The sequence below is a fragment of the Miscanthus floridulus genome, chromosome 14 (genome assembly GCF_019320115.1).
Source record: "Miscanthus floridulus cultivar M001 chromosome 14, ASM1932011v1, whole genome shotgun sequence".
NCBI classification, from domain to species: Eukaryota; Viridiplantae; Streptophyta; class Magnoliopsida; order Poales; family Poaceae; genus Miscanthus; species Miscanthus floridulus.
In genome coordinates this window covers 85,467,285-85,539,053 of record NC_089593.1, presented here as the reverse complement: position 1 = coordinate 85,539,053, position 71,769 = coordinate 85,467,285, and the positions used below count along the sequence as shown (strand labels likewise).

The 71,769-nt window shown below is 42.5% G+C and overlaps 4 protein-coding genes across 4 annotated transcripts; 2 read left to right on the top strand and 2 right to left on the bottom strand.

Annotated features, from left to right (window-relative positions):
• The first annotated feature begins 28,754 nt into the window (after positions 1-28,754).
• LOC136503906 (uncharacterized) lies at positions 28,755-33,280 on the top strand. Its single transcript, XM_066498828.1, has 7 exons — positions 28,755-28,781; positions 30,962-31,034; positions 31,165-31,256; positions 31,332-32,018; positions 32,421-32,524; positions 32,578-32,867; positions 32,949-33,280. The coding sequence occupies exons 1-7, from the start codon at positions 28,755-28,757 to the stop codon at positions 33,278-33,280; spliced, it is 1,605 nt and encodes a 534-aa protein (XP_066354925.1).
• A 7,699-nt stretch (positions 33,281-40,979) lies between these two features.
• Positions 40,980-44,681, bottom strand: LOC136504700 (NAD(P)H-quinone oxidoreductase subunit U, chloroplastic-like). Its single transcript, XM_066499667.1, has 5 exons — positions 44,293-44,681; positions 43,040-43,101; positions 41,968-42,057; positions 41,755-41,889; positions 40,980-41,214 (listed from the first exon to the last, which is right to left on the bottom strand). Exons 1-5 carry the CDS (start codon positions 44,606-44,608, stop codon positions 41,119-41,121), a joined length of 699 nt encoding a protein of 232 aa, XP_066355764.1. The 5' UTR covers positions 44,609-44,681; the 3' UTR covers positions 40,980-41,118.
• Positions 44,682-53,889: 9,208 nt separating this feature from the next.
• On the top strand, positions 53,890-56,839 carry LOC136503905 (uncharacterized). Its single transcript, XM_066498827.1, has 3 exons — positions 53,890-53,967; positions 55,338-55,706; positions 56,699-56,839. Exons 1-3 carry the CDS (start codon positions 53,890-53,892, stop codon positions 56,837-56,839), a joined length of 588 nt encoding a protein of 195 aa, XP_066354924.1.
• Positions 56,840-62,961: 6,122 nt separating this feature from the next.
• LOC136505490 (uncharacterized) lies at positions 62,962-71,224 on the bottom strand. Its single transcript, XM_066500649.1, has 6 exons — positions 70,932-71,224; positions 69,429-69,798; positions 68,554-68,638; positions 63,830-63,916; positions 63,515-63,757; positions 62,962-63,321 (listed from the first exon to the last, which is right to left on the bottom strand). The coding sequence occupies exons 1-6, from the start codon at positions 71,108-71,110 to the stop codon at positions 63,248-63,250; spliced, it is 1,038 nt and encodes a 345-aa protein (XP_066356746.1). The 5' UTR covers positions 71,111-71,224; the 3' UTR covers positions 62,962-63,247.
• Positions 71,225-71,769: the final 545 nt, after the last annotated feature.

The following is a 71,769-nucleotide window of genomic DNA, read 5'->3' as shown; positions in this document are numbered from 1 at the left end:
TCGGGCGGTGCTCGTGCGCGTGAAGGGAGAGCGAGAAGGAGGATGGAGGGGCGAGGTCCACGGAGCGGAGTACTCCGGCGAGCTTGGCCATGACTCCGGCGAGGGATTCCCGGGGAAGGGCAGCTTCCCATGGCTTACCGAGGCGAGCACAAGGTGCGCGAGGAGGAGGCGGTGCTCAGGGCGAGACGGAGCTAGACATGGCGAGCTAGAGCGGCCGAAACGGCCAACTCCGGTGATGGCGCATGGCGGAGGTGAGTGCTATGGCTGCTGCTTGCGCTGGTGGATGAGAGAGCGAAGTGGCAGAGTGAGGAGGAGCGCAGCATGGTCGGGCAGGTGATGGCGAGCGCGTGGAGTGGCCGGGCCCACCGGGGTGCCACCCGGACGCTGTCGCCGGCGTTCGGCGGCCATGCGACGGCTGCGGCCTGACGCCGGTCGGGCGTGGCGCGCTGGCGAGCGGGCGAGGCACGGGGCAGGCCAGGGCCGGCTTGCGCGGCTGGGCCGGAAGCGAGGCGCGAGGCCCACCAAGTTGAAATGATCTTTTTCCAAATTATTTTCTATTCCTATTTCAATAAATGTAAATTTTGAGCAATTTCAAAGCAGTTTCAAAAGTTGGTGTAAAAATGAAAGTTGTTCCATTTTTCAAGATCTACAACTTTGCTTTTATGACCAAAGTCAAATTCCAAATAGATTTTGAATTACAAAATAAAAATCAATATTAATTCAAAACCCTAATTTTGAAGAATTATTTTTAAAAGCAAAATTTGGCAAAAATTTAAATATGAACTTTGCTCCAAATTGTATCCTAAATATTTATAAGCTATCTTAGTGATCAAAACAAGAAATCATGGCATCCAAACATGAGCATGGCATTTCACATTGTTTGAAACATAAATGAATTTCAATCAATTTAAGCACCACATGAAATGATACTTCATTTCTTTCGAAATGAAATGCATGAATGATGCTTATGCATGAGGTGATGATGATTATGCTCATGGGATGAAATGGTAATGCATGCTTAACACCGAGGTGTTACAGCCCTCCCCACTTATAAGAATCTCGTCCCGAGATTTTGAGTTACGAACCATTTGTTATAAAAATCCTTATAAGCGTTTTGAAGATACTCTCCTGTTTCCCACGTCGCATCACCATCATCGTGATGACTCCACTGTATCTTATATGTTCTCACCACTTTGTTCCGAGTGACTCGGTCCTTAGTGTCCAAAACTCGAACCGGTTGCTCACGGTATTCCAAGTCTGATTTGAGCTGAATGCTCTGAGGTTCTATTCTCTCTTCTAGAACACGCAAGCACTTCTTCAACTGTGATACATGGAAGACTGGGAAGATCGAACCCATCGCTTCTGGTAACTGTAACTTATAAGCCACGGGACCCTTCTTCTCTATGATCTTGTACGGTCCTACAAATCTAGGAGCAAGTTTTCTCTTAACTCCAAACCGTTGTACTTTCTTCATTGGAGTAACCTTCAGATAAACGTAGTCACCTACCTCAAACTCAAGCGGTCTCCTTCTCTTATCGGCATAACTCTTCTGGCGTGACTGTGCCGCTTTCATGTTTTGTTGGATAATACGGACCTTTTTCTCAGCCTCGTCAACAAAATCGATTCCGTAAAACCTTCTTTCTCCAGGCTCAACCCAATTCAATGGTGTCCTACATTTTCCTGCCATACAATGCTTCAAATGGAGCCATCTTGATACTCTCTTGGTAACTGTTGTTGTAAGCGAACTCTGCCAAAGGTAACCATGATTCCCATGAACCTTTAGACGATAACACACAGGCTCTAAGCATATCTTCTAGGATAGCATTCACTCGCTCTATCTGCCCATCTGTCTGTGGGTGGTAAGCTGTACTCCGAATCAAGCTAGTACCCAAACCTTTATGAAGATGCTCCCAAAAATGAGCGGTAAACTGTGACCCACGGTCAGACACGATAGTCTTTGGTATACCATGTAATCGGACAATCTCTGCAATGTACTTCTCAGCATACTGAGGTGGTCGAAATGTTGTTTTGACTAGTAAAAAGTGAGCTGATTTGGTAAGGCGATCTACAATTACCCAAATCGAATCATTCCCCTTTGGTGTGGTGGGGAAACCGGTGATAAAATCCATACTTATATCATCCCATTTCCAATCTGGTACTGACAAAGGTTGCAACATTCCTGCGGGTCTCATGTGAAGAGCTTTCACTCTACAACACATGTCGCAACGAGCAACATACGCTGCAATCTCCTTCTTCATCTTTGTCCACCAATAACGAGGTCTCAATTCTTGGTACATTTTGTTACTTCTAGGATGGATAGACAGCTTAGAGTGATGAGCTTCATCCATCAATTTGTTCTTGAGCTCTTCGATCCTTAGGTACAACCAGACGGTCATTAAACCATAACACTCCTTGTTCATCCACTCTAAAGTGCTTGGACGGTTCTTTCTTTATTTTCTCCTTGATATGGAATATTCCCTTATCTGTTTTCTGACCCTCAATGATCTTGCTTTCCAAGGTACAACTAACCTGGATACTATGCAACACAGCAGGATGCAACAAATTGAACCCATCTTCAAACAATGGTCGCACAACAAGAGAATGCGACTTCCTACTTAAGGCATCTGCCACTACATTTGCCTTTCCCGGATGATAGTGCACATTCAGATTATAATCCTTTATTAGCTCTAACCATCTTCTTTGTCGCATATTCAACTCAGACTGAGTAAATATGTACTTGAGACTCTTATGATCTGTAAAGATATTGCACACATTCCCAAGCAAGTAGTGTCTCCAAATCTTTAGAGCATGCACAACAGCCGCAAGCTCTAAATCGTGCGTAGGATAGTTAACCTCATGCTTCCTCAACTGACGTGAGGCATAAGCAATGACCCTTCCATCTTGCATCAGAACACATCCTAAGCCATTCTTTGATGCATCGCAAAACACATCAAATGGCTTCTCTATATCCGGTTGCGCCAGAACAGGAGCAGTGGTTAGCAAATTCCGCAAGGTGCAGAAAGCTACCTCACACTCCTCTGTCCAAACAAACTTATGATCCTTTTGTAGCAAACTTGTCATTGGCTTGGCAATCTTTGAGAAGTCTGGTATAAAACGACGATAGTAACCGGCTAATCCAAGAAAACTCCAAACCTCATGAACTGTGCTTGGTGCCTTCCAGTCCATAACCTCTTGTACTTTACTAGGATCCACTGAGATTCCATTCTCAGATAGCACATGACCGAGAAAAGGAACTGTCTTTAGCCAGAACTCGCATTTACTAAACTTAGCATACAGCTGGTGATCTCTGAGTCTAGTCAAGACAATTCTTAGATGCTCTTCATGATCCTGTTCGTTCTCTGAGTACACTAGAATGTCATCAATGAACACAATCACGAACTTATCCAACTCCAGGCATAAAGACCGAATTCATCAGATACATAAAGTATGCAGGAGCATTTGTCAAACCAAAGGACATGACAAGATACTCGTACAAACCATATCTGGTGGAGAAGGCGGTTTTGGGTATATCTTGTGGTCTAATCTTGATCTGATGGTACCCTGATCTCAAATCTATTTTGGAGAACACCTTGGCTTTGGACAATTGATCAAACAAGATATCAATCCGAGGTAGAGGATACTTGTTTTTAATTGTCACCGCATTCAGTGGCCGGTAGTCCACGCACATCCGTAAGGAGTTATCCTTCTTCTTGTTCACGAACAGTGCGGGACATCCCCATTCTGATGAACTTGGGCGAATCAAACCCTTAGTCAACAAATCTTGGAGTTGTTTCTTCAACTCGGCTAATTCATTTGAAGGCATCCGATAAGGCCTTCTTGAGATCGGTGGTGTTCCAGGGATTAACTCAATGGCAAACTCAACATCTCTATCCGGTGGAAGACAGGGTAACTCATCTAGAAACACGTCCGGAAACTCGCACACTACTGGAATCTTGGCTAGAAGAGTAGTTTGGACTGCACAAGTTGTACTGGTCAGATCTATTCTCCGAGGTAAGGTTACTTGAAATGTACCTTCTCCAATAGGTTCTTTGAGAGAAATGCTTCTTCCTCCCACATCAATTACTACTCCCATCTTAGTCATCCAGTTCATTCCTATAATCACATCCAGAACTAGTCCTGGCATAACTATCAAGTTAAGCATATACTACATGTCTGCTATACATAGGGTTATCCCCCGGATTATCTGATTAGTTAACAGATCAGCCCCAGCTGAACTGATCCGATAAGCACATTCCAATTCAACTATCTTTTGCTCATACTTTCTTGCAAATGCTTGACTTATGAATGAATGCGATGATCCAGAATCAAACAAAACAACTGCAGGATGATTGTTGATAGAAAACATACCGGCTGTCATGGGCTCTCCTTCCGAGATGTCATCAATGGTGGTGTGGTGCACACTGAGCTTGGTACTAAGTCTGCTGCCTCTTGGGATATGGGCAAAACTTCGCAAAGTGCCCAGTTTGATTGCAGTTGAAACACGGTCCTCTTACTTGAGTAGTAGCTCCAGATGAACTGCCTTGTCCAGTCTTGGCTTGTGGCATCTGCCATCTTAAATGGCTTTTGGTTCCTCTAAGGTTGCTGGGCATTCTGATTCCTCCATTGGGGTGGCCTAAACCTTGCACCAGGGGCAGGCGGACGATACGCAGAACGATTTGCCATCGGGGCCCTTGGCTGGGATGGACCTGACTCAAAAGCCCTCTTGCGAGTCTTAGGATGTAGCATAAACATTGTTGTTCTTTTCTTGCTTTAAGCAGTCACTAACAAAGTCATTGAAACTAGTTCTTGTGTTGGTACCCACGTGCTTCATCATCTTGGGATTCAGACCTCTCTTGAAACTAGCGATCTTTTTGGCATCGGTATTCACCATGTCAGAGGCATAGCGACTTAGATTATTGAATGCATGTAGATACTGGGTCACAGTCTTGGTGCCTTGGTTCAGTGCTAGAAATTCTCCAAACTTCATTTTGGTCAAACCAGGGGGAATGTAAACTCCATGAAAGGCCTCAGTGAATTCCCTCCAAGTAATGTGGGCATTGGGAGGAAAAGTGGTGCGGTGGTGCTTCCACCACATTCTTGCAGGGCCTTGTAGCTGATGAGCTGCATACTCCATCTTCAATATTTCTGTCATCCTTAGAACGCAAAACTTATCTTCCATGGTGTTTATCCACTCTTCTGTATCCAAGGGCTCTGCCGCTTCCTTGAAAATTGGTGGTCTGGTGTCCATAAAGTCCTTAAAACTGCTATGCTAATTTGCTTCATGTCCACCTGGGTTTAACCCACGGCGGGTGTTGTCAGCAATATGGCACAATGCAGCTTCCATGTTCTGCTACATGCCCTCCATGTTGCGTTGACTTCCAAGGAACTGTGCGAAGAACTGTTCCACGGTGTACGGTGGAGGAGGAGGCGGTGGTGGTGGATCACGGTTCTCATTCCCGGCGGCACTGCCACCTGCCTCAGTCATGTCATACACAGTACGATGAGTGTTCGGCATCTGCATATTTCATCAATAGTAATTATTAGGCGATGTTGTAGAAATTGCAGGTGAATGAAAAATTATGCCGTACTGAATTCACTGGAGAGAATAAATTCATACAATAAAACAGGGGCACAATAAGCCATTCCAATTAACACAACATTACTAATTAGATTACTGAAACGCACACATCGCGTCCAATACAACCAAATTGCCAGCATACATACACTGGACTTTTGACGTTCAGATATCGCCACAAACACATCCAAGTTTTCCAACATTACATCAAGGTCTTAGTCTTTCTACTCATGAGTACATGCCAGACATGTCAACCATGCAAAAGGTCATCGTAAACGAAACCCTAGTAGCTAGCGCAACAACTACTAGCCTACTCATCGTGGTCGCTGTCTAGGTCGGAGATGTCGACATCAGTCACTATCTACATCATCGTCGTCGTCATTAGCTGGTGCCTCAGGCTCTTCGGGATCCTCGTCCTCATCGAGATCCATCTCTACGGCTCCAGGTGGAACGTAAGGGTGGAGCTGGTTATTCAGCTGATGAACCTCCTCATGTAGGTTGTCGTTGTACTCTTCTACATTGGCCAGCTGTTGCTCCAGCTCAACCTGTCGAGCTCTTAGAACATCTTCTATGGACCAGGCTTCATTCCTCTGGTGGAGCACAATGATCAACATGCGCTCAGCGTTCCTGTTGGCGGTGGTCAGACGCTCGACCTATTCTCTTAGTGCACGTAGGTCTCCCTCATAGGCTCTAGTCCTCTGGGTCGCCTGATCCCTCTGATGAGTCAACTATGCCATCTTTGCACTGAGCCTCTCAATCTCGGCGTTGTGATCCCTCTGAAGCTGACATCGATCGTCTCAGGCATGACCAAGAGCACCAGACACATGTCTCAGGCTACCTTCTACTCCATTGAAAGCCTTCATCACTGTGAACATGGCGCTCGTGGCTGGGTTATCACTATTCTATCCTTCTACTACACTAATCTCTAGAGATCTTCCTCTCGCTTGCTGCCATGAGTTAGTGGAGGGGTTGCCCCTCGGAAAGACTCCAACTAAAGCGGCTGCCAACTCCTGAGGAAAACAATCCATGATATCCCTCAGTATCCCAAAGGCTGCCCTGTCAGCTGCTTCTTCAGCGGTTCTGCCAGTTGACTCATAACGCCAACTAGTCCACTCAGAACCGTCACCTCGGGGACGAACAACGGCCTCCACAGTAACCAAGAGACCTTCTCCCAACTGCTCATTTGTCCAGAAGTAGCGGGGCTCCCTTCCATCAGGATAGCCTACATAGCTGAGCACTCTCCACAAGAGTGTAGGCATCCCAAACTCTCCAAGAAACATGTGGCGCTGGCGGGTACGTGGAGCAAGCTGATGGCGAGGAGCTCTGCCTCCGGTGGACTTGCGAGCGGTCTGCTTTGTGCGTGCCATCTGTAGCAAATTTATTTTATTACTCACATGAGAACAAGTTTAAGTTGTCATTTTATCAAAGGAGATAATCAACTTATAAGGGGAGGAACAATGCCACGAATGATATGTAACAACATGATGCATGCACGTTCTGTACGTTCTCACAAACTTAGGAAAAATAACAGTTGCTAGCGGCATAGACGGTGGCATACAATGGTCTCTAATAACATAGCTAATACGTACTATACGATAGCACTGTTATGTACCTGCAAAAGATCCACTTCAGCCCAAACCCTGACAGTATGAAAAATATGCACGAAAGCAGTAAAGTAATCTACTCATTCTACACGCATCCCTAGATATGCATACAATGGTAGCAACTACCCGAACCATCAGTCCTATTGATGGCATCGTCACCACAGGATGGAATTTCCCAACACATTGGATACCTTCATACAAACACGCGTATGGCATGTAAATAATCTGGCATCATATAAGCACTTCCCTAGATCAGCAGTGTATCCGATCATGCTCTCACAACTCTCACTTACCGAGGTGTAGAGGCAATGGATCCATACATTACCACTCAAGTGAATGGCACTCATACAATAGCACGCCGTATGAGCAACGAAAATAGAAATATGATGCAAAGACCCCCAAGTCAGTACTTAAATAAGCCACCTAGAGTCCTTAACTGGGCATAAAGGATATGACCACTGGCACACTCTTAAGTTTTTAATTAGAGGTTGAAACACCTATATACTATAGTTTGCAATTAGTTTTGTACACAAAAACCCTTTTGTTTTAAATACACGCATGAACAGTAACCTGCTCAACCTTGCTCTGATGCCAGCTGTAACAGAACCGACCAATTATACGAGATTAAGTAAGGAAATCTTCCACCGAAGTAGATAATTTAGCAAACTTAAGCCCAGTATAACCCGGTAGTCCGTGAAACCACGAAGGATTTCAAACCAATCGACATACAAACCAAGATCATACAAGTTTAGCAAGTACCATCACATGTTACATAAAGTTCGCAATGACAGTAGGATACATCAGAGTTTAGAATATAAAGTTATTACAAACCAAGGTTCAATCTGAAATAGCGGAAGCAAATAGTTTCAAGTCACACACACACACTTTTAGTTCCAATACAGTGCCAGTAAGTAGTCATTTCCAACAAAAGCATCAGAGGAGAGATACGGAGTGACCATTGCCCTTGGTCCTAGTTGTCACCCATCATCGGGTACAGGCAGTTAATGCAATAGCCGTAGTACATTTGACCATCTGCAACAACAATGGGAACAACGCCCTGAGTACGAGAAGGTACTCAGCTAGACTTACCCGTCTTAAAACAAAATAAAGCGACACCAAGGATTATGCAAGGCTTTCTTTAGTGGGCTAGCTGACTGATTTGCGAAAAAGCATAAGCTATCATGAAGAAACCATTTTAAGTACTTTGCATCATCTTTATTATAACCTATCCATCTAGGTAAGCACCTGTACTATAGCAATCACTTGATTAACCAATAACATCCAGTTACTAATTTAGATTTAGCATATCCCATACCATCCAGATAACCATCATTGTTCCATAATAATTACTACGATGCCGTAGCTCGAGTCAAGTGCTCACTATCCATGAGCGATGGCGATTCGAATCGATTCCTAACCAGCTGGTGATTTATTCCTCACACAAACCACGCTTCCCCCGTTAGGGTCGCTTAGATCACCAATAACACTTTCCAAGTAGCCGCGGGATAACTACCGGGACCGCACTACCCAGGGACCGCCCGACTGCCAGGACGCACCTTGGGCTCACTCTTCGCGTCCCCGTCATACCCCCTTCAGCACCAGTCTACCAATCTGGGTTTATCCTGGCTCGAATAGTGTCACTAGCTTCGTGGTCAAAAGGTACTTTATTCGGCCAGCTAAATGTGAGGCATGCGTTCAACATGATAAGAGGGACGAGCAACGATCGGTCCTTAATCGACACAGACGGAAACTAACAGCACCCCAGAACCCTGTCTGGTTGCCTCCAACTTTTTCTGTCCGGTCTCCAATTATCCATCACACATGGTTAATTCCAGGATATCATTCTTTCCATAGCTAAATTCTTCCCGTAACCACCTATAATGTAGGTGATCAGATTATCACCGATCGCTACCGGTCTAAGCAAGGCTAAGTAGTTATTCGATCCGGACCTAACTGGGTAACAAGGTAGTAAGGTAGGCAATGATAGTAATAAATGCATCAACGGTTTCAATCAACTCCTACCACTTAATGCAACAATATATAAACTCATATATATAGAAAGAATTGCTTTTATAATGTAGGAGACTTAGAATGCTCCGGGGCTTGCCTCGTTTGAACAAACTAGGTTGATGATCCACGCACTCGGGAAAGTCCTCTCCCGACTCCTCTTCCTCTGGCACCTCCTGTGCTTGGACTTCTTGTGGATCTGTCCCGGTCTGCTCTTCCTGAACTACTGCTAGCAACTCCTCCTACGATCCTATATGATGCAGATGTATGAGTGCTAATGCATAGGTGCATCAAAGAGATGACATGTAATGATCATGATACATGAAATGTAGATGACATGTTCAACTGTATCGGGCATAGTAGAAGTAAAGCCCTTCTACAAGGTAGCCAACATCATCCAAGAACATGTACTACTATACTACTACTGCAACCACGGTACTAACATGCCAAGTCACCACAGCAATCTAAGATGCTTCAAGGATACACCAAAGCAAACATTATTAACTAATCATGCGTTAAAGAAGATTTGTTTATTTCATTTTAAACTAGGGCTACAACAGCAACATATATTTCTGGTGCTCATAAAAATCTGAGAAAATTACAGTAGCATAGTACTACTCTAAGTAGACTACAATAAAATTTTCATTGCATTTAGATAAGTATAACAGCCTACACAAAAATGACAAGCTATGGTGGATAATTGAGCATGAAAATACTTTGTACTACGAAAAGTGTCAAACAACATATTTGATATTTTTCCCATGATCTACAGAGCATACAATTACTGTACAAAAAGTTTCACCTACATGTATTATTCATATTTTTAGCCCTAGAAATTTTACAAGAAATCAGCAATTAATGCACATAACCTACCTAGCCATATTTTTCCACATAACAGGCATGACACATATTTTTCACAGAAAGTACATCTCAAGAATAGATCAACCAATTGGTAATCATATTTTTCTGATACATCTATAATTTACTACACAGTTTACAAGATATCAATAATATCAAGAATTAAATAAAGCTCTACATTAAAGTATCTCAAAATGACATGCAATATTTTTATCATGTAGATCTGGTGACAAGGAACACAACAAAATTTGTTTCAACAAATTTGGAGCCATTTTGAGCAAGTTATAAATTCCCAAAGCATTTAGATAGAAATCTGAAAATTATTTCTTAAATTCTTTCTGAAAATCCATGTTCAAAACTGCTAGATCCACCCGGATTTCTACCCAGGCGTGCACCCCTATAGCTAACAGTGGCCCCCATGGGTCAGCCGAGCCCCACCTGCCAGCCCCTGAGGCAGAGGAGGCTGCGCTGACTGGCGTGAGCTCACCGTCGGCGAGGTGGCCGGCGACGAGGTCACCACCAACATGACCACCTTGTCAAGGCGAACACGGCAGTGCAAGCGGCAGGGCCGGAGGAGCTCGAGAGCGAGCTGGCCAGTGGCCATGGCGGCATGGTGGTGCGGCTCACCGTCGGCCGGCCATCTCTAGCCGAGTGGTGGCGCGAGAAGTGGCGTGGGAGCTTCACCGAGCTCGGGCGGTGCTCGTGCGCATGAAGGGAGAGCGAGAAGGAGGACGGAGGGGCGAGGTCCACGGAGCGGAGTATTTCGGCGAGCTTGGCCACGACTCCGGCGAGGGATTCCCGGGGAAGGGGAGCTTCCCATGGCTTACCGAGGCGAGCACGAGGTGCGCGAGGAGGAGGCGGTGCTCAGGGCGAGACGGAGCTAGACCTGGCGAGCTGGAGCGGCCAGAACGGCCAACTCTGGCGATGACGCATGGTAGAGGCAAGTGCTGCGGCTGCTGCTTGCGCTGGCGGATGAGAGAGCGAAGTGGCGGAGTGAGGAGGAGCGCAGCGCGGTCGAGCAGGTGAAGACGAGCGCGTGGAGTGGCCGGGCCCACCGGGGTGCCACCCGGACGCTGTCGCTGGCTTTCGGCGGCCACGCGGCGGCTACGGCCTGACGCCGGTCGGGCGCGGCGCGCTAGCGAGCGGGCGAGGCGCGGGGCAGGCTGGGCCGGCTTGCGCGGCTAGGCCGGAAGCGAGGTGCGAGGCCCACCAAGTTGAAATGATCTTTTTCCAAATTATTTTCTATTCCTATTTCAATAAATGTAAATTTTGAGCAATTTCAAAGCAGTTTCAAAAGTTGGTGTAAAAATGAAAGTTGTTCCATTTTTCAAGATCTACCACTTTGCTTTTATGACCAAAGTCAAATTCCAAATAGATTTTGAATTACAAAATAAAAATCAATATTAATTCAAAACCCTAATTTTGAAGACTTATTTTTAAAAGCAAAATTTGGCAAAAATTTAAATATGAACTTTGCTCCAAATTATATCCTAAATATTTATAAGCTATCTTAGTGATCAAAACATGAAAGCATGGCATCCAAACAAGAGCATGGCATTTCACATTGTTTGAAACATAAATGAATTTCAATCAATTTAAGCACCACATGAAATGATACTTCATTTCTTTCGAAATGAAATGCATGAATGATGCTTATGGATGATTTGATGATGATTATGCTCATGGGATGAAATGGTAATGCATGCTTAACACCGAGGTGTTACAGACTTTGATGAGTAACCAACAAGAAAGTCAATATCACAACGTCTTTGAAACTTCCCTAGGTGTTGCCACTTTTGTAGATGTAGCATTTGCAACCAAACACCCAGAAGAATGAGACGTCCGGCTTCTTTCCATTGAGCAACTCATAAGGTGTCTTGCCAAGAAACTTTTAAAGGAATAGGCGGTTGAATGCATAGCATGCGGTGTTGATAGCTTCCGCCCATAGAGCTTCGAGTGTGTTGTACTCATCAAGCATTGTTCTTGCAAGTGTAATGAGTGTCCGGTTCTTTCTCTCTACTACACCATTTTGTTGAGGAGTGTATGTTGCGGAGACCTCATGCTTGATTCCAACTTCATCACAATAAGCTTCAATGTTTGTGTTGTCAAACTCTTTTCCATTATCACTTCTAATCTTCTTGAGCTTCACTTCAAACTCATTTTGTGCTCTCTTGGCAAACTTCTTGAAGCATGATGCAACTTCGGTCTTGTCATGAAGGAAGAACACCCATGTATATCTTGAGTAGTCATCAACAATCACAAGACAATAAAGATTTCCTCCCAAACTCTTGTATGTTGTTGGTCCAAATAAGTCCATGTGAAGGAGCTCTAGCACTCTTGTTGTTGACATGAAAGCTTTTGTAGGATGAGTGTTTGCAACTTGTTTGCCTGCTTGACATGCACTACAAAGCTTGTCCTTCTCAAATTTCACATACTTCAACCCTCTCACCAATTCATTCTTCATAAGCTTCTTGAGTGAGCTCATCCCAACATGAGCAAGTCTTTTATGCCATAGCCACCCAAGTGATGTCTTGGTAAATAGGCATGTCTTCAAGTTAGCATCTTCGGAGGTGAAATCTACTAGATATAGGTTGTTGTATCTAAAACCCTTGAATATAACTTGATCATCATCTTTCTTAGATACAACCACTTCTTTCTCGGTAAACAAGCATTGAAAGCCAAGATCACACAATTGTCCAATGGATAGCAAGTTGAAGCTCAATGAAGCAACATATAGCATAATTGAGATTGAATGATCATTTGATATTGCCACTTTGCCCAATCCTTTGACTTTGCCCTTTGAGTTATCACCAAATGTAATTCTTTCATGATCATCAACTTCTTCATCAAGTGTGGTGAACATACGAGGATCACCGGTCATATGTTGAGTGCAACCACTATCAATTACCCAATAACTTCCACCGGTCTTGTAGTTCACCTACATACAAGAGATCAAGCTTGTTTAGGGACCCAAACTTGTTGAGGGCCCTTGACTTTCTCAACAAGTAACTTTGCAACCTAAATTTTCTTAGGCCTATTCTTATTGGGAGGTCCTAAGAATATAACTTTCATTTTTCCATTAGAGTCCTTTCTAAGCATGTAATGAGCATTGAAATCAAAGGGTCTAGCATGCTTGGGCAAGGGTTGTGGTGGTGGAGTTTGACACTCATGGGCAAAGTGACCTTCTTGTCCACACTCAAAGCACCTCTTTGGCTTTGGCTGTGACTTTTGTTGTTGTTGTTGAGCTTGAGCCTTCTTCTCTTGATTTGCCAAGTATCCAATTCCACTTCTATCCATCTTCATGATGGTGTTCATGAATAGCTCACTTTGAAGATGTTGACCTCTTGTGAATTTGCTCAACCCGGTCTTGAGATGTTCTTTTTCTAACTTGAGCTTCTTGTTCTCTTCTTTGAGCTCATCATGATTCTTCTCTTTCTTGAGTCTCTTGTTCTCTTCCTTGAGCTTCTCATTCTCAAGAATTCGATCACTATCATGGTCAAGGTTCTCTATCACAATGGTGTTGGTGGTTGATAGCTTTTCAAGATCTTTCTTAAGCTTCTCATTCTCATTCTTGATCTTGACATATTCATCATAGTTATCGGACTCAACCACTTGCTTGCCTTTGCAACTAGAACCTTGCTCAATGCTCTCAATGATCAAATCATCACATGATGTAGCTATATCAATCTTAACAACATCGTTAGTAGCATCATGTGGCTCATTGGATAAAAACTCATGAGAGATAACAAGATTATCATGATTAATCTTGAGATTTGTATATTCATCTTTTAGCATATTGTAGCTAGTGATGAGCTCATTATGTATCCCCTCAAATTTATCATGTTTTTCTTTAAGCTTTTTCTTAGAAGATTTGAGCTCCTTGAGTTTGGATGACATAGCATCATTTGCTTCTCTAAGCTCAACACTAGCCTTTTCCGCTATGTCACATTTAGCTAAAAGAGAGTCATTCTTAAGTTCCAGCTTTTCATTCTTAGCTCTTGACTTTCTAATGATCTTAGTGTATTGATTTAGCAATTTAACAAGATCATCATATGAAGGTGATTCAAATTCATCATCACTATCATTATCATCATTGCTAGCATGTTCATCACCACTACTTTCATCATCATTTGATACCTTTCATTCACCTTTGGCCATAAGGCATAGGTGTGTAGAGGATGATGGCGGTGGTGTCGGTGAATATGATGAAGAGTCAATCACAATAGCGACCACCTTCTCATTCTCACAATCATCATCGGATGAGCAACTTGATGAATCAATATCCGTGAGTCAATCATCGATGATGTATGCCTTGCCATTTTTCTTCTTCTTATGGAAATCCTTCTTCTTGCCATCTTTCTTCTTGTATGGCTTGTTTTTCTTCTTCTCATCTTCATCTTCATTACTTGAGTCATCTTTCTTGCCCTTGTACTTCTTCTTGTACTTGTCTTTCTTGGGTTGGGGCATTGATGTGCTAGATGACCAAGTTCTCCACAATTGTAGCAATCCATCTCGGAGATTGGCTTCCTTCTATTGCTAGTGAATAACTTCTTTTTCTTCCCATCAAACTTGACGCCCTTCTTGTTGAGCTTCTTAAGCATCTTGGTAGTTCTTCTCACCATGAGAGCAAGACTTGCATCATCATTTTCATCATCACTTGAGCTCTCATACTCAATTCTTGCTTTGCCCTTCTCTTGGCTAGCCTTGAATGCCAAGTCTTTGTCTTTCTTCTTGGTAGAGGATGAGCCATCTTGTGGTGTGATGTGCATATACATCTCATGAGCATTGATCTTTCCCAAGATTTGAGTTGGTGTAGCAGTGGAAAGATCACCTTGATGAAGCATGGTCACAATATGCCCATATTTGTCAATGGGGAGGACACTCAAGATTTTTCTTACAACATCGGATGGTTGCATTTGAGTAAGTCCAAGCCCATTGACTTCCTCTACAAGAACATTTAAGCATGAGTATATCTCATTAGCACTCTCTTTAGAAAGCATCTCAAAAGAATTAAGCTTTTTTATGACGAGATGATAGTGTTCCTCATGCTCACTCTTTGTTCCCTCATGGAGCGCACAAATGTCCGACCATAGTGCATGGGCGTCCTTGTGGTTCCTTACACGGTTAAACACATCTTTGCAAAGGCCTCTAAAGATTGTGTTTCTAGCCTTTGCATTCCATTTTTCATAATTCACTTCATCGCCTTGAAGGTGCGTGGGATCCCTAGGTTTTGGGAAACCTTGAGAGGTGGCTCTAAGAATTCCAACATCTAGAGCTTCTAAATACGTCTCCATGCGGATTTTCCAATAAGGAAAATCATCTCCCTCAAAGATAGGAGGGGTCCATCCCCGTGGGACATCTTATTCTAGGCAGTTAAGCCTAAATTCATGAGCACAAGGCTCTGATACCAATTGAAAGGATCAAGATGCCCAAGAGGGGGAGTAAATTGGGCTAATTCTAAAAATCTTTGCAATAATTTAATCCTACACTTAGACCACTTCACCCCTTGTGTCTAGAATGTGATTCTACTGATCTATCGCACAAAATTTTAGCACCCTAAGTTCCAATCCTACTCTAGCATGAGAATTCTAAGAATGTAAAGACAAGAATTGAATTGCTCAAATATAAATGATCAAACTAAAGAGAGAAGGAATGCGGCGATGTTTTGCCGAGGTATCGGAGAGTCGCCACTCCCCACCAGTCCTCGTTGGAGCACCCGCGCAAGGGTGTAGCTCCCCCTTGATCCGCGTAAGGATCAAGTGCTCTCTACGGGTTGATTCTTTGATACAACGTCACGGTGAATCACCCACAACCGCTCACAACTTGAGTTGGGTCATCCACAAGCTCTGTCAGATGATGACCAAACTCCCAATCACCACCAAGCCATCTAGGTGATGGCAATCACCAAGAGTAACAAGCACAAACTCTCATGTGACCACAACAAGCCTAATGAGAAGGGTGGATGCACACTTGCTACTCTCCTTGCACTAATGAGGCCTTCATCTTGGATTCTCAAATCTCAATCACCTCACTAGGCTCTTGCTCTCCAAAGCACTCTCAAGGGTGTTTCTCAACTGATCAAATGGGCAAGAGACCTCCCTTGGATGAATAGAGGAAGTATTTATACCCCCTCATTCAAAATGAACAATTAGAAGGTTGAAACACCACTCTGCGGGGTGACCGGATGCTCCGGTCAAGGTGATCGGACGCTCCGGTTAGTTCTCCCTACCATAGAGCCATTAAGTTGTGATTGGACTCTGCCTGCGTCTAGTCAGCACTGACCGGACGTGTCCGGTCATGAAAACTGCTCTCTAGAACCTTACTGATGTTGACTGGACGCTAGAGCCCATAGTCCGATTGCTTCGCTGTTCAATGTCCGGTCAGTAACCGAAACCTGACCAGCGTCCGATCAACACTGACCGAACACGTCCGATCAGGATTCTCCCTCTCTAGTACCTTACTGGAGTTGACCGGACTCTGGCACCCAGCGTTCGGTCGCATCCAGATGACTTTAGCTTGATCAAATGATCTAATCTGCACTTTAAACGATGAGTTATGTTTTATCGGCTGTTTTACATCAATCTCGATCATGCATAGCGTGCGGTTAAGGCTTGTTTAATCTTGAGTAGATCTATTGGCTAGCGAAAACCGTTCCATGGCCCGTTATCATGGCCTATGTGATTCTGCCTCACACCCCACTGTTAGCACCATGGAGTGGGGATCGTTATTTGGTAGATCTGTTCCTGAGAGGGCATGACCTTAACTGTGCGCTATGCCTGAATCGGTTGTTTTAGCCGATATCGAGCGCTTTCACGAACAGTTCGCATCACGAGATCATTGAAGTAGCGATAGGTTGAAAGATGTGTTAGCCCCATGATCTTATTATTGTATTACGGCATGCATGATTATGCCTCATGTCCCACTGATATTAGTAATAAGTTAGGGTCATCGAGTCTATTGTTGTTTCTACGGCCTGCATGATTCTGCCTCATGCCCCACTGGTCAGAGCGATAGATGAGATCTAATATGTTTATTAGATTTATTTCTATTAAATGGTTGAATGATGATGAACTATTTCTTTCATAAAAAGGGGTTCGGTTACTTGCAGTCATTGGCTTAGCATGAACTAATTACTATTGATATCTTTTTGCCAATGACTAATATTTGCCTAAATAATGATATTCATCCAGAATGATAATTGATTCTTCTTACACAACCCCATAAGCTTTAACCGATTTATTCTTATGAATATGCTAGAATCGACTATTTAGTCACAATCTCCTTTCATATCGGCTCTTAGAGCCGCACATTCGGGACTGTCTGACAACACTGGCACGTTCCGCCATTAATTATAGATAAACTTTCTCTCCTTGTCAATTGTAGGGTCAAATTGGCTGGCATGTCTCGGGAGGAGTGCGTAGGATCGACCATCCCTACGTTGAAGCTAGGTAGATCCTTAGCTCCATCGAGCGAACCCTTTTGGCTTGCTACGTGTGTCCTCATCATAGGATGAAATTCCGTATCGACACACGTTTCTGGCACGCCTGGTGGGACCCCACAATCGTCATGGCAGTTCACAACAACAACGACATCCTTATGCTACATTATGAAGATCTACCTGATGGGAATAAGGGTATCATAAGCAATGCTACAGAAGAGTTTTAGAACAAGTGTTTGTTGTCCTACACCAAAACACGTGACAATACAATTGTTCAAAAATTTCCACTACCAAGAGTTCTATTACATGGGCAGATGGATACAAGTGAAGATGAATACAGACGTTTCTTTAAGGAAGTTGTAGACAAATCTGTTCGTGATGCCATATCAAGCCATAACAAAGCTTTCTTGGACATATTCCACAATGCCATGAGGGAGGCGATTCATGGGTTTCTAGTTGGTCAAGGTGGGTAGGCTTATTACAACATTCCAGATCCATCGACCCAAGCGACTAATCAAGTCGATACCAGCCATCAAGAAACAACACCAGCTGGTAATGGTGATGTCCAGGTAGTTCAGGGTTCATCTGAACAAACTCAAGGAACTACTGCAAATCAGATACAGTACAATCTTAGACCGTCAATACAGCATGTGCAACAGCCGGCGGGGCAAAGTCAGAACCAGGTGATCAATTTTGGCACATCAGGCCACATATCGTCGCCGGCTCAAAAAATGGCACCATCAATTCAAAGGATCCATAGAGATATAGATCCTTATGTCTACAATCATAGACTTCAAGAAGCAAGCCAGCAAAGGACCCAGCAGATCAAGATTCCACAAGGGTATCACTATGGCACAGATTATAACACCCTTCACATGATGTCAAATCCAAGATATCAAGGCACACGGGATTTCAATCTACACATGGGTCAGCAGGTGCAGAGGAATCCAAATCCGCAAGCTAATGAATTATTGCTGAGGGTGATCGAGATGATGAAAAATCAGTTTGGTCTGAAGCCAAAAGGGCTGACCTTTTCGTACAAATGCCCATATCCAGAATGGTATGATTTGGTTGCTCTTCCCACAAATTACAGGCTCCCAGAATTCGCTAAGTTCACTAGCCAAAACAGTACAAGCATGATAGAACATATCAGTCGGTATCTTACACAATTGGGTGAATCATTAGTTGAGGATGCCCATCGAGTTTGTTTCTTCTCCTTGTCCTTATCAGGGCCAGCCTTCACTTGGTTTTCATCACTACCAGTCAATTCCATTGCCAATTGGGTTGACCTAGAGAAGAAGTTTCATACATATTTTTACACTAAGACCAGAGAAAAGAAGATTACCGATCTGACAACTATAAGACAGAAGACTAATGAATCGGGCAATGAATTTCTTTAGAGGTTCTGAGAAACTAGGAACTTGTGCTTCTCCTTAAACTTGGCTGATGATCAACTAGCTGCTTTAGCTATTCAAGGAATGCTGCCAATGTGGAAAGAAAAGCTGCTGGGACAAGAATTTGACAACTTGGGTCAATTGACTCAACGAGTAGCAGTGCTCAACAACCAATTTCAGAGTATGCGCAGAGATACCCGATTCTAGAAGAATACCATGGTAGCCGAAGCTTATGATCCATAGTTAGTCGATGACAGCTATGAAGATGAAGAAGAAGATGTTGCTATGGCTGAATGGAATTAGGGCAAGAAGACAGTAATGGTGCCAAATCCTTAGGGAAGAGGAGTCGAGGAGAGCTATGACTTTGATGTCACCAAATCAGACAAGCTCTTCAATTTCTTACCTGAGAAGGGGCAGATCAAGTTGTCTGATGGTCTTGTTATGTTGCCCCCTGATCAATTGAAGAATGAGAAGTTCTACAAGTTCCATAACGCTACCTCTCATTCCACTAATGAATGCAGAATCTTCAGGCAGCATATACAGAGGGCTATTCAGCAAGGGAGGCTTAAATTTGACACGCCTCGGAAAATGAAAGTTGATGATAATCCTTTCCCAGGAGATCAAAACATGGTTGATGCTGGGCTACTCAAAGGAAAGACTAAGGTCCTAACATCAACCAAATCAAAAGAAGCTAGAACAGTAGATCCCAAGATGCAAATATCGGCTGACGAGTACAGAGAGATTAGAAGATGTTGTGCCGAGCAAAAGAGCCGATACGAGCAGGGGGAGACATCAAAAGCAAGGACGACAAAGCCACGAGTTACATCTCGAATTCTGTTGAATAAGTGGCAACGATAGAAGGAAAAGGATTATCAGTATTGGTTAAAAGATCAAGCATACCAGCATCAACTAAAAGAATAGAGGTATGAAAGGAAACAAGCCGAATTACATTGGAATTGTCCTTTCTTCAGACATTGCTGGAATGAAGGTTTGAAGTTGCCTACCAGACATGACTGTCTAGAATGCAGCAATCAATATTGGGAGTTTAGGAAATCTCAAACCAACCACCGGTCTATCCATACTGAAGATGCATGACATCATAACAACATGGATCGGTGCTTAAAAAATAAAAGTGTTCATAATCGGCTGGGAAAAAGAGTTGTTGATTAGGACTGGGCTGATTATGAAGAGGAATGCAATAAAAGAAAATATGTTTGGTAGAAAGGCCAATGGTGTCCAGGAGGTTTAACAAGAAGCCAGAAAAGAAGGGTGCAATGCCTAAGGAATAAAGAGATGGAACAGGCTCAGGCATCTAGTAAACCTCAAGTATTGCGTACTAAGCAAAGAGCCGATAGAAAGCAACCATCGGCTAATATCCAAATGTCTTTTCTGTTGCCATCAGAATTCAGAGTTAATGGTGAAAGCCAACAGGCGATCCAAGCAGTCAGCTTTGAAAAATTGTATTAATGGATAATCCAATAGATGGTATAAATGGCAAATTAGGACATGGCTTCACGTCGGCCGATGAATTGGAAGAAGTAGATATTGGTCCTAGAGATAGACCTAGGCCAACATACGCAAGTGCTAAGTTGGATCCGAAGTATAAGCGGGAATTAATTGATTTATTAAAGGAATTTAAAGACTGCTTTGCTTGGGAATACTATGAGATGCCTGGTTTAGACCGGTCAATTGTTGAACATCGGTTGCCAATCGAACTTGGATATCTACCATTTAAACAAGCTCCAAGGAGATTCAACCCGAACGTGCTCGATGATATCAAAAAGGAGACTAAAAGGTTACTGGAAGCAAAATTTATCCGACCATGCCGATATGTGGAGTGGATATCAAATGTTGTCCCTATATATAAGAAGAATGGAAAATTAAGAGTTTGCATCAATTTTAGGGATCTGAACAAAGCCACACCCATGGATGGTTATCCGATGCCAATAGCTGATATGTTAGTGGATGCAACAGGTGGGCACAAGGTTATTAGCTTCATGGACGGCAATGCAGAATACAACCAAATCTTCATGGCTGAGGAAGACATAGCAAAGACTACTTTTAGGTGCCCCAGCACAATCGGTCTATTCGAGTGGGTTGTGATGACCTTTGGTCTCAAGAATGTCGGCGCAACTTATCAAAGGGCGATGAATTACATTTTCCATTAGTTGATCGGTAGGATTGTTGAAATCTACATCGATGATGTGATGATAAAATCCAAAGGGTACAAAGAGCACCTGGCTGACTTGCGTGAGACTCTGGAATGCACAAGAAAGCATGGTTTAAAGATGAATCCTAATAAGTGTGCTTTTGGAGTATCAGCTGGACAATTCTTAGGATTCATGGTCCACGAGAGAGGAATCGAAGTTGGTTAGAAAAGCATGAAAGCAATTGATGAGGTAGTTCCCCCGACTACCAAAACAGAGTTGCACTCTCTGCTTGGTAAGATCTCATCAGAAGATTCATTTCAAATTTGTCGGAAAGGGTCCTGCCATTTTCTCCCTTATTGAAGTTGAAAAATGATCAAGAATTCAAGTGGGGTGACATACAACAAAGGGCATTTGAAGATATAAAAGAATATATAAAGTGTCCATCTGTGTTGGTCCCTCCTCAGCAAGGTAAGCCTTTTAAGTTGTACATATCGGCTGATGACAAGACAATTGGATCGGCCTTGATGCAAGAATTTGAAGGAAAAGAGAGAGTTGTTTTCTATCTGAGTAGAAGACTACTGGATCCAGAGATGAGATATTCTCCCACTGAAAAGTTATGCTTGTGCTTATATTTCTCTTGCACTAAATTGTGACACTACTTATTATCGGCCGAGTGTACAGTTGTTTCCAAGGCTGATGTGGTTAAGCACATGTTATCAATGCCAATACTGAATCGAAGAGTGGGAAAGTGGATTCTTGTGTTATCGGAATTTGACTTGAAGTACGAATCAGCTAAAGCAGTCAAAGGACAAGTAATGGCCGATTTTGTCACCCAGCATCATAAGCCAAGCATTGGTTATGTAGAACCGATGCCTTGGACGTTATTCTTTGATGGGTCATCATTAGGGATGAAAATGGTATGGATATTTTCCGACCGTATTCAAAACCGAATCCATTTAGAGAGGTTGAGATCTGTCCATATCCGAGTTCGGATATCCAACATCCGATACCGTATTCGTATCCGAATACTCAAATCGCATATTTATGATGTAGATATCCAATCGTATCCTATCCGACATAGTTGACACTATCCATATTCGAATCCGAATCCGGACAGAAATATGAAAACAAATGTAATATCGGTGATATCCGTCCGTATCCGATCTGTTTTCATCCCTAGTCATCATGCAAGTAGGGTGGTGGCATTGGTATTGTTATTATTTCGCCTTGGGGGGCAAGTTTTGAGTTTGCTCTTCCAACTGAGCCAATGATTACTAACAATCAAGCAGAGTACGAAGCTATTCTCAAGGGACTTCAATTTCTTCATGAAGTAAAGGCTGAAGCAATTGAAGTATTTGGAGATTCATAGTTAATTATTAATCAGATGATTGGCCTATATGAGTGCAAAGAAGAGACTTTGAAAGGATACTATGATGAGTGCCAAAAGTTACTCAAGGGGTTTCTTCATATCTCTATCCAACATATTCCGAGAGCACAAAACCAAGAAGCTAACCGTCTAGCTCAAAGTGCATCAGGATATTGAGTGTTTCAAGAAGTCTTGAGAAGTGAAACCTCAAATGATGATTGGAGAGTCAAAATAGCCGACTACCTTAGAGATCCGTCTTAGAAAGTTACCAGAAAGCTAAGGTATAAATCGGCTAAATATGTTTTGTTAGATGACCAGTTATATTATAAAACAGTCGATGGGGTGTTGCTCAAATGCTTAAACCAAGAAGAAGCTAAGGTGTTGATGGGTGAGGTGCATGAAGGGATATGTGGAGCTCATCAATCGGCTTATAAGATGAAATGGATTATTCGTAGAGCTGGATATTTCTAGCCAATGATGTTGGAAGACTGTTTTGAATATTACAAGGGGTGCCAGGACTGTCAACATTTTGGTAATGTCCAGAGATCGCCTGCATCGGCCATGAATCCAATAATCAAGCCATGGCCATTTTGAGGCTAGGGAATTAATTTAATTGGCTAGATTTTTCCGCCTTCAAGCAAAGGACATAAGTTCATATTACTAGCAATAGATTACTTCACTAAATGGGTTGAGGCAATTCCTTTGAAGACGGTAACCTCAAAGAACATGGTTGATTTTGTCAGGGAACACATTGTGCATCGTTTTGGGATTCCTCAAACTATAACTATGGATCAAGAAACAATGTTCACATCAGAAGAGTTCGGGGATTTTGCTGCCAGTATGGGAATCAAGCTATTAAATTCCTCTCCTTACTATGCTCAGGCTAATGGCCAAACAGAGGCATCCAACCAGATTATGATTAAGCTGATCAAGAAAAAGATCGAGGAACAGCCAAGGAAATGGCATTCAACGCTAAATGAGGTGCTGTGGGCATATAGGATGGCCTACCGTGGATCAATTAAAATATCGCCTTACGAACTTGTGTATGGCCATAATGCAGTTCTTCCTTGGGAAGTTCAGACTAGATCGAGGCGTGTTACACTACATAATGATTTATTAGCCGAAGTCTACAAGAATCTTATGATAGACAATTTGGAGGACTTGAGTTGCCTTCGGCTATGTGCTCTTGAAAATATCAAAGCCAATAAACTGAGGGTTGCGAAATATTACAATAAAAAGGTCAAGATTAAGTAATTCTCTGAAGGAGACCTGGTCTGGAAAGTGAAATTGCCAATCAGGTCAAAGGATAGTAGATTTGGCAAATGGTCACCTAACTAGGAAGGACCTTATCAGATCAAACGTTGTGCGCTTGGTAATGCTTATATTTTGGAAACACTAAAAGAAGAGGAAGAATTTGGCCGAGCAATAAACGGGAAATATTTAAAGAAATATTATCCTAGCATTTGGATCAATACTTAATAAGTAACTTGTTCAGTCAATAGCTGTAATAGCCGATATTGGAAAGGTATCACCTCCAGTGCAAAAATGGACCCAAAGGGGTAAAAGCCGGTACGATGTGTATCGCCTATAGAAGCAGAGCAAACACGGACAAAGTGGTGTGTATGAAGAACAAAACAAAGGAAAATCACTCAAGATGAGAAAGTTATTTGCTAAACGTCACCTATTACAAGCTACGGGCCAGAAAACACTTTGCCTACTATATCATCGGCCAGGGTGTTTAAGGCTACAGAGTTGATGGCACTCATGAAGTCCTCAACCAAGCGCTCATGCTACCTAGGGTACGCTGCGTTCGGAAAACCATGGGGAAGAAGCCAAAGATTATGGCTAGAACAGGCTTGTGCAACAGCCAGCGCCATGGCAGCACCATGATGAATGCCATGAAGGGTGACCTCCCTGACATGATTTGGGATGTAATGCAAGCGAACCACCGGAACAGCGCCCCTGACATTGATAAATCCAGCCACGTGATCCATAGCTGATTGAAGACTCTCCAACTGAGAAGTTAGATCTAAAAGATTCAAAGAAAAAGTGATAAGAAATCTTGAGGGCAAAATTAAGAAGAAAACAGAGAAATTATGGCAGACATCTCACCCATGATTCTAGCTTCAGCCCTGGACAACCTTTCTCCCACCAAGCGGACCTCGGGGGGTGATCGGTCTTCAATCATGGCCAAAGCCGATTCTGCTAGGGAGAGGCAGTTGGCTAGATGCTGGTCGGTCCGATCAATGGAGGCTGGTAGATCGTCATTGTTGATCTGCCTCCTCGAGTGACGAGGAAGCTAGTGGTGAATTGGTGCCAAAGATGACCCTGAAGGCTGGGCAGAGTCGGCCCTCTGATCCGAAGGAATGGGAGTACCCCAAGCTGTGTCCTCTCGGCGATGAAGGTGTTGGCACGATGATGCAGATCCGTTGAGGGCCTCTTTAGCAGACCTCTTGTTGTTCTCCATGACCTCAAACCTATGAAAAAGCAGGAACTATACTGAAGATGAAGAAGGTTTGAGACAAAACGGGTTGTTTTTTGACCCACAGCCGTGGCCCGTATATATAGCCCGGGAAAGTGAGAAGGTAGATTTCATCGAAGGTGTGAAATTGAAATCAAAAACAGAAACAGATCAACACTCCAGAAATTTAGGGAACTGATAATGAAGAGATAACAGACTCGAACTTATTGCTTCCCCAAATTACAAAATATCATGGGACGGATACGAAGAATTTACATTGACCAGAGATTAACCCACCATAACTTCTTTGGATTGAAGGGAGTCCAGATCCCCACAAGGCCGAAACTCATCGTGAACCGAGTCACAACGGCCTGTTGATAAAATTGTGCCAGAGAAAAGGAAAGGTCGCCCACCTAACATATGCTCAGTAGATTTCTCAATTGAGGAACTATGGGAAGGAAGCATGTGGCTTTCCTAGTGGGCATTTGGAGGAGCAAACAAAGGGAAGGTGTCCATACATTTTAGCCCTCGCAAACACTAGAATAGCTTTGTGAGCATGGAGAGAAGACTTAGGTGATATCACAAGAATTCTTCTAACCGCAATGGCTGGTCTTCTTGCTCAACGAGGCGCTTGAATGAGCGACATGATTACCCTATGCACAAGAATTCTTCTAACCGCTTGAGATCTTCATAGCAAAAACATAGACCATGGTGGGTCCAGCAGAGTCGGGAGCACTCAAGGAGACAGATAGAAGAGAAACATGGCTGAATTGTTGAGTTGCTCTCGCTAGGGTCGGATAGGCATTTTATAGCCGGCCCAAAAAGATGAGTCCAAGTGCCCGTGAAGCAATGATTCTCTCGTGAAAGTTTTGAAGCATGGGCTCATGAGCTGACATAGATGATGAAAAATAGTAGACCCCATATCAAGATTCTCTACCCGTGACTGTGGACCTATAAGGGATACAGACGTGATAATTTTGGAATAAAATTACTTTTATCCCAAAATTAGGGGGCATGTGTTTACACCAAAATTTGGAAGTTGTGGGGACTCGAAAGCTCCCAAGATCATGTCATCAAGGAATCAATTGCGTGCAGATTGGAATCAGCTGATTCGAATGCAACACTGAAATCGGCTTTCTTCAGATAGCGCCAGCGGATAATGACAAAGGCTACGATCGGTGCCAGGACGAGACATGATGGACTCTACAAAAGGGAAAGATTAGAGTCCAAGTTATCTTAAATTAGGAATGTTTTCTCTAGGGTCAGGGATTGTGATGAGTCGTGCTTAGATAGGAGTCATGCGCAGGTCCCGGGTATAAATATCAAAGCCTGGCTATTGTAAAAGATACACAATCAATCAAATACAAGTAACTTACTTTTCCAACTTTGACCACCCCTTAGGAGTAGGAGTAGAGTAGATCTTGGTGAGTTCTTCAGCAAGTATGGCTGCATCGATCCGGTCAACCTCCACTGCTTGTCTGTAAGTACCGTCATGGCTTATACCTCTATCCGTACGGCTGCATCGATTCGATCATCCTCCACTATGACTCTGGTATGAGTTAGCTATCGACTCTTGTCTAGTTCAAATACGGCTGCATCAATCCAATCGACCTCCACTACTCGAACTAGATTAAGGTCAAGTTATTGGCTCTATCTAAAGGTGGCGTTCCTTCGGATAGATTCATTAAGTTACCAATATTGCTTGTTGCTTCTATTATCTATTTAATTACAGCAATATCACTTCGCCCGATTAGGATTAATCTAGATCGGCCTTATTCCTTTTTAACCCATCGTTTGTTAATCTAAATTGATCTAATCTGTACTTTAAACGATGAGTTATGTTTTATCAGTTGTTTTACATCAATCTCGATCATGCATAGCGTGCGGTTAAGGCATGTTTAATCTTGAGGAGATCTATTGGCTAGCGAAAACCGTTCCATGGCCTGTTATCATGGCCTGTGTGATTCTACCTCATACCCCACTATTAGCACCGTGGAGTGGGGATCGTTATTTGGTAGATCTGTTCCTGAGAGGGCATGACCTTAACTGTGCACTATGCCTAAATCGGTTGTTTTAGCCGATATCGAGCACTTTCACGAACAGTTCGCATCACGAGATCATTGAAGTAGTGATAGGATGAAAGATGTGTTAGCCCTATGATCTTATTATTGTATTACGGCCTGCATGATTCTGCCTCATGCCCCACTGATATTAGTAATAAGTTAGGGTCGTCGAGTCTATTGTTGTTTCTACGGGCTGTATGATTCTTCCTCATGCCCCACTGGTCAGAGCGATAGATGAGATCTAGTATGTTCATTAGATTTATGTCTATTAAATGGTTGAATGATGATGAACTATTTCTTTCATAAAAAGGGGTTTGGTTACTTGCAGTCATTGGCTTAGCATGAACTAATTACTGTTGATATCTTTTTGCCAGTGACTAATATTTGCCTAAACAATGATATTCATCCAGAATGATAATCGATTCTTCTTACACAACCCCATGAGCTTTAACCGATTTATTCTTCTGAATATGCTGGAATCGACTATTTAGTCGATCTCCTTTCATATCGGCTCTCAGAGCCGCACATTCGGAACTGTCTGGCAACACCGGCACGTTCCGCCCTTAATTACTGATAAACTTTCTCTCCTTGTCAATTGCAGGGTCAAATTGACTGGCACGTCTCGGGAGGAGTGCGCAGGATCGACCATCCCTGCGCTGAAGCTACGTGGATCCTCAGCTCCATCGAGCGGACCCTTCCGACTTGCTATGTGTGTCCTCGGCACGGGACGAAATTCTATATCGACAGATGGGTCAAGCAAGATATAAGGCTAATCTAGATCAATCCCAATTGGGCGAAGTGATATTGCTGTAATTAAATAAATATTGGAAGCAATAAGGAATATTGGTAACTTAATGAATCTATCTGAAGGAATGCCACCCTTAGATAGAGCCGATAACTTGACCTTAATCGAGTTCAAGCAGTGAAGGTCGACCGGATCGATGCAGCCTTACTTGAACTAGATAAGAATCGATAACTAACTTATACCAGAGTCGCAGTGGAGGTCGACTAGATTGATGCAGCCGTACGAACAGGGGTATAAGCCATGACGGTACTTACAGACAAGCAGTGGAGGTCGACTAGATCGATGTAGCCGTACTTGCTGAAGAACTCACCGAGATCTACTCTACTCCTACTCCTAAGGGGTGGCCGGAGCCAAAAAAAAGTAAGTAACTTGTATTTGATTGATTGTGTCTCTTTTACAATAGCCGAGGTTTTATATTTATACCCAGAGCCTAAAAAAATAAATCCTACTTGAGTACGACTCGGTACAATCTTTGGAACGAAGAAAATATTCCTATTTTAAGATAACTTAGATCCTAATCTTTCTCCTTTTGTAGAGTCCGACATGTATCTTCCCGACGCCAATCATATCTCATCATCGTTATCTGCTGACATCATTCAAAGAGAACCGATCCCAGTATCGCATCCGAACCGGCTGATATCAATCCTTATGCAATCGATTCCTTGATTGGCACATTCTTGGAAGCCTATGAGTTCCCACGCTCTTCTCCCAAATTTCGGTGTAAACACATGCCCCCCCCCAATTTTGGGATAAAATGATTTTATTCCAAAATTCAGGTTCATTGGTTTACCACGCCGCAACTATTTTATCCCGAGATGTACGCATGACTCCTAACTTCCCGGGCCGAGTTTTATATAACACCCCAACTGTATCTCTTCCAACTCACTTGGCCTGTTTACTTTCTCCTTCTTTCTCGAGCCAACTTTAATAGCCGATGTCGTCATTGCCAAGGCCTCAAACCCTAGCAAATCACCTATTCTAACAAGTTGTCATCCAAGCGATCCTCGCCAGATTTAAACCTATTTTGGCTATAATGGCGACCATCGACCACATCCCTGAGGTATGTCTCCAAGTTTCTACTCTCCAATCATTGGCCGCTACCTCGTATTTCTTTTCTCCTCAAACTTATTTCATCCGATTTCTTAGGAAATGAGGTCTAAATCCTAATTCCATCAGTTGTTGCCTCCAATATCTATTTTCTTGGGCCTCTGGGTGATCCTGATCCATCTGATTTCATCCATCAAGAAATCAACCAAATCCCCTTTAAACAATCTGTCATGGATTTGTCCTCTTAGAATACCAAAACTCTCTTCAGAAATTGGCCAAAGATGCCTAAGGGATAGAGAAATTGGTTCCATAGGATGTCTGAGAAAAAGGGTGGAGATTGGGAGCTTTATGATCTGAACCAATGTCTGACCCTCTTGTTGTCCGAGATGGAGAGAAACGATTCACTCCTGATTTCTGCATCTTATTTCTGGTCCAATGCCCTGAATGCCTTTGTATTTGGTCATGTCTCAATGACCATCACTCTAGCCGATGTTTATATGTTGACTGGCCTTAGAATTACTAGATCAATGCAGCCTTACGAGTACTTGAGTGTTGGCTCTAAGAAATTAGCCAAAATAGCAGACTGCATTGGATGGGCCAGTTGCATTCTGAACCATGTTGGAGATGGATCAGCTGTCAGCGAAAGGGAATACATGGCCTTTCTAAACATGTGGCTGGAAAGATTCATTTTCTACGGATCATCTTGTGGTCCAACCTATAATCACAAACTCATGGTAGAGCACCTAGCATTAGGCAAAGATATCCCTCTTGGAAAGTATTTGCTAGGAGCCGCTTATCATCTGATGTACCAGGTGGCTGCCCAATTACTGAAGAATGAACCAATGCATATTGTAAGTGGCCCTTGGTGGTTAATACAACTGTGGCTTAACCTGTATATGCATAAGTTTGTGAGGTCTGATCTCAAAAGCCTGAGCTTCCCTTCTTCCACCTTTGATGAGGAATATAGAGGTGAAGAAGGAAGAACTCGGCAGTGCATGAGCCTGGTGAGGCTACATCGGCCATAACAATTGATTTTGATATTGGCCACCTCTTCAAGAAGTTCTACAGAGGGTTTAATGTAGACATCCTGACTTGGCTACCATATGATGATGAGAATGATGAGCTGATCTTCTCATTCAAGTTTCAATTTGAGTCGGGCTGTTCGGACGATGAGGCGGCCGCAATCTTCAATTCCTTCGTCAAGCCCTGTGTTCTTCTAGTCGAGTTTCATCATGGCCATGGCAAAATGGCTACAGGCTCTTTCATTCCAGGAAACCTTCCAACTTATGAGTTTTACAACCCATCCTTTGTAGCTCGTCATTTTGGTTTCGGTCAATTGCCTCCTCAGCTATTTTTCAAGAACATACTGAAGCCAAGGGAAGATATCAGTGAAGTATTAGAAACCTCTAGAGTTTTTCAACTGGGATCAGATCTTCCTTCCCTCTGTTTGCATGACTGGATTAGAGTTAGCCTCTCTTCCATTCTCTTTGACTCCTGGTGGCAGGAATGACGCTCCCATCTCTTCTGTGGATCGGTCCATCCTTTGTGTATAGCCTTGGACGGAGAATTTGCTTCTAACGGAGTGGTAATTTGCTATTTCTTTTCAAAAAATTGCTCGACGGATTCCTCTGCCAACCGTTCTAATCGATCTTTTTAGGATGTTGAATTTGATCCTCCGAGCTTGGATAGGAAGGGGCATCCTATAGATTACCATCGATCATGCCCGGTTTCAAGAATGGGATCGGCTACGCCTTCACTAAAAAAATTAATGAAAACTCATGTTGCCTCTACTATCGTGATGTATCAATCTTCAAAGCGCAAGGCAGCTCAAGGGACAACCTAGAAAACTACTACTGGGAAGAGACTATGCAGAATGAGAACATCAGCTGCTCAGGTAAACAATTCACCTCCTTCTCAAAATGATATTCCATAGCTGACTTCGTTCTTTCACAGTTATCGAGCATTGTGTCCCAACCTGCTCTGGGTACGGAACTGCTATCCTAGGCGTTCAACTCAACATCAACTAAACCTCCATCGGCTAACCCACGAAAGGAGCCGATTCCGGTTGAAATAACCAATACTTCCACAACATTAGAAAATGTGAGTTTTATCCTTGATGCTTGTTGGGGTATTTTCTTTAACTTCTTGATTTATTCAGTCCTTTACTCTTCATCCAACTTCTTAATGTGTTAGATACTTCCTGAGGAAACACCTGTGCAAGATCGGGAGCCTGACAGTCTGCCTAATGATCCTGTTGGCGTTGAAGGTAGTCTTGTTGCCGTCAACACTCAAACTGTCGATTCCCTAGTTCGGCAAACAACTGATGGTAAGGGAGTTATTTGCTAAATTTATCTTTCTGCAACAAACATGAACTAAAAATTTTACGATGTTTGCAGATGTCAATGTTGAGAGTCCAGATCCGATTCAACCAGACGTCGTCGGTGCATCATCAGTTGTTCCTCCTCTTCAGATAGAAACTTCAAAGAAGGTGTAGTATCTTCTTAACCATCCATTTTGTTATGAACTGACTCAAACCTCCTAATTGAGATTTCCTTATACATAGGCACTCAATCTCCTAGCTCTGAGCTATTCCTTTAATCTTGGGGAATATTTAGATGAAGATGAAGTCAGTTCGTCAGCCACCTCTTTTAAGGAAGCTTTGTTAGAAGAGACTAGAAATCGGCTAAGAAATGTATTGCCAATGTTTGAGAAGAATATAGCTGATTTGATCCAAGACACTGATTCAATGCAGAGAGTCCTCTTGGCCATCAAGAGCAATCCATCCCTAGCTCTCTCTAGAATCTTATCATCTTTGTCTATCTTTGAAGTTCAGGCCCCGAAGATGGAAAAGGCTCAGAGGAATCTGTCCGATTGTGAAACTTTACTGGTCAAGAGGAACTTCAACAAGCAAGAGGCTAAAGAGCTGACACAGTTGATTGATGATCTAAAGAATTCCTCCCATAGGACCAATCTAGAATTGTCCCAACTAGAGATCAAGCGTGCAGAACTCGAGAGGGAGCTAGAAAACGTGAAAGCTGCCATTGACCATCGCAAGTCCACTCTGGCCCAAATACCTGATGCCATCAAAAAGAAGAAGCAAGAACTACTGGCCAAAGTTAGAGAAGGCAAGGTCATCCGCAGCGGCCTTGAGGACATTCCTGGATCAGCCAAAGAAAATAAGCAACATATTGTAGAAGCTAATGCTATTCGGCTAAAAGTACTGAACGCAATCCAGGATGTTTTTAGCCTTGTAATTTGCATGTTAACGCGTATCTTGTGTAGAATCAATCATACTCTCCGTCATTTAATTGTACTTCTTGTTTCAGCTAAAGAGCCGATTTGAGACAGCCGATCCCAGACTTCTAATCTTAATCCAATTAAGTCTGAAAACACGGCCTTCATTAAGCGAACCCCTCGATTTTCTATCCTTAATCTCCCAACGTCGTATTCTCTTCGGCATTGGTGAAGTGGCGCTTTGCCTTCTATTAATTGCGGTTGCCTTTTGTGTGTCCTGAGGCGTCCGCCTCTTTGCTTCATGTCTTCAAATACCAGCCAAGGGCTTCGACCTCGAATACATCTCCACTCGCAACTATTTCTTTGCTCTCCTCCGCCAACTAAAACCCTATAGCGGTTTTCTTTCCCCCTTCCATAGATCCAATCATCCTTCATGGCCGGTGAGGACAACCGAGGCAAGCGCACAACAGAGGAGATCCCAAAGGAGATCATGCCGATGAACCAGCATCTTCGACGCATGAGGTGAGATTGACATTTCATGTTTATGATGATGAACTATTCTAACTCGCCTATAGGTTTGTTGTGAATGATAGTCTTCGTCCTCTCCCTAGGGCCAGTGAGCCCTCTAACGCTGCATCTTCTATGCCAGCCTTGTCGTCAGATTCTTCTGACTCCTACAATGGCGATGACGCCCAGCGTTTCCTTCATGAGTGGAGGATGGCTCAGAATCATTATGCTGAGGCGACTTGGGAGAATGGCCAACTTGAGATCCGCCTTGGGGTCTCTCAGGCTGCCCTTCATGCGACCGAGGAGGAGGCCAGTGTCGTTCGAGCGCGGCTGGCTGAATCTAACTCCACGGTGGTAGGTAAGACGAGTTCCATAAATGCTTCCATTCTAATTTCCACTGTCTTTATCTTGATAGTCTTTCTATTCCCATGATTGCCAGCCCTAACGGTGCAGTTGGAATCTCTGCAACTAGCGGTGAATGTGTCTGTGGACACCGTCAATGCTTGGGGTTCCCCCATCGATGCTCGTCTCCAAGACATCCTAGCCCGCGTTCAGGAGATCATCCTCCACGGTGTTCATCATGGTGCGTCGGTGGCGTTGATCGCGGTGCAAGTCCAGACCGGGTATGAGCTCCATGCCATGGAGACCGGTTTCCCATTGGGCGACGGTCCTAAGGAACATGAGGACTTGATGGAAGAATTCATCGTAGCGATGGAGGCCATCATGGACATCACATCTGCTCAGGATGTGGTGAACAAAGTCTTCGATTAGATTGTACTTAGGGTGAACAGATGAATAAAATCTTTTGCTCTTCTATGAACGTGTCATAGTGCAATGCCCTAGTGCATTACTGTCTTTGTTTTTATTTCTAGCTCTGGAGGCGATACATATCTTATCGGCTTTTATGTCTTGAAGATTTTTCATTTTTTGAACTAGAGGCGATACCTGGTACCGGCTATTAGAGCCGATGACTAAATGAATTGGCTATCAAGTGTTGATCAAATGCTAGGATAACAACCCTTTAAATATTTTGCCGCAGAACTTTTCACACCAAAGATTAAACGATTGATCAATCCATGTCAAGCATCCCATTAAGCGAAACATAACTCCTTTAAGAAATCTTATCAACTCCGAATCACACTTACTATTCGACTTAGCATTCACATGGGTCGGCCTAAACCCATCTCCAGGGCCAATGCTTATTTTTTTCCTTAATCCAATGGCCCACGTGAAGTCGTGACTATTTACTAAAACTAGTGTTTTCCTAAACGCTAAACGATAAACAGTCGGTCACCTACTGTTTAGCCATTATTCGGGCAAAACGTCCCATTAAACGGGCTAAACGGCCAATTAAACGGGGTAAACGGGTGATTAAACGGAAACGGCGCACCACCGTGTAGCGTTTACACGGTGTTTAAACAGGCTAAACGACCGTTTAGGCGAATAGTGACTAAAACAAACTCTCAGAGCCGATTGCTTGCATTGGCTGCTGGCTTTCATTGCTGATTTTAATGAAGCCTCTTTCCCATAACTTGCCAGAAAAGCATTTGAAGTCTTCTAGTTCCCAGAAGACTGGATCAGCTGTTGCGATGCTCATAGACTCATCAGCGCGAACCAGTTCGACATCATCTCCATGCCATTGAATCAAACACTGATGCATGGTCGATGGTACACAACAGTTCGCATGAATCCAATCACGACCAAGGAGCAAACTATATGACCCTTTCCAATCGATGACGAAGAATGTGGTGAGTAGAGTCTTACTCCTGATTGTTAGTTTGACATTCATTGCGCCCCGGGTCTTAGACGCATTACCTCCAAAGACTTTAAGCATCATGTTAGTCTCCATCAGATCTCCTGGTCCTTTGCCAAGTTTACGAAAAGTGGTGTAAGACATAAGATTGACAGAAGCACCTTCGTCCACCAACATCTTGTTCATCGGCTTTCCGTCAATAAAACCATTCATATATAAAGCCTTTAAGTGCCGATGCTTGACTGGTTTATCAAATATTACTTGTTGTACAACCGTCAACTTGGCAACTATCTCATACTTCGATTCATCGAAATCCGAATAAACTTCTTGATCTGCCAGAGCTCTGAATTCTGACGGCAACAGAAAAGCCATTTGAATATTAGCCAATGGTTGCTTTCTATCAGCTGTTTGCTTAGCACGCCATACTTGAGGTTTGCCGGATGCCTAAGCCTGTTCCAACTCTTTACTCCTTAGGCATTGGACCCTTCTCTTCTGGCTTCTTGTCAATCCTCCTGGACACCATTGGCCTTCCTACCAAACATATTTTCTTTTGTTGCCCTCTTCTTCATAATCAGCCCAGTCTTGGTCAACAACTCATTTTCCAAGCCGATCATGAACACTTTTATTTTTTAAGCGCCGATCTATGTTATTATGATGATATGCATCTTGAGCATGGATAGACTGGCGGTTGGTTTGAGATTGCCTAAACTCCCAATATTGATCGCTGCATTCTGGACAGTCATGTCTGGTAGGCAACTTCAAACCTTCATTCCAGCAATGTCTGAAGAAAGGACAATTCCAATGTGATTCAGCTTATTTCCTTTCATACCTCTCTTTTTCCAGTTGACGCTGGTATTCTTGATCCTTTAACCAACACTGATAATCCTTTCCCTTCTATCACTGCCATTTATTCAACAGAATTTGAGATGTAACCCGTGGCTTTGTCGCCCCTGCTTTTGACGTTTCCCCCTGCTCATATCGGCTCTTTTGCTTATCGCGACGTCTCTTAATTTTCATGTATTCATCGGCCGATATTTACATCTTGGGATCGACTGTTCCAACTTCTCTTGATTTGGTTGATGTTAGGACCATAGTCTTTCCTTTGAGCAGCCTAGCATCAACCATGTTTTGATCTCCTAGGAAAGGATTATCATCAACTTTCATTTTCCGAGGTGTATCAAACTTGAGCCTTCCTTGCTGAATAGCCTTCTGTATATGCTGCCAAAAAATTCTGCATTCATTTGTGGAATGAGAAGCAGCGTTATGGAACTTGCAGAACTTCTTATTCTTCAACTGATTATGGGGCAACATAACATGATTGTCGGGCAACTTGATCTGCCCCTTCTGAAGCAAGAAGTCGAAGAGCTTGTCTGATTTTGTGACATCAAAGTCATAGCTCTCCTCGACTCCTCTTCCCCATGGATTTGGCACCATTACTGTCTTTTTTCCCAATTCCATTCAGCCGCAGCAACCTCTTCTTCTTCATCTTCATAGCCGTCATCGACTGAGTATGGATTATAAGCTTCAGCCACTGTGGTACTCATCTAAAATCGGGTATCTCTGCACATACTCTGGAATTGGCTATTAAGTGCTGCCACTCGTTGAGCCAATTGACCCAAGTTGTCAAATTCTTGTCCTAGCAATTTTTCTTTCCACATTGGCAGCATTCCTTGAACGGCTAAAGCAGCTAGCTGATCATCAGCTAAATTTAATGAGAAACATAAGTTCCTAGCCTCCCAGAACCTCTAAAGAAACTCAGTGCCCGATTCATTAGTCTTCTGCCTTATAGTTGTTAGATCGATAATCTTCTTTTGTCCAGTCCTAGTATAAAAATATGTATGAAATTTCTTCTCTAGGTCAGCCCAATTGGCAATAGAGTTGACTGGCAGTGATGAAAACCAAGTGAAGGCTAGCCCTGATAGGGACAAGGAGAAGAAACGAATTTGATGGGCCTCCTCAACTGATGCCTCACCCAATTGTGTGAGATACCGACTGACATATTCTATTGTGCTTGTACTGTCTTGGCCGATGAACTTAGCAAACTGTGGGAGCCTATAATTTGTGGGAAGAGAGACCAAATCATACAATTCTGGATATGGGCGTTTGTATAAAAAGGCCAGCCCTTTTGGCTTCAGATCAAACTGATTCTTCATCATCTCGGTCACCTTTAGCAACAACTCGTCAGTATGTGAATTTAGATTTCCCTGCACCTGCTGACCCATCTGTGGATTGAAATCCCGTGTGCCTTGATACCCTGGATTTGGAATCATGTGAAGGGTGTTATAATTTTTGCCATAATGATAACCCTGTGGAATCTCTATCTGATGGGTCCTTTTCTGGCTTGCTGCTTGAAGTCTCTTATTGTAGACATGAGGATCTATATCTCTATGGATCCTTTCAATTGATGGTGCTATTTTTTGAGCCGACAACGGTATGTGGCCTGATGCACCAAAATTGATCACCTAGTTCTAACCTTGCCCCACCGGCTGTTGCACATGTTGTACTGACGGTATAGGATTATACTATATCTGATTCATAGTAGTTCCTCGAGCTTGTTCAGATGAACCCTGAACTGCCTGGACATCATCATTACTAGCTGGTGCTACTTCTTGATGGCTGGTACCGACTTGATTAGTCCCTTGGGTCGTCGGATGTGGAATGTTGTAATAAGCCGGCCCAACTTGACCAACTAGAGACCCATGAATCGCCTCTTTCATGGTGTTGTGGAATATGTCCAAGAAAGCTTCATTATGGCTTGAAATGGCATCACGAACAGATTTGTCTACAACTTCCGTAAAGAAACGCCTGTCTTCAGCTTCAACTGTATCTGTCTACCCGTGCAATAGAACTCTTGGTAGTGGATATTTCTGAATAATTGTGTTGTCACATGTTTTGGTGTAGGACAACAAACACTTGTTCTGAAATTCTTCTATAGCTTTGCTGATGACACCTTTATCTCCATTAGGTAGATCTTCATAATGTACCATAAGGATGTCGTTGTTGTTGTGAACCGCCATGACGATTGTGGGGTCCCACCAGGCGTGCCAGAAACGTGTGTCGGCACAAAATTTCATCCCGTGCTGAGGGCACACGAGCAAGCCAGAAGGGTCCGCTCGATAGAGCTAGAGATCTGCCTAGCTTCAGCGCAGGGGTGGTCGATCCTACGCACTCCTCCCGAGACGTGCCAGTCAATTTGACCCTGCAATTGACAAGGAGAGAAAGTTTATTAGTAATTTAGGATGGAACGTGCCGGTGTTGCCAGACAGTCCCGAATGTGCGGCTCTAAGAGCCGATATGAAAGGAGATCGACTAAATAGTCGATTCCAGCATATTCATAAGAATAAATCAGTTTAAAGATTGTGGGGTTGTGTAAGAAGAATCGGTTATCGTTTAGGATGAATATCATTATTTAGACAAATATCGGTCAATGGCAAAAGGATGTCAACAATGATTAATTTATGCTAAGCCAATGACTGTAAGTAACCGAACCCCTTTTATATAAAAGAAACAGCTCATCACCAATCAACCATTTAATAAAGATAAATCTAATGAACATATTAGATCTCATCTATCGCTATGACCAGTGGGGCATGAGGCAGAATCATGCAGGCCATAGAAACAACAATAGACTCGATGACCCTAACTTATTACTAATATCAGTGGGGCATGAGGCAGAATCATGCAGGCCATAATATAATAATAAGATCATGGGGCTAACACATCTTTCAACCTATCCTTACTTCAATGATCTCGTGATGTGAACTGTTCGTGAAAGCGCTCGATATCGGCTAAAATAGCCGATTCAAGCATAGCGCACAGTTAAGGTCATGCCCTCTCAGGAACAGATCCACCAAATAACGATCCCTACTCCATGGTGCTAACAATGGGGTGTGAGGCAGAATCACACAAGCCGTGATAACGGGCCATGGAACAATTTTTGCTAGCCAATAGATCTACTCAAGACCAGACATGCCTTAACCGCACGCTATGCACGATCAAGATTCATATAAAACAGCCGATAAAACATAACTTGTCATTTAAAGTGCATATTAGATTAGTTTAGATTAACAAACGATGGGTTAAACAAGATATAAGGCCGATCTAGATCAATCCTAATTGGGCGAAGTGATATTTCTGTAATTAAATAAATAATGGAAGCAATAAGCAATATCGGTAACTTAATGAATCTATCCGAAGGAACACCACCCTTAGATAGAGCCGATAAATTGACCTTAATCTAGTTCGATCAGTGGAGATCGACCGGATCGATGCAGCCTTACTTGAACTAGATAAGAATCGATAACTAACTTATACCAGAGTCGCAGTGAAGGTCGATCGGATCGATGCAGTCGTACGAACAGGGGTATAAGCCATGACGGTACTTACATACAAGCAGTGGAGGTCGACCAGATTGATGTAGTTGTACTTGCTGAAGAACTCGCTGAGATCTACTCTACTCCTACTCCTAAGGGGTGGCCGGAGCCGAAAAAAGTAAGTAACTTGTATTTGATTGATTGTGTGTCTTTTACAATAGCCGGGTTTTATATTTATACCCGAAGCCTAAAAAATGAATCCTACTCGAGTACAACTCGGTACAATCTTTGGTACGAAGAAAACATTCCTATTTTAAGATAACTTGGACCCTAATCTTTTCCCTTTTGTAGAGTCTGACATGTATCTTCCCGACACCAATCATATCTCATCATCGTTATCTGCTGACGTCATTCAAAGAGAACCGATCCTAGTATCGCATCCGAACCGGCTAATATCAATCCTTATGCAATCGATTCCTTGATTGGCACATTCTTGGAAGCCTACGAGTTACCGTGCTCTTCTCCCAAATTTCGGTGTAAATAGAGCCCGAGGACTCGAACTACCAGCAGGAGATTACCTAGGTCCACAACAAAGGCAACTCCAACCTAATCCCCTTTGATCATGTTTTTATTTCAAACAAAACCCATAGAAGCCATTTATAGGTCGGTTCAGTTTGTTTGCTCCACTAAACCTTTCTAGGTCGGTTCCATGTCAACAGGAATCTAGCTTCGTTGAATGGTGGCGCATGACTATTAAAAGGGTAGAGAAAGAGGACAAAAAGGGTGTTAATCCCCTTATCATTTTGGGTGCTTGGATGATCTATAAACATAGGAATGCTTGTGTTTTCTTAGGGTGTTTCTCCTTCAGTTAACTCAATCTTGAGTTTGCTTAAGGATGAACACAATCTTTGGCGTCTAGTAGGCACTAAGAAACTACAAGGTCTGGGCCTTGGAAGGGTCGCCTAATTCCTCAGGTGTGGTCAAGTCTTGTTGTTTTCGGTTTTCTTTAAGGCCTTATTTTTTAGTTTGGATCCCCGACTCTCATATCTAGTCCCTCTATGAGAGGAAGGAGTTATATGGAGACCCTCCCTTTTTCTCTCTAATACAATAAAACACAACTCTCTTACGTTTAAAAAAGCCATTATCAAATATTGCATGTACGAGTTATATGTACAAAGTATTTTGCTGCTTAGCTAGAGCCCGTTTAAATAGCCATCCTTGAATTGCTTGACTTGATTACCTTGCTTAAACCTAAGGATTGTTGTTATGCCGCGATGAGATATCGTTAACTAGTATGCTTAGGATTTGGTACTTATCATGGATACCCACATACTATGTCTTTCTTAAATACAATAATTTGCAAAGTAAAACCATGTTAGTTGCATTGTGTGGGATTGTGAAAGAGTTAATGAACAAATTAGAGATGGTGATTACCCTAGAGATGGGACGAATCGGTCCCTTTGTGGGTGCCTTGGAGTTGTGGCTTGTACCTTTTGTGGTTAAGCATGAAGGTATCCGCCTTGTCTCGATTAAGGATTGAGTTGATGATTTATCTTGTCTAACTCATTCTAACGTACAACCACTCGATCTTGTATGTGGCAAGGCTTAGTCTAAATCTCCTTAGTTGGTATGGCAATCACCTAGAGGCAGGTGTGCAATAAGATACTAAGAGATCTATGTGAAATTTGAGAAATTGTATGAAACGTATGAGCGCTATGGAGGGTAATGGCTTTGATGGATCTATGCTTACACAATGGTGTTAAGTTACGGTATCTTACTTATGGAAAAAGTGTACAACCTCTGCAAAGTGTAAAATCTATCTGGAAAGCCATGTCCGTGGTCTCGGACGAGTTACGATTTGGTTTCAACTAGTTGGGTTGGGATGAGCGGAAACATGAGTGTGTGTATGATTTTGGAAATAAATGGTTGCCAGCCATGTTTTGTTGGAACAGTGTTCAACAACACTTAAAATTATGACAAACAATAATCGCAAAATTGTGAGAAACCCTTTTAAGAGATACTCATATATATGAAAAAAATGTCTTTTGCAAAGAGGTGTTTACAAAACAAAACCTTGCATGTGTCAATAGATAGCTCTAGGCAAATAAAACCAAACCTCATCATTGATTTATCCATATTCATGTACTAATATCCCCTTCCGTAGGATAACGTTGGATTTGCTAAGTACTTTATACTCGTCCTTGCTTTGCTGTACAGAGAAAGACCCAATTTCATCCCCGAAGCGATGTTTGAGTAAGGTCATGTTTGCATACAACTAAGCCTGTGGCTTGGGATTGCCAGATGGATAGCGTGCTCTGTTGTTTTTGGATCGCATGGTTCTTTATTGTATTATGGTTACTGTATTGGGTGGATTCATCACCCAATCCCGTCACAACTACCGATCTGAGAACATCTAAATGTAATAAATATGTGTACTTGCCTCCTAGGGCTAGTACCTATATCACATTTGAGTTTCTGGATAACCAGGGGCGCTTCAAAGAGATTATTGGGTTACAATTCATGTTCTTTTTGCGAGAAATTCCTCATTTGTTGAGGGTCACTGAGAGAGCAACAGAGAGTATGAACCACGCCAGCAAGAAGTAGCCAACGAGCTTGGTTGGAAACTCATCTTCTGGTTCCTGTTTCATCAATCATGCAACACCTTTAGTTAAGTTATGCACAACAAAGAGCAGCACGTCAAATGAATTTTAGCCTTTGTTAGTAGTTCAAGGAAACAATGTCCTAGCAGACTAATGAAAATTTGCAATTTCAAAATTGCCATTGCTTGTTTCTGTATCATTAACATGTTGGACCTATGTGTCATCCTCACAATCAATAGACATTCTCAAAACAACATCATTAATTCATTAGGGAGTAACATTTGTCCACTTTTTCCATCTTTCAATCTGAAGACAATAAATTATTTTATCGATCTATTTGTACCAAGTGAGTTACTTTATACTCAATAATGGGTCCATGAGCCCTACTAAATATTACTATAGCCGGTTTATCTTGTTTTGCAATAACAGTTTCATTCGTACAACGTTTAGAAGCTACAATTCCTAAGAAAATCATGGAGCATGTTGAGTAAAAAAGTTTTCCAAAGGAATATTCAAAAAGTTTTTAATAGGACAAGTCATCCTCATAAAACCCCAGTTTTGCTTTGAGCTGATGCAAACCTGTGGAGGATCTGGTGCCATCTCCAAAGGATCAACTTGAAATGGCCACACATATCGCTCAGGCTGTCCACTTCTTGACAAGCTCCAATCATATAATCTTCGTTCTTCCTCGGTTGATAGTATGGTAAATGATTCCTACAATGGTGCATATATGATTGAAGAACAGGAAATGATTGAAGTGAGGCATTATGACTCCTATTTTAGGCTGAGAACCTTTATGAGGTCATATTCCTTGTGAAGCTCCTCTTCTTCTAGTTCTTTGCTATTTAGTTCTTCACACTTCTTCTCGTAAGCAGCCTTTACCTGTTTCAAGGCCAAACTCAGTTACTAAGGGTGTTTGGTTTGAGGAATCACCCCATCCTAGATGAGGTGGTGCACCATGAGTTCATCTCATGACTTTTGGTGGAATTATCCCGTTATTAGCTTATGAGGGATGAGGTGGTGGAGAATCAACCCATCTATTCTACCACCAAACAAAAAAGCGAGGAGCGAGAAGATGATGGACCATTCTCAAACCAAACACACCTTAAAGGATCTTAGTACTCAGCAGAAAGTATCTACCAACTAGTGTTCAACAAAGGCAGTTCATAAAGTTTTAAAGTGAGATTGAGAGTAAAACAACATATACAAGTAAAATTGTTCCTGCATGTATAAAAAGGTACAAGACTGACTTTAAATCCAATCTCTGGATTTGAGGCTCTGAATTTTCTGGTCTCTATGAGCTATGTGAACGAAACACAATGCACTTGATGACCATGCAAACTTAGTTTATGCATATATCTGGTTGTTTTAGACTCCAGAGCTAACTGAATCTCATAGTGTATAATTTGGGCTTTTAGCTTGAATACTCACCAAATATCATGATATAGCTAAAAGTTTCTTTGGCTGTTTGGCACAGATTCTCATTATTAGAATTGAGTGCTCTACTATACATATTCCAAAATATAGTCATTGTGAACATAACACCATAGCTTAGTTACAGTAGTATCTAACTTTAGAATGGTTGTCAGATGCAAGTAGGAAGCTGGCCATAATGGGGCAAGACACTGTTATTGTTCAGTACCAACTAGAATTTGAAAAAGTTTGCCAGTCTTTGCATCTACCAGGTACTTTGTTAATGCCATTGTAATGAGATGCATACTATTTCAGGCCAATAGCACAGTGGTGTCAAGATTGTTTAACCGGTTTATTGCCAGGTCAGGCCTCCATCTCAAGTGGATGCTAAAGCTCATGGGATCCTTTAAAAGAAAGAAAAGAACTACACATGTGGAAAATTTCAATCTACCTCATCGGTAGAAGCTAGTCTGGTGACTTCAAGCCTCCCATAGTGATCAGCATCTGTAATTGCTGCAAGTTTGTGGAAATATTGTTAAATATACAACAGTAGTGTGCAAAGCAGAAACATCCTCCAGAACCGGCATAACATTGTGGCTAAATTAACTTCTTGCACAAGGGAACTTTAACTTCAAATGCCATTATATGGGCCACTCAGTTTACCACTTACTAGGAAGCAGGGTTTCCAATTGAAAGGGGGCGAACAAGCCATACATCCATCCATGTGGCAACTCACTATACATTTAATTTTAAATTAAATCATCATCTAAAATTATCTACTACATGCAATCCTACAATAATTGAAACCTTAAGCAGTTTGCCATTCAATCTAATCTAATCTATATCTATATACCTACCTAATATTAAAGAGGGAGAATTTCTTTTTCTGTCGCTTCTAGAAACTCACCTCGGGACTCGAGTTCATCCTCCACATGTCAATAAACCTAATCCAAATCTGATATCACAATCCTATCCTGCCCTTATATCATGTTCCATATATGATCCCAACTCATGATCCGTGAGTTAAAAGAACTCGCACCCAATAATACCATGAAGTACCGCTGCAGCGCACTATTTGCTAGAGAAATATAAATACATCAAAAGCAATGTTTCAAATAGCCGGATTTAACGGATTAGCAAGGCCGGCGCTAGGAGAGGTCCGTTTTAGCCCTAACTGATCTTGAACGCTAATAGCGGCGATTAGCACGCTAAAAACGCTAAACGGGGTTGATATAGCTTCGCTAAGCAGTTCCTGGCGGACTCGTGGGCTGAAATCAGAGTGGGCTTCCTACAATTTTGATCAGAGGAGGGCCCAAAACAGCAGCGATGGCCCAAAATGCCACTCGAACCTTACTAATTGCCTAATCTCACGCATCCTCTCAGACCTATCCTCTGGAAAGAGCGGCGGCGGCGTTCTCTAAAGAAGACGGAAGACCAGAACTTCTTTTCACTAATTTGTGACATATTTTACAAAACCGCTAAATGAATTAGCGGACTCTATATCCGGCTATAGCGTTTGTAGCGTCTGGAGAAACTTGCCTCTAACTGCCTTAGCCGGCGATTTAAAACTTTGATCAAAAGCACCCCAGTCCCCAAACTGATAATTTCTAAGCAGCTTCGCATCACCCAATTCACATATTATCAACATTCAACAATACCCACAAAGGAATCGAATGCGTGAAATGAATCAAGAAACCGACGCACCAAGGCCGCGCATCGCCTTCTGCACGTTATCCGCGGAGATGATAGAATAGGGCGGCCGCGTGGAGGTTGCGGCGCCTCCGGCAACGTCTGTGCCCGCGTCGGGGTCCGCCACCGCAGAGGCGCCCTCCGAGGCCGCGGCCCCACCGTCGGCAGCGGCGGCGCACCGCCGCGCGCGGAACGACGCCCCGGCGGCGGCGAGTCGGGTAGAGAGGCGGAGACGGCGGAGGCCTGGCGTGGAGTATGAGGAGGCGGAAGGAGATGCGGCGGGCGCCAAGGCGTGTGGCGCCGGAGGGGAGGTGATGCCCACGCCAGCCATGGTGGAGGTGGAGGTGGAGGCGATGGTGGGAACTGGGAAGAGCAGAGCGCGGGAGATAAGGGAGGTGGGGAGGGAAATAAACGATACGACTTTTGCTTTCTCTTATTTCACATTTAATTTTCAGAATTACATAAAATAAATAAAGCTGAATGCTAAGTTTTTGGACCATGATTCTTTCAAAGAAAAAGTTTTGGGACCATGTCCGCCACTGCAGCTGCATGCCTGCATCGCAGTGGTTGTAATCTGTTTATTATAAGGTGGTTTATCTTAATCCAACTGGTTGGACCTCAAGGTTTTCCAAGCCAGACGCAAAGTAGCTTGTTGATTCACTTGTGCTCAGCTAATGTGTATCATTTTCCCCCAAAAAAGCTAATATGTATTATTTTTAATTTGGTCAATCCGACAATATATTCTTTTTTTTTAACTTGGGCATTCTTGATGCTACCTGTTTGAAAGGTTTCTTCGATTCTAGATGTAACTGAGTTTGTTTCACTACTGGAAACTCGAATACTTCTGTGCGTATTGATTTTTTCTGTGCGTGTTTCTTAGAACACACAGAAAATTTATAATTTTTCTGTCGGTTTCAAAAAATCTCCACAGAAATATAAAAAAACCGACAGAATAATTGAGTTATTTTTCTGTGCGTGTCAATACACACAGAAAAACAATGAACACCGACAGAGAAATAGAAATTATTCTGTGGGTTTTGTTTAACTCACAGAAAAAAAAACGACACAGGCACAGTGGCGCGGTATAGAATAGAAAAGAGAGTGAAAAAAGAAAGAAAACAAAAACACCCTAAAACTAAATCCTCCCGCGGCCACCACCGACGCTATCCCAAACGCGTCGCCAGAGGCCGAACTCCGCAGAGACTGCTCGCACTCCCGTAGTACCGTCGCTCCCGGCTCCAAGTCTGCCGCTCACCACACAAGACCACCCCCATCTGCACATTCGCCGCTCGCCGCCCGCCGCTAGGCACCCTAGCTCCATGGCCGCCGCTCGCTGCCCTAAAGTCCGATGTCGCCTAGATCTGCCACTAGCCCACCGACGGCCGTAGCCACCAGCCCGCCGGCGGCCGTAGCCCCTGGTCTCCCTCCCGTCCAGCGCACGTCCCGGCGCGACGCCCCTCGTCTCTCCGGCGCGCCGCCCTAGATCTGCCTCTTCGCGGCCGGCCCTCTCGGCGCGGCCCCTCCCGTGGCGCCGCCCCAGGTTCACCTCTCCGCGGCTGGCCCTCTCGGCGCGGCCCCTCCTGTGCGCCGCCGGCCGCCACCCTAGCCCGCCGACGGACATCGCCCCTTCCAGCACGGCCCCTCCCGTGCGCTTCCCCAGGCCCGCTGCCGGTCGAGGCTTGTGCCAGATTTGCCGGCGACGCACCTGCACGCGACCTCCCTGCGCCAGATCCGCCGGCGGCGCACAGGAACGGATCTGATCTAACCCCAAGTGTAAGGTGATGTACTTTAATCCTCTACTCTAGTGTAAAAGATGATGTATTATTCCTGATTTAGTTTACTAGTAAAGTAATATATTATAAAAATTGCTTTACTCAATCCGTTCAATTATGACTATCTATGCTTAATAGATGTCCTGGAATATGACTATCTAAAATTTTGTAAAAATCGCTTTCTTTTAGGGACAGAGGAAGTACTTAAAAAGAACATGCACAACATCACTGATAGAGAAGTTAAACTTACCATTTTCCCTGAAGCAAATATCAATGTTGTAGTTTTTGGTTCTCTTATCCACATAATAACCGCAGCAAAACGCTGTTTTCCAAAGAAATAGTTATTAAAGCAAAGACAAAGTACATTGCTGGAAGAAAATAAAATATGAAAATGAAGTTGCTTGATGTCAGAACTGAATGTGGCAATGGGATAAAACCAAGTACTTAATTTTCAATTTATAGGCTAGACATAGTTGGCAGAATAATATGTGTATGTATATCAAAACGTAGCATATTAGCTACACGCATATGAATTCTTAAATGTATTCATATAAAATGTAGGAACAGATGGAATTCTAATTTATCATAAGTTGATAACTGAATACTTATTGAAAAATGAGAGAGAAAATTGTTTAGAGATGTGGTCTGTATTTTCTTAGAAGTTTACAAGGCGATAAGCATGAATTTGAAGATAAATCATATAGTTAAGACACAGATCAACAACTATTATTGAACGGATCTAAAAATGCTGAATTATGACGAGTTGCTGGTAAGTATTGCTTTCACAATAACATGTTTAACTTGCTCTCTTTTACCTTGGGAAACTGTGTGAGAAACTGGGGCATTCCTTTTCTAAGGCATTTTCATACTACAACAAAGCCATGATGCTGAATCCAACTGCAGTCGACCCTGTTTACAGGATTCATGCATCATGCTTGAAGTTACTTTACACTCAAGGGAAACAGAATCTTGAAGCTATACAGGTTTGTCTAGATGTATCTGACCAGTTTTTTGAGAGTTATTTTTTCCTTGAAAAATTAATACTGAAGCGAGCTACTTCATTGACTGGTTTTCAGTCTACTCTTGTTTAATGAATTGTTTCACTACCAAAGCCTTGGGGACTTATAACCAAATGGGCTGAATTGTCTATGCCAATCTAGAAACTTTATCTGGTTCTTGTGATTGATTCTCACTAAAAAAGTCTAGCTTGAAGCATTGGGTGAGGTGACCTGAGTAACATCCATATCCTAGCTCCTAGCCATGATTTGTTTTTTTTTACCCAAAAAAACAGCAGGGGAAGGCCCCACTGTTAGGATTTTATTAAAGCAAAAAGAACCAACTGTACAACAGAAACAGAACAAAAAACAGCAACAAAGAAGGAAACAGGTAGCCTGAGGCAGGCTGGGTCAAACTATGTACAATGCTCTAGCCATGATTTGTGATTCCATAGGAATCAGGTTGTTGCTGTGGCCTACTGCCCACAATTGACCTGGCCTGGCTTTTCGTGAACTTGGCATGTTATATTATGGCTGAGAAGAAGGAAAATATGTCAATCACTTGCCTTCTCTTCTTCCTTGACAGTGAAAGATGCAGTGTGAGATTTTTTTTTTCAAAAAATGCCTTGAGTTTAACGATAGCTGTCAGTATGGGCATGTGTTGGTGGCTGGCCTCACTAATAGCATTAATTTTTTTTACTGGAAATTCTAATCTCATATCCCTGATGTACTGCAGTAAAGATTTTGGGCTAAACAAGGACTGAAGGTTCCTGTTGGAGGTCGACAGTGAAGAGTTGTTGAGTACCTGTGAGACTCAAGGTACACTTCTTTCTTCACTAGTTTTATTTGTTGTATGACGATGTTGTTATTCTACATTTTATTTGTGTGCCCACTTGTCTGAGTTTGGAATGTCTGTCCTTGCACTAAAAATAATTGAGCTTCCTTTGTTGTGATATCTAATATATTAATATTTGAAACAGAACTAGTTAATATGTCAAGCCGAACATGGATGTATAATGGTTGGCAACGTGGCAAAGCTCCCTCAAATGAATGGATTGATGGAACCAATGAATTCTTGAATAGTGCATTTTCAATTCCTGGTGTAGCTGAAAATGATACTATTAAGTGTCCTTGTGCACAATGTCGGAACTACTTTAGGCATATAAGATACACTATAGAGATGCATTTGTGTAGGTATGGTTTTAAGGAAGACTATGAAACTTGGACTGAGCATGGTGAGGGGCTGATTTCACATGATGGATATGATGGTGTGGGAAATAGAGAGGGCACTGATGAAGTTGATTAGATGGATCAAATGTTGGTTGAGCTTGCTGGGCACCATCCACCTATACTGGATGCTGAACCATCAGCATATGCCAAAGCTTTCTATAGGATGGTTGCTAGTGCAGATGAGTTGGTGCATGATAGAACCACACACTCACGCTTGTCTGCTGTAGCTCGCTTGTTTGCTGTGAAGTCACGGTACAACATGTCCGTCGCAGAATATGATGATATACTAGGCATAGTACATGAACTCCTTCCTCCTGACTCCAAGTTACCTAATGACTTGTACCAATCTAGGAAATTATTAGAGGGTCTTGGTATGCAATATATCAAAATTGATGTTTGCTATAACAATTGCATGCTATTCTACAAAGATAACAAGGACAAAGATAAATGTGATTTTTGTGGTGCTAATCGGTATGTGGAAGGGCGAACAAAGGTTGCACGCAAAGTTTTGCGCTATCTTCCAATCATAGATAGGCTGCAAAGGTTATATCTCCATGGGGAGACAACCAAGTTAATGAGATCATATAGTCCCACAACATGTGGTAAGATGGTGCACCCTTGTGATGGAGAGGCTTGGCAACAATTTAATGTGGACTATCCATAATTTGCACAGGAAAAAAGAAATGTGCGCCTTGCAGTAGCAACAGATGGTTTCCAACCATTTGATGTGAATGCTGCACCTTACTCATGTTGGCCAGTCTTTGTGACCCCACTAAACCTACCTCCTGGCACACTCTTAAGGTCTGAGTATATTTTCCTCGCACTTGTTGTTCTTGGTCCGGAGCATCCTGGTAGAAAATTGAATGTTTTAATGCAGCCCTTAGTTGATGAATTTCAAGAACTATGGAAGGGGGTCACAACATGGGATGCTTCATTGAAGGAGGAGTTTACAATGAGAGGAATCTACCTTTGGTCAGTACATGACTTTATGGCTTATGGGGACTTTTCCGGCTGGAGCACCCATGGTAGGTTGTCATGCCCATATGGGTGTGGTTGTCGAGGATTCCTACTCCCTAATGGGCGTAAGGCTTGCTGGTTTGATACCCATAGGCGTTTCTTGCCTAAAGATCATCCATTTAGAAATGAAGCTAATGCTTTTCGCAAGAACACCAAGGTGTTTGATGAGGCACCTAGGTACTTAACAGGGGAGGAAGTGCAAGCCCATGTGAACCAGTTTGCTGGTGATACACAAACCAACGGTAGATTGCACAATTGGACACATGTACTTTGGTTTAGGTAGCTTCCATATTTCCATAAGTTGCTACTTCCACACAATATTGATGTGATGCATAATGAAAAGAATATGGGTGAAGCCATATGGAACACATGTTTTGACATAGCTGAAAAGAGCAAAGATAATGTGAAAGCTAGGCTAGATTTGGCTATTATATGTAATCGTCCTTCCATGCATTTGATGCAAAAGAGCAATGGGCAGTGGGATAGGCCTAGAGGTCCATTCAGCGTTCACAAAGATGTTAGGCCAACCATCCTGCAATGGTTCAAAGAATAGCAGTTCCCTGACTCATATGCATCCAATCTGAAGCGTGGTGTGAATCTGCTGCAAAAGAAAATTTTTGGACTAAAAAGTCATGATTATCACATCTTTATGGAAAGGTTGCTCCCTGTAGTGTTTTGTGGGTTTTTGCCAGATAATGTGTGGTGTTGTTTGGCTGAGCTTAGTTTCTTCTATCGGCAATTGTGTGCCAAAGAGCTTAGAAAAGATGTTATCCGCTCTCTGGAGGAGAATGTTGTAGTGCTTCTTTGCAAAATGGAGAAGATATTTCCTCTAGGTTTCTTCAATGTTATGCAACATCTCATCATACATCTGCCTTATGAAGCACGATTAGGTGGTCCTGTCCTAGCATGTTGGTGCTATTCATATGAGAGGTAAATCTAGAAATATTGAAATAACTAGTTTATTTATGTCACTGACCGTAAGTTAGCTATCTGTAATACGTTGCTCTCACTTCGTAGGTGTATCCAAAAACTTAGGAAAAAAGTAAGAAATAAGGCTCGTGTTGAGGCTGGCATTGTTGAGGCATTTCTTGTTGAAGAGGCTGCAAATACACTAAGTCTATATTTTAGACCCCATGCTCCATCTGTTAGAAATAAGGTGCCTCGCTATGATGATTGTGCATCTTCATTTCAAGGTACATGTGACCTTGACATTTTTAAATGCCTGGGTCGTTGCATGAGCCCTAGAGGTGTTCGTGAACTCTCAAACAAGGAGTACAAGGTTGCTTTTCTATACATATTGACAAACATGTCGGAGATGGATGATTTCTTCACGTATGTTGTGCCAAAAACGTCATTACTGTTATGTTCTAGATTTTTTATTATCTAGGCATAACAAGAATTTTGTTCATGTAGACACTTCGATAATGAACAGTGGAAGAGCCGTATAGCTCCCACAGACTAGCAACATCATGATTTAAGGTTAAATGGTTGGAAAAATAGCCGTGGTATACAATCTGGTCCAAATTTTTTTGATTGGTTCAAAGAGCAAGTAATTTTCTCATACACTTCAGCCTTTGTTCTGTTCCAACATTGTGAATTATGATAAAAAACTTATCACATAATTTGTGGTTTTTCAGTGCTTGAGATCAGCTAGCATTCACAATGCTCTGTTCCAAATGTCCTATGGTTACTGCCCTCGAGTTAGGTCCTATGGGTGTTATGATGTCAATGGCTATAGATTCCATTCAAAGAAATATGAGAGTGGAAGAGTAGGGCTAACAACTATCAATAGTGGTGTTTGTGTAACTTCTTATGATGAATCAGACAATGCTCTAGAGTATTATGGAATCATAGAAGATATAATTAAAATTGAGTGGGAAGGCAGCATGAAACTAGAGTTGGTGCTGTTTTATTGCTCCTGGTTTGATCCAACACCCAATGGATTGAGGCGTATTGAAGATCTAGGCTTGGTAGAGATCAATCATACATTAAGATTATCAAATTTTGACCCATTTGTGATGGCTAGTCAGGTTACTCAAGTGTACTATCTGTCATACCCGTGTCAGAACAGAGAGTTGTCTTCATGGTGGGTTGTCTACCATGTTGCTCCACATGGATGTGTGCCTATGAATGAAAGCAGTAGTGAAGCTATGAGTATGGAAGGGGTAGTGCAGGATGTCTACCAAGCGGATGGTTTGGATGGCGCCTTTGTCATTGATTTGAGTGATGCCTTAGACTCCTTAATTGCAACGGGATCAGATGAGGTTACTGACCCAAAAGACTTGGAAGCAATACAGAAACAAGTTGTTCTGAATGAGGAATATGATGAAGAAGCTATTGAAGAAGAGAAAGAGATGGAAGAGGATGATGAAGCAATGGATGAAGAAGATGAAGAAACTTATGATCCAAATGATTTTTGAATATGCAGTCCAAAATATATGTTTTAGTTATGCTATTTGTTATGCATAAGATCCTATGTAACTATTTTTGAATATGCAGCCAACAGTCCAGTATTATTAATATATCAGTTTGCATGTGTGCTTCAGTATTACTAAATCTGAATTCATGTTGTTTTCTCTCCAATCCTTTATTAATATAGCAGTTTCCATGTTTGCTGCCCCTCTAATAATTTGTTGTCTAATGCACTATTTGTTTTAAGATGGATCTAACATATTGTATCTACTGTAGATGGTCAGTACACGCAACAAACGTGTGCCCAGTTTTCGTGCAGCCGAAAGGAATGATGGTTCTAAAAGTGCAGGCGGTTCCATGGTCCATTCCATTCAACACACCCGTAGTGTAGCCAACAGCAGTGTAGCCCAAACAAATGAAGGTTCTGGAACTGCAGGCGATGCCTCACAAAGGACAATAGTTGTTGAAGCTCCCCCAATAGAGCCACCCAAGAAAAGAGGAAGGAAGGCAGGGTCCCGAACAAAATTTAAACAACCTCCACGTGGTGTTAAAGTGGCTCTTAAACCAAGTGGTGATGAGTGAGTGCATTTCTTGCTTGATTCTTTGTTGGCTCCTGATCCTTGGTGCTAGTAATTTGGTAGCTGCACATGATTCTATTCTAGGTAGTGCCAGGACTGTATTTTAATTTTTTGTGTGCCATTGCAGGCAAATAAACAATAGGTGCCATAAATCTGATAGGATGTGTCTTAGCATAAAGTAGATGATGTCCAGGACTAGGACAAAGTATATTTTCTATGACATGGATCATTTTCCACCACTAATCCAGGACATGGACAAAGTATATTTTCTGTGACACTGAAAGTTTGCTATGGTCATTACCTGTTTTGTTGCAGATAAGAAGATTATGGCTTATAGTACCTAGCAGCAACCATGATTTGTTTTCCTTGTCATATCTTTCATAGAGTTCAATTCATACTGTTGTAGTAGGTGAGTGTGGCACAAGAAGATCCATATACTTGGCTGCTAGCTGGTAATAAAACAATCAGCTGCACCAAACTCTACTATTTTAGCAACTACTAGTGACTGTGACTAATTGGTGATTAATTAAGCAGTAAGCTACTCATCACACTCAACTATTTTAGCAACCATTAGTGCTTAGATGGTTGTCTACTTGTGTGTACATATAATATGATCTTTTTTTTGAAATTTATGTAAACCTGCACCAAAGTCTTATCTCTTACATGTTCACTGTGAACTTCCATGTCCGAATACTTGCATGAATTCTACTGCAGTTGCTGTGAACTTCCATATCCTAGCAGCCTTTTGTGCTGACCTGTTACTTTATTTATAGGTAATTCAGTTATATTTACTACCCACCACCTTACAAATACACTACTCAGCTTGGGGTCATACTTAGAAGAGAATATCCAGGTGTGATTGTGGAGGTGGATGAGAACGGTGATGAATTCAAGCGCCCAGCTCTAGATTGGGCTGATTATTTTCATAAAAATCCTAAGGCTACGGAAATGACAAGGGGAGAAAAAGTGGTTTCCGAATTTTGGGTAAGATACCTATGTTCAATCTAAAATTTCTGAGCAACCTCTAAAACTTGAAATTTCTAAAATCTATGCAATGTGAAACCTATGTTCATGGTTTTGTACACATGCAGCGTTTGTTCCAAGTTGTAGTAGGAGATCAACAAGATGCAGACTGTGTTCTAGAAGCCTGTTTGAAGAAAAGGGTGAGGAACATGATGTATCAAGTCCGTGTGGATGCTGTCAAGGAGTACTACAGGGAAATAAAACACATAGAAATCAAAGATGCAGTAGCATGCCATATTGACCTCGAGTATGAGCAATACAAGCAAGGAAAGCTCGAGTGGTTGAATGATGAGGTGTGGCTCATCCTTTGTGCTTATTGGTGCTCAGATGAGTACAAGGTCAAACGTAAGAGGGGGCAAACATCTCGCTCAAGTAATGAAGATATTGCTCAAAATCGAGGAGGATCTAGACCATTCATAGAGACACAACAAGTATTGGTATGCACGTGTATATTCTTTATTCTTTAATGTCTTTTTAGGAACTTAGTAGCCTATTGTATATTCATATCTCATTGGAAAATTTACTATTTTTTAGGAAGCTAACTTTGGACCACAGAAAGCAACCCCTATTAATACCTTTGCTGCGATGAAATCTGGCATGAAAATCCTAGATAGCAATGGTAGATGTGGTTCAATCAGTAGCCACAAAGCACAGAAACGCATGGTATGTATGTGACATGTGTGCTGAAAATTTCTTCTTGTACAGTTCTAGGGTGTATACTACTTCGAGTGGTGTTGAGTTTACTTGAAGATATTACTGCCCCCCTAAAGATAAAAAAAGGGGGCCATATCTCACCTAATCCTGTGTAGGAATTCTTCTTTTTTGTAGTAACACAACCATCTTTTGTGGATGGACTTCCATATGTTCCATTAGGACATTGGCACTGAAATGTACCCAGGAAATTTTGGCAGATTCCATAGCAACTTTATGCCTCCGGGTTCTCAATGTGCCTATTTTGTTCCTTAGGGGTTTTCTTTTAGCTCTTGGGCTTGTCCTATCCTGAACCTGGTTTGTGCTGTACAGCTTTCAAGATGTACATTTCCTTGCTAAGCTGACATGTGTCTAACTATAAGTGGTCCTAGTTAATCTTTGTACTTCCTCCATTTTTTAATATATGACGTTTGGAAGAAGCTAACTAAACTGCCTTGCTGGTGATGTGCCTTTCCTCTTGGTGAATTGCTGTTTGAAAGATTGCTGGTGGCTTTCTGGCTTACCTCTTGAATCTTGATCCCACCAAAGCATCGTCTTTCCTTCCAGCTTTGTGAACGCTGAATAGGAACTGTATATATGCTGTGCTCATTTAAGCTGTTGCCGTGCTCAATTAAGCTGTTGCCAAAGTACCAAGTGATGCTGCTAAGCAAAGCGAGGTGGGTGATAAGGCAGCGCTCAATGAGCCTATTCTGTTCTTTTGGGTTTTCTTTTAGCTCTTGGGCTTGCCTTGTTCTGAACCTGGTTTGTGATGTACAGCTTTCAAGATGTATATTTTCTAACTAGTGCAAACTGAGTTCTAACTGGTTCAAGATCTGGTTGGAACCTATTGCAACTAGTGCTGGACCTGCTGCCATGCTGCTAGCTACCTGCAAGCAAATAGATACGGACAGTAGCTATCTTCAATTTTCAGGAACTGGGTTTCTAACTAGTGTTGGACCTGCTGCCATGCTGCTAGCTACCTGCAAGCAAATAGATACAGACAGTAGCTATCTTCAATTTTCAGGAAAGGCCGTTGCCCTAGCAACCTGCACTTAGCACCCCTCTGGTATCTTATTACTCCCCATTGAATGAGCAATGCTTCTTTGTGCTTTTTCACCCTGTTAACTTAAGAATCAGGTCTATGTTATAACTAGAAAGATGTGGAGAACTTCATAAACTTTCCAAAATATTAAAGAACATATTTTTTCTGTGATCTAGAACTCTAGTTATGATTTATTTAAGTAACTTTCTTGCTGCTGTCCAGAAATTTCAGAATACAACGTTACCATGTTTTGGCTATCTGTAAATCTATAGAACATGTTTCCTTGTTCTGGTCTTTGTAGGATGACTACCTTGCTGCTGTTAAGAGGATAGAATGTGCAAACGAAGAGGATGGAGATGGTGCAGACATGGAAGTGGATGGGCATGAGGTTGAGCAACAACAATATTTGAATGGAAAGGTGCTATATGATGTGTCTAGTGGTGCCCCGAGAAAGCATGGGCGTCTTGCCATAGCAAATGGTGCGGTTAAGTCTTCAGATGTCAGGGCAGCCGGAAGGGAAATAAGTGTGCGTCCATCAAATTCAGTGACTATGCAAGACATGTCTCGAGAAATGGAAGAGCTACATCGTGCAAATGGAAGGCTGCAACGAGAGAATCATGAAAAGGACAACGCACTACAGCAAAACAAAGTTCTTGTAGGCTTGGTACCAGTATGTGCAATGCTCTTGTAAATAATTCACCAATATTATATGTGAATTATCTAATGATTTAAATTTGAAATATCTGTGCTTGCAATACACTTGTAGAACCTTTACCAGGAGACAGGAAGGGTTGTACTAGAAGAAGTGTTACGACACTTGTCCGCTACGCAAGCAATTGTGAGTATATCTTCATTCCACCATGAACATGTTTTGTAGCTGTCATATCCATCACTTAGAGATTTTAATATGGAAAGGAAGTAGAAACTGATTAGTATTTTGTGGGGTACTATTCAGAATGTCCACACACAGTGCAGCAGTGAGGAAGTGGCCTCATGTTGATTGTTGTATAGCTACTGCAGTCAATTTGCATGGCTATTGCAGTGAGGAAGTGGCCTTATGTTGGTTTGTAATATTTCACACCTTGATTCTCTTTTTGGCTGCTGCTCCTGTCTTTTTGGTACTGGTACTTTAGATGGTTCCTGGCATTATTCAGTTGGTACTGGCTTGTACCTCTAGATAAGGAGGAGATGTTTGGCTACTTGATTTGGAACATGCACATGAGCATTATATTTTTTTGGGAGATGCATTGAAGTGGTAATTAACCTTCAAGGCATCGCAAGCATTATCGACATGTTGCTCTGGCTTATTCTCATATCAGTGATGTCATATGATGTTTTTGCTATGGGGGCATCGGGATGACATTTGTATGCATGATTGACTTCTCTAGTGGGATGGTAATGTACTTTGATAGATCAATTTAGTACTATGCAAAATTCAGTTCTGGGAAGCACACTGTTGTAGGCTCACATGGGTATATTATCACACAAATCCTAATTTCCAGAATATGAGCAAGGGTAAAGGATTCATCACTTGTTGGGCTTTCAGGGAGTAATAGGAGGGGTTGGGAATTGATCGTTGCCTTGCTGTGCATTTCAAGATGAAAGCGTTGTGGATCCTTCACTTTTTTGCATTCCACTTACTGTAACTTTGTTCACATTCAGGCAACTGGGTCTTCTCATGCTGCTTCAGATTCTGCCAACAATGGTAATGATGTTGGCCACACCAATAGGAATCTTCATGCTGCAAACGTTGACAACAATCAAGGTTCTGACAACAATGGCGATCATGCATCGATAATGTGATGGTTGTGTTTAGTTGCAAAACATGGATGTGATGGTGGTTTCTTCTTTTGTAGAGTTGTGCTTTTGCACATTAACTAGTAGTGGCTCTAATCTGTTAGCTTTAGTTTTAGCTATAATATGACTCAATGATGCATGCTGGTACTTTACTCATCTTGACCGAGACTTGAACTGTTGAGATGAGATGGTAATGCTTTTGAATGTATCGATGCCGGATCATTTGGACATCATCTATATGTAGCCCGGATGCCATTAACGAATGTGCTGAACATTTGGATCTTTATATGTATGCTATCTATTATGTTGTGATAAAATTACAGTATGGACAGTTTATATTTAATATGTTGTTGCTACTGTTCTCTTTGTATATAATTATTGCATCCAATTTGTTGCATGGTTATGGGTTTTTTTCTGTCGGTGGTCTGTTATTTTTCTGTGCGTTAAACGAGACCGACAAAAAAATAAAATCGACAGGAAAATCATTTTTTCTGTCGGGCTTTTCTTTTTTTCTGTGCGGCTCAACGCACACAACATTTAAATTTAACCTGACCTAACGCAATTTTTCTGTGCGTGTAACACCACAGAAAAATCATTTTCTGTCGAGCTTTTTCTTTTTTCTGTGAGGATTAACGCACACAATATTTACCTTTAATCTGGGTTAACGCAAAATTTCTGTGCGTGTAACACCCACAGAAAAATTGTTTCTGACGGCGAACGCACAGAACAATAGAATTTTTCTGTCGTCATACTTCTGTGGGTATTTTTCTGTGGGTACACCGTCAGAAAAATATTTTTCTGACGGTATTCGTATTTTTTTGTGCGTTTTCGCACACACAGAAAAAAGCGAGTTTCCAGTAGTGTTTGCTTCGATTCAATGGTGAAACTAGCATTGTTTCAATTTTTGGGCTTTCTAACGGACGGGGCGTCGGACGCACGTTTAACACTCTAGGTGTTAGTCACGAGTTAAGCAGCGAATTTGAATTTAAGTAGGATAGGTCAAGCAATTATCATGATCTCTAGTTCATAATCTTGGATGTGATGATAAAGGTGTTGAGGTCAAATCTATGAAATTGAGTCCCAACTTGAACTTGGACAATACATTTTGCTTACATGTGGACTCTTGTTAAGATTATGCATGAGTAATGTTTAAACATGCTTATTTCATGTACATTACATCAACATGCATCTATAGTGAACTTTGGAAAAGTTTCATAAAGTTTAGAATCAAGAAGTCACATGAAATGATAAGTTATAATCTTTTTTGAATTGCTTCATCAGGTGAATGGGAACATGGGATGTATACCAAACCTTGCTACCATGTCCAAATGACTCTAATTGGACTCTACAATAAAAGCTATGAAGGATTCATGTTGAGCAAATGCCCAGAAAATGCTTCAATGGATCAAAAAGGATGATTTAAGCATATTTAAGATGTTGTTTTGACCAAAGTCGAACTATAAGTTCTGTACTTATTTTGGTGTTTGACCCTAAATGAAAGTTGTACTTTGGCCTCTGGGAAACAAACTTTGTTTAAAGGTCAAGAGCTAGTTTGGCCCCTAAATTAGTCAAACTGAGGCCTCAAAACTGAATCCGGTGCTGTTTTCAGGGTCCAAGAATCGAAAGTCTGGAATTTCAGTGCCAATGATGATTGGCATCCCGCGTTCTTCAAAATTTGTTAAGCAACTTGAGTTGTGCCAAAAATAAGGGTTGGAGATAATTCCATGAAGAAGGTATAGGAAGAAGTTGGATCAAATTGGACCAAGTAATTCGAGCTCAAACAGAGCAAAGCTTAACCATTGTTAAGTCGTTGACACTATCAACTTGGGGCTTAATTAGCCGCTAATGGAGAGCTCTAATTTTTAGACACCCTTAATGAGTTTTGTAGATCATCAGGTGGGCAGTAATTTTCCTAGAGGCGCCTAGGTCCGAATCCACACGGAATATGTTGAAATAAGAGCTCCAACGTGTCCACAACCGCGCCCGCCAGGTGCTAGACGTAATGTCCACGCGTCCTCCATGCGTCGGCCGCACCCCCACCATTACTGCCACACGCCCCTGCTCCTCTAGAGAGGATGCCGAGCTCCTCCATGCCCTCCCTCTCTCCTCCCGGCGCTATCGCTCGCCCTCCTTGGCCCTCTCCCTTGCTCTGCTCAGCGTCGGAGCGCGCGGACGCCATGGACGCCGGAGCAGAGCTTCAAGCCGCCCACATCTCCCTCGCCTCCGCGCCACCTTGTGTCCAACCAAGAGCAGCCCACGTCCACTGCCTTCTCTTAGCCCCTCCAGCGCGCGTTGCACCTCCCTCTACCGCTGCCCCTCGCCGTGTTGTTGCTACACGTGCTGCCTTTGCGGCCATGGCCGCGCGACTGTTCGCATGGCCAGCAGGCCATGGCTGCAGCTAGCTGAGCCATGGGCCAGGCGCGGCCATGTCCTAGCCTCGCCGACCCTTCCTTGGCGTCGTCTTCAACCACCGCTCGCCAAGGCCAGCTGACCCCGAGCCAGTCCTCGCCGTCTGTCAGGCCACTGCTGCCATGGCCGAGCCACCTCTGTCCACCATGGGGCAAGCTGCGAGCACCTGCTAGTGCGCGCGGGCCCCCTGGTACTCCGTTGCCCCCTTTCTCAGCCACCGCAGCCGCCGTAGCGCCATCGCTGGAGCAGCAGCACTGTAGCTACGGGCGCACATGGCCAAGCCACGTCAGGCCACCGCGGGGCGAGCTATGGGCTCCTCTCAGTGCGTGCGGGCACCATGATGCTCCACCATCGATGCTTGCCGCCGGAGAGCCGCCCTCCGGCCAGAACCGGCCGGCCCCGATGTCTTCCTCTGCTCCAACTCACGTCGGGCACCTCGCGTTAAAATAGAAACAAGTCCACGGGGTTTTCTACATAAGTCGTGACTCATGTGAATAGTTCCTAGAAGGACCTATTCGCTGGAATCAGTATTTGAGGAAAGTTCAGGGTCTCCGATGCAAATTTGTTTTTCTTTTATGGCTGAAACTTTGGAAAATCATAATAAATAGTAGAAAAAAAATCATAAAATAGCAAATAAAGACTTTTTGGAATCCTTGTGAGTAGATCTACCCAGTAGAGTCATAATATGATATGTGTTAGTAGAAAGTTTCTGCTATTTTTATTTATTCTTGTAAAGTGCTTTTAAAAATGTTTTTAAATTGGACAGATGCATATCTTGAGTTATAGAACTCAAAAAATGGTAATTCGAGTTGTGTTAATCTTGTGATGACATGGTCTAGCTAATAAAAATATTAAACATGCTAGTTGTGTATTGTTTTTATAATGTTTTGACTTAATCTTATTAAATAGGAAATTTTAGCTTGTTTTGCTTGTTATTCTCATATCTAAAGTTGTGGTACTCTAACTGTTGTGTAATTTTTATAGTAGGCTGCTGATATCACATGTATGATGTGGTAAAAATTTCATATTCATTGGATGCAATATGACTGAGTTATTAATTTAACTTGTTTAATGCTTATTAAATGGTTTATAAATAATATAAGTTTGTAAAAATGTAAAATATGGTTCCACAACCTTTGTATGATGTTGTTATGTCATGTTGATACATAATATGGCTATATGTTTACAGAAAATGTTGAGTTTTAGATTTATCTTGCTCTTACATGTTTTCTTGCAATAGCAATTTGTCTTTTTCATAGTGATCAAATTATAAAACCTAAGCATGTAGTATTTATACAATAGCCATGTTTCGATATCACCTATCACCTATAAAAATTCTAGCTCTCAACTCTATGTTTAAGATATCACCTAAAATAATATATATATATTGCATTATATAAGTAAAGGATGAAAGATTGTTAATAGATGCATGTGACTAATGCTTGTTAGCTTAATCAAGTGATTGCTCTAGTACAAGTGCTAATCTAGAGATGCTTAATTGAATAGGTATTCAATTTGATGCTAAAGATGTCAAATCTCCAAGTTATGTTACTTGAGCTTTTATACAAAATGTTGTCAAGCTAACTCCACCGATAAAGCCTTGCATACTCTTTGGTGTCACTTTATTTTTAGTTTACGATGGGTAAGTCTAGCTGAGTACATTCGAGTACTCAGGGTTTATCCCACCATGTTGCAGGTGAAGTTCTCGATCTGCTAAAGATGGTGGCCAACCGCCAGTGGGCTCGGCGACTCTATATAGTGTTCTTATCTATATGCTTTTGTCAGAGGATGTCCCATATGCTAGCAATGTATTTGGAACTTATATTATTGTAATCAGTTGAAAGCTATGTTGTTTTCACTAATCGGTTTTGAAACCCAAACTTGTATTATTATTTGTGAACTCGTTGTAAATATTATTTCCGCTGTAACTCTGTGTATATGATGTGTATTTGCTTAATCGTGCGATCTTGGTTGTGATGTGGATTTACCGAGGTCCTTCGTGACACTCGGCAGACTACCGGGTTTATATAAGTGAAAGTATGTGCGCATCAACGTGTTAAACGGGGACAGCCGTACTTGATCTTATATAAATTGAGTGGTTCTATCACAGCATGCGCTTGCAGCCGTTTCCTACACCGTTTCTCGTGCCCATGCGGGGCCCGTGCCGCCCCGAACGTCACCAGCATCGAGAAGAGGTGGAAGGGGGTGGGGAATGCCAGCCGACACCGAGAGGAGGAGAGACACCGAGGCGAGACAACAGAAAGCGAGGAGGGAGATGCAACACCCGATCTACTTTTGAAACATCCCGATGCAACACTTGCAACATATGTCTGAAGATAGATGAAACACTTGAAACATACATTTTAAACACATGCAAAACCACATGAAAAACACTTGCAAAACATATGCAACATCTAGATAAAACACTTTGCAACATATGTGTGAACACATATGCAACATCCAAATAAACACAGTTGTAATATAAGTCTGAAAAAACAGATAAAATATTGGGAACAGAAGCTTACAACATAAGTGTACAACCATTGCAACATATGCAACATCCCGATTCACTTTTGCAACATCCGTATGAAACACTTGCAACATGCCTCTGAAACATCTGAAACATACGTTTGCAATATACGCTTGCAGCGCAACATCTCCTTATTGCTTGGAAAAATAGAAGCTCGTCGGCATGTGAAGTTCATCGGAGGCAGCGGCCCGGAGCAAGAAGCGAAGATGGCGCCCACATCGAGTTTAAGGAGGCGACGGACAGATGTCGGAAGAAGGGCAGCCAGCAGTCTCAGCTCCCACCCCAAGTTCAAGGAGCCGACGGTCCTCAGCGGTCTGGTGGTCCAGGGCGCGGGGAGGGTGGCATGATGCCAGGTCGGAGCAGCGAGGTGGCGGTGACGGCACGAGCCGCGCACGAGGTGTGACACGGTGGGAAGGAAGAGGGCCACAAGGCAGGAAGACCGATTCAATTTTTTTTTGAAAAACTCCCGAGCGGATAGAAAAGGTAGTTGGGCTAGGGTCACGGCCCACCAACAGAGCATCTGGGGCGAACAAACGATCACTTCCCAGCATTACTGTTCAAATTTGGCTCTTTTTTCAATGTTTTTTTTTTTTGTGGTTTTTGAACGAACACTCTCTTCAATGTTTTATAGTCTAAGGATCGACAAGAGGTATGGAACTTGAAAAGTGAGTATGGATCTGTCATCTGTGCATGTCAAACTTTTGCATTACATATCCCCATTAAGGTGGTCTTGATGTTAGACTCAGTTCACTGGGAACGCGAACACACCCTAAAGTCGAACAGGATGGGTAATAATGGGTTATAACTTGACACGGGACTAGATTTGAGGAATTTGGCATACCAACCTGAATGTACCAGCAAAATGTTCCTATCAAAATCTGGTTCTTATTACGGAACCAGAAGAGAAAACTGGTTACACATCGAATTCTAATGCTTACAGTACTAGAACAATGGTACCCCCACAAGCAGCATGAAGTATTGTACTCCCTACCCCCACAAGCAGCATGAAGTACTGAAGTACTCCTTAACAAGTTCAAAATTGTAAGTTGTTCAGTCTTACGTACGAAGACTAGATATATATTATGTCTAGATACATGATAAAAACTATATATCTAAAGAAGCAAAACCGACTTACAATTTGGAATGGAGAGAGTAATAAGGAAAATGGTTACTTGGTGCATGGCAACAATAGTGACAAAATATGCCGATTCAATTAACAAAGATGTTCATCTAAGTTTCATTGTTCGTTCCAAAAATCTGAGACAGTACAAAATTTAGCAAGTACATGCTCAGGTCTCACAAGACCCGAAGGCATCTATCTAAAGGGAGCCACTAAACTAAGAGCATTGAGGTGAAAGCTGTTATTCATCAACTGTGAACTTTCAAGTTAGATCAGAGATCTCCAAACACAGAGAAGACTTGGCCATGACTTGCACAAGGGACCCAAAAGTAGTGGTTGCCAAAAATCCGGTTTCTTATAGTGGCAGCTGCATCTTCTCAAAAACAATTATAGCAATAATCGGCCCTGCAACATCTCCCAAGGCACAACCTGCAAGGTATACAAAGATACAGTTAAGCGATGTTACATTGAAATGATGCTAATGTACTGACCTTATTCTGCTAGTTCAAAGTGAAACTTGAAAATATATATGTATTTCTATTAAGTGAGGAAATGAATGCTTGCAAAAGTATTGTAGCATCTTAGTATATGCACTCAAGACAGCAGGGAAATTATGACTCACCAAACCATTGTCCATGCACTGGATGCACGAGGGCACCAATGCCTGCTCCAACCGAGGCCAAAACTAAAGAGAAACAACTTTTGATGGTAATCCCATAAATCTTCCTCCCAAACAATCTGAACTTATTCATATCAAAAAACTGGTCATCGCTTTCATAGTCATCGCTGGGCTTACGGATGAAACATCTGTATACTTCAATTATGGATTGCACTACCCAAGCAGCAGATACTCCCAGTGCATGTGCTGTCCAAAGAAGAAACTTGAGAGAACTCTCTATTAAAAGAAATCAGAAACAACAATACAAGCAAATCTGACCTCGGAAAGTTGTTCTGGCAACACAGTATGTGTACTGTGGAGTTGACATCCCCCTTGCAGCTTTCCTTTTTGATGATTTTGAAGCATCTATAGAAAAGAGAATTAGCTATAATTTGCATAAAAATTGTGATAATAATAAGACATAAAATTGAAACAAATGAATTGGGTGAGAGCGAGGCAGATAAATAGATTCATAGAAGCATCATCATATACACAGAGCTGTAACCTTGTCAACATGTCATATGACCACAGAAAGAAAATGTAGCTAGCATATCTATACATGTGGAGATACATGTATAAGCTGCAAAAACACAAGCTCAGGTAAAGATTGACAAAAATCTAAGCGCTTGATTTTTGGAAGTTTGGGTTGGTTATCACAAACTCCGCCTATGTTGTCTCAACATAGCAGGTCCCAAGCCCTGGTAAAGGAGGGTTGTGATAGGCGTGGCGAGCCAACGTTAAATCTAGTCATTCTAATGGAGATGAAACCCGAAAGAAAACCGTTGGGGCGTAACCCTCTTAGCGACGCGCCATATCGGAACCCGGGTATGGTGTTAAATGAGCAAGGGCCGGGTCGTCACCCCCGTGACGCGCCGTGTCACGATCTGGGCACGGTGTCAAGTGAGCAAGGATCGGGTCGTCGCATCCTTAGTGGCGCACTACATCGGTGCCCGGGTGTAGTGAAAAATGAGCAAGGGTCTTCACATCTAAGTCGACGGGTGCGAAGGGTAAGAAAGCTAGTCGAACTAACTAGGATCCGTTTAGGTAGTTGGAATGTAGGGTCGCTTGCAGGTAGGTTAAGAGAATTAGTTGATACCGCGACTAGGAGAAGTGTAAATATATTATGCGTTCAAGAGACTAAATGGAAGGGTCAGAAGGCGAAGGAGGTGGACAATACAGGTTTCAAGCTTTGGTACACAGGGACAGTTGCGAATAGAAATGGAGGAGTTTTGATTGATAAGAGCCTCAAGAATAGTGTGGTGGGAGTGAGAAGGCAAGGAGATAGGATTATCTTAGTCAAGCTTGTCATTGGTGATATGGTCTTGAACGTAATTAGTGCGTATACCCCCCAAATAGGCATCGACGAGAGTGCTAAGAGACAGTTCTGGGAAGACTTAGATGGTCTGATTAGAGCTGTACCTAGAAGTGAGAAGCTTTTTATAGGAGATCTTAATGGGCATGTAGGTACTACAAGCGCAGGTTTCGAGGCAGTTCATGGAGGTTTTGGGTATGGTAGTAGGAATCAGGAGGGGGAGGAAGTTCTGGACTTCGCGGTAGCTTTTGACCTGATGATAGCCAACACTTTCTTTAGAAAGAGAGAATCTCATCTAGTGACCTTCAGTAGCGGACAACACTCTACCCAGATTGACTTTGTCATCACAAGAAGAAAGGACAAACGATCATGCTTGGGTTGCAAGGTGATACCAGAGGAGTGTTGTTTCTCAACATAAGCTTTTGGTGGCCGACTTTCATTTTCAAGTGCGTGCCCGTAGGGATAAACAAGTTAAGATTGAAAGAACAAAGTGGTGGAAACTGAAAGGGGAGACGTCAGAGGTATTCAGGGAAATGGTTATCAAAGAGAGCTCTTGGAAGGAAGAAGAGGACATAAACAACATGTGGGAGAAGATGGCAACCAACATTCGAAAGGTGGCCTCAGAGGTGTGTGGAGTAACCAAAGGAAGTGGAGGCGAGGCTAAAGATACTTGGTGGTGGAACGAAGAAGTCCAAAGGGCTATTAAGGAGAAGAAAGAGTGCTATAGACGCTTGTACCATGACAGGAGTGTGGACAACATAGAGAAGTACAAGGTGGCAAAGAAGACTGCAAAGCGAGCTATAAGTGTGGCAAAGGATAGAGCGTACGAGGATCTTTACCAACGTTTGAGTACGAAGGAAGGAGAGAAGGACATTTATAGGATGGCTAGGGTTCGTGAGAGAAAGACAAGGGACTTCAACCAAGTTAAGTGTATTAAGGATGAAAGAGAGCATCTCTTGGTGAAGGAGGATGAGATCCGACATCGATGGCAAGAGTATTTTGACAAATTGTTCAATGGTGAGAATACGGATACGACCTTTCAGTTGGATAACTCTTTTGATGACACCAATAAACGCTTTGTGCGGAGAATCCAAGAATCTGAGGTCAAAGATGCGTTGAAAAGGATAAAAGGAGGTAAGGCGATGGGACCGGATGGTATCCCAATCGAGGCGTGGAGATGCCTCGGGGACATAGCTATAGTATGGCTAACCAAGCTGTTCAACCATATTTTTCGATCGAACAAGATGCCTGATGAGTGGAGAAGTATATTGGTACCGATATACAAGAATAAAGGGGATATTCAAAGTTGTACTAATTACCGGGGAATTAAGTTGATGAGCCATACTATGAAGTTATGGGAGAGAGTTATCGAGCATCGCTTGAGAGCAATAACGCGGGTCTCTATGAACCAATTTAGTTTCATGCCCGGAAGGTAAACCATAGAAGTCATTTTCTTAATAAGACAAGTTATGGAGCGGTATAGAAAGAAGAAGGACCTACACATGATTTTTATTGACTTGGAGAAGGCTTATGATAAAATACCAAGGAATGTTATGTGGTGGGCTTTGGACAAACATAAAGTCCCAACGAAGTACGTCGGGCTCATTAAGAACATGTACAACAATGTTGTGACTAGAGTTCGAACAAGTGATGGAGACACGGATGGCTTCCCGATTAGGATAGGACTACATCAAGGGTCAGCTTTGAGCCCTTATTTGATTGCCTTAGTGATGGACGAGGTCACAAGGGACATACAAGGGAACATCCCTTGGTGTATGCTTTTCGCGGACGATGTAGTGCTAGTTGATGAAAGCCGGACAGAAGTGAATCAGAAACTGGAGTTATGGCGGGAGACTTTGGAGTCCAAAGGTTTTAGACTCAGTAGAACTAAAACTGAGTATATAAGATATGACTTTGGCACTACTACTCGGGAGGAGAAAGATATTAGTTTGGAAGGTCAAGTAGTGCCTAGGAAGGATATCTTTCGATATTTATGATCAATGCTACAGAGAGACGGGGATATTGATGAAGATGTTAGCCATAGAATCATAGCAGGGTGGATGAAGTGGCGGCAAGCATCTGGTGTCCTATGTGACAAAAGGGTACCACAGAAGCTAAAAGGCAAGTTTTATAGGACGGCGATTAGACCTGCTATGTTGTATGGTGCAGAATGTTGGCCTACGAAAAGACGACATGTTCAACAGATAAGTGTCGTGGAAATGCGTATGTTGCGTTGGATTTGCGGTCATACAAGAAGGGATTGAGTTCAGAATGATGATATACGTGATAGATTTGGGGTAGCACCAATTGAAGAAAAGCTTGTCCAATACCAATTGAGATGGTTTGGACATGTTCAACGGAGACCTCCAGAGGCACCAGTGCGTAGTGGAATCCTAAGCCAGGATAGTAACGTGAAGAGAGGCAGAGGAAGACCGAAGTTGACTTGGGTAGAGGCAATAAAAGGAGACTTGAAAGGATGGAATATACCCAAAGACTTAGCCTTAGATATGAGTGCTTGGAAGACAGCTATTCACGTGTCTGAACCTTGATTGCTTCTGCTGGGTTTCAACTCTAGCCTACCCCAACTTGTTTGTGACTTAAAGGCTTTGTTGTTGTTGTTGTTGTTGGGTTGGTTATCACACAAGTTCAACCAAAAGTAAAGGCAGAACAAGCTTGTTCATGAGAGTGCTGCTCCTAATGGTTGCATTTGCCTTTTCCAGTGGGTCATACATGTTGATCTCATTTTAATCTTGATTATAATATTCCTTATTGTACGTGGCTAACTCCATTCAAAGTCAAAATATATGGCCATTAATGAGGAATCAAAATGTGATAAGTCCATTCAATGTTTTTCCACTTGCTACACCTATTTCAATGAAAATGTGGTTAAACTGTTCATAAAATTTATAGCGTCATGTGTAGTCATCAGAATTATATTTTCTAAAACTTGGTGAGTCCTTGGTCTGTGTACAAGGATCAAGGTGAAATAGAGATTAGTGCTCTGGCACCGGAAGGTCCCGGGTTCGAGTCGCGGTCTCCTCGCATTGCACATGCGAGGGTAAGGCTTGCCACTGACACCCTTCCCCAGACCCCGCACAGAGCGGGAGCTCTCTGCACTGGGTACACCATTCACAGATTGTAAGAAGTGATTGGCTGAAAAGTTTAAAAGGCCAACAGTTAAGTTCTAAGTTACTCATTTAATTCCTGTAAAAACAGAATTTATTTGAGACACAGGGCATGTCTCTAGAAATCTACATAGCACATCAATATCAGAACAGAGATAAGAACCATGCCAGATGGCACTGGAAGGACAAATGATTAAGAAATTTAACAGAAGTACAAAGTAATGTGGTCAACATTTTTTGTCAAGCCTGTTGACAGCATGGTTCGACATATTTATAGTTACTGATTTCTGAAGCAACACATTAAAATTCCCTACATGATATAATACAATGCCTGTTTTCATCAAACAAAGGATCCGTAAAACCACAATAACCCAATGCATAGTGGTAGGACTTAGAAATATCAACACACCTCATCAGATGTCACAAGCACACAACCCTCTCCAGTAATTTTTTTTTTCTCGTACAGCGCAGGAGAACTGCGTGCCATTTCATTAAGGTAGAAAAAAATGTTACACGGGTCTAAGAGACCCAACTCAGTGCTGAGAAAATTAAAGAGGCATTATTACCTTTGAGAAGTTTCCATGCTGTTCTTTGTGAAACATGACGAACTACAATCCTTTCCAATACTCGTCTGGTCGTTACAATAGAAGTCTGAAATGTAAAGACAAGAATATGACATATGTAAATAACTTATACTTCTAATCCAACAGAAAAAATTGCACAGGCCTTTTGGCAAAGCTTAAGCTTGTACTATACCACTTAGGTCTCAGGTTATACGTTCCATAAACCTCCTTGCTTAATGGGTTACATTATTTGGGTTTTCTAGTACAAAGTAAACCTAGCCATTCATGATAATCCCAGGATGCCCAGCTGCTTGGCCTTGATTCAGATTCCAAGCCCCAAACCACATGGATACTAGGAATAAAGTCATAGTTCATATAGATGAAGAAACTACTACTATTTTGATGGTAGTAGGGATGGAAAACTAACATCACAGAAATAATTCTTAAAAAGTGCAGCAAGCATCAAATCTGCATGGATCAAAATGCAAGTTTTGTGAAAGAAAAAAGAAATAAAGAAGCAAGAAGCTCCTTTCAGGTGTTACTATCAAGTTACACATTAGAAACATTCAATGTCAAGGTAATGAAGTGTTACAATTAGAACATACTGCAACTAATCAATCAATCTGGTCATCAAGCATTTTTTATCACACAGTTTGACTAAATAGCTATTCACGTGCCTGAACCTTGATTGCTTCTTCTGGGTTTCAACTCTAGCCTACCCCAACTTGTTTGGGACTTAAAGGCTTTGTTGTTGTTGTTGTAAAGTTTTATTATAATGCTTGCTATTGGCGAGGCGTAGTAGCCAGTTTATGAAAGCCTGCTATACACAGAGAATTGATCACATTATCCGTAAAGTACATCATAATAAAAGAAGTTACCTCACGCATGATTTGCTTCACTGAATTGTAGAAGGGAGTAACCAGATCCACAGGTTTCTCTTGAGCATCATGAAGCAGATCGTCATCCTCATCCTCAGAATCAGTGTGAGGTTTAGGTTGTATGAGTGGCAAATAATATAACAGAAAAGACCTCAGGGTTGTGATAGTAAAATTTTTCAACCCAAAGGCAGAAAAGAGTGGCTTCAGCTCCGAAGGGTATTCCTTTGTTGTGTTGTGGAAGTAGTCTTTTCTTGCATATTGCATGGAGTCAAGAATCTTGGTATTAAGCTCATTAACAAGTTCATCAGAACCATCATTCCATCCAGCAGTTGTGCCAGCATCACAATGAGCAACAGTAAACCCATGAAAACTGAATAAAAATGCAGTTAAATAGTGTCAGGACAATAAAAAGAAATGCAAGTAAGCAAAAGAAAACTGGAGGCACTACCAAGGCCAACAAGCAGCACATAAAGATATGATTCAGCATGCATTTACATATGGTAGAAATAAAAGCTTGTTTTCGTTTTCTTTGACGGCTAAGTGCATCACTTGCATTTGGTGAACTGTCCATTAGATTGGAATTTGTGTTCTGCCAGCATAACACAACAAAATTCCAAATGTACAATTAAGGAAATTTAGGGCAAGGGCATTTGTGGCCATAATCAGATGCGCGTTATGAAACTAAACAACATGTACTGTATACATTGGCTAATTCACATACATCAAGGGCATATAATGACATATAAGCCAAGTAAAACACTTGTCTCATGGACAAGAAAAGATTATCCTTACAAGAACCTGTCACATAAATTAACTAATAATTTCGACAAGGTAAAAGGTAAGCTTCACAAGGATCAGGAGACCAGTCAGCATTAGTGCAAGTTTACAACCTGTGCTCAGTTTACTTATGTTGTATAAGAACCAACTACATAGTCAACACAACACTCTGATACGACTACAGAATTACTAACAAGAAAACATGACTTCTCCCAGACATAAACAATCAAACATTTAATTCTCTAAGTTACATCACCATCACGGCAAAGTTACTCCCTGGTTGTATATACCATACATCAGCTGGATAAGAATAGTTCTCAGTGAGCTTCTAGATATCAAACAGCCAATACAGAATCTGTTTACTGAGGACAAGTGTTGCGTATAATCAAAATTTGACCTCACAGAACTATAATGTATCTTTCTGCCGATTATTATCTAAAAAAAATCACATCTTTCTTCTTCCTGCTTCCCTGCTGTGATCAGATGGAGCGACTAATTAACATGCGGCGACTGAACCATGCACCACCGGAACCCAGCGCGCCGGCTAAACCGCGAACCAAACCCTAGTCAAAACCTGCTAGGCAATGAATCGAACACCTCCACCGCGACACGGGCAGCCGTGCTCTGGGCAACCAAGCACGCGACGGGGAAGAAGTCGCCAGCTCACAGGGAAAGAAACCTAGCTAGACGTGATGGAGGAGGGGCGATAGGGGGAGGGGAACGAACCCGAAGAGGTGGCGCGCGGAGAGGGGCACCCCGGAGGACGAGAAGGCGGCCGCGGCAGTCGCGGCGAAGGCGGCGGCGGAGAGGCCGGGGTGGGAGTGGGCGGCGGCGGAGGCGGCGGATGCCCCGGCGCGGGGCAGGCGGGAGGTGAGGTCGAGTAAGAGAGCGACGCCGACCGTCATGGCGCGGGGATCTCGAGCGGGACGGGAGCTGGCGGGGATGGCGATGGCCGAGCCGACCGCGCGGTGTCGGGTTGGCGTGGACAGAAAGAAGCAGAAGAGAGGACGGAGGAAGAGCCGAAGAGGCGAGGGATATACGGGCCTGGTCCGAGTTCGGGCCAGATTACCCCGATCACGACGTGCAAGCTATGGACACTTGTTTCCTTCATCTTAGGAAAAATAAAGTTTTTTTTTATAGGTTCCTCACTTCCTGTTCTCACCTCATCAAAACTGCAAAGGTGCCGCTAGGGCTGAACAAAAGTTATTTTTTGTTGGTGAATGTTGGAAAACTGGATTTTCAGCAAGTATGAAGTGGTGGAACCTTCGCCCACACGGAGGTCCTAGGCGAAGGCAGAAGGAATGATAGATGAGCTCGAGTAAAATTAGGGTCTCATAAATGTATTTACTAACCTCTCTTACACATGGTTCAAGTCCCCTTTTTATAGGATATTGTTTGCTACATTTTCCCCTTTTACATTCTCACCCTATGCCAGCTATAGTACATTCTCAGAATATTTCTATGCTAACTTAGCATCGCCAGGTGCAATCTCGGCTTTTTTCTTCTGCACCGCCTCTGGCTCCTGGGCCTTTACCAGTGCCCATGGGAGGCCCATCTCCGGCCT

What these genes read in the sequence shown, in the direction of transcription:
- LOC136504700 (XM_066499667.1), bottom strand. Translation starts at nt 44,608, where the DNA reads ATGGCTGGCGTGGGCATCACCTCCCCTCCGGCGCCACACGCCTTGGCG. An exon ending in GAAGGCGATGCGCGGCCTTG is followed by an intron (nt 43,102 to 44,292) that starts GTGCGTCGGTTT and finishes ACAAACTTGCAG; the next exon opens with CAATTACAGATGCTGATCAC. An exon ending in GACTAGCTTCTACCGATGAG is followed by an intron (nt 42,058 to 43,039) that starts GTAGATTGAAAT and finishes GCCTTGAAACAG; the next exon opens with GTAAAGGCTGCTTACGAGAA.
- LOC136505490 (XM_066500649.1), bottom strand. Translation starts at nt 71,110, where the DNA reads ATGACGGTCGGCGTCGCTCTCTTACTCGACCTCACCTCCCGCCTGCCC. An exon ending in TGAAGCAAATCATGCGTGAG is followed by an intron (nt 68,639 to 69,428) that starts GTAACTTCTTTT and finishes TTTACATTTCAG; the next exon opens with ACTTCTATTGTAACGACCAG. An exon ending in AGTGCATGGACAATGGTTTG is followed by an intron (nt 63,322 to 63,514) that starts GTGAGTCATAAT and finishes TATACCTTGCAG; the next exon opens with GTTGTGCCTTGGGAGATGTT.
- LOC136503905 (XM_066498827.1), top strand. Translation starts at nt 53,890, where the DNA reads ATGAAATCTGGCATGAAAATCCTAGATAGCAATGGTAGATGTGGTTCA. An exon ending in ACAAAGCACAGAAACGCATG is followed by an intron (nt 53,968 to 55,337) that starts GTATGTATGTGA and finishes TGGTCTTTGTAG; the next exon opens with GATGACTACCTTGCTGCTGT. An exon ending in TTCTTGTAGGCTTGGTACCA is followed by an intron (nt 55,707 to 56,698) that starts GTATGTGCAATG and finishes GTTCACATTCAG; the next exon opens with GCAACTGGGTCTTCTCATGC.
- LOC136503906 (XM_066498828.1), top strand. Translation starts at nt 28,755, where the DNA reads ATGGCGACCATCGACCACATCCCTGAG. An exon ending in CCATCGACCACATCCCTGAG is followed by an intron (nt 28,782 to 30,961) that starts GTATGTCTCCAA and finishes TTAATGTGTTAG; the next exon opens with ATACTTCCTGAGGAAACACC. An exon ending in TCCAGGATGTTTTTAGCCTT is followed by an intron (nt 32,019 to 32,420) that starts GTAATTTGCATG and finishes CCCCTTCCATAG; the next exon opens with ATCCAATCATCCTTCATGGC.